Source organism: Spermophilus citellus (assembly GCF_964194105.1).
Source record: "Spermophilus citellus genome assembly, chromosome: 2".
In the NCBI taxonomy this organism is placed as follows: Eukaryota; Metazoa; Chordata; class Mammalia; order Rodentia; family Sciuridae; genus Spermophilus; species Spermophilus citellus.
The window spans coordinates 134,985,741-135,057,829 of NC_138183.1; the positions used below are offsets into that span (position 1 = coordinate 134,985,741).

The following is a 72,089-nucleotide window of genomic DNA, read 5'->3' on the forward strand; positions in this document are numbered from 1 at the left end:
GTATCCAGTACAGGTTTCAGGAAAAATAGGAAAGGCATCCTCAACCATCCAACTTTTATTATATAAATATTTCTTAACTACCTACTGTACATGCTAGATACAATTACAGGTGCTGAAGAAACAGGATTGAAGAACAAAGAAAAAATCCATGAATTATGGAGCTTAGTTTCAAATGTATGTGGGTACATATATTGAAGGAAGACACATATCTCTATCTATCTATCTATCTATCTATCTATCTATCTATCTATCTATCTATAAATATCTCTATCTATCTATCTATAGATATTTGTCTATATCTATCTATATCTGTATCTATTTATTTATCTATCTATAGATAGATATAGATAGATAGATAGATATAGATAGATACAGGTTGGATAAGATCTTTTAACTGCAAAACCTGATCTCTGGGGAAAACACTGGGAAAACAGGTCTTCCAAATTTTTAATCAGGCCCCTAGTATTTCCAAACTCATAAAACCTCTTGGGTCATATTAGTAGATGGCTTTTATGGTAACAGTAGAACCTATTTACTACCTTGTAGGGTAAATAGCACAGTGGGCAAAGCCACCATCAAAATCATGTTCTGTAATTCATAGCTTCTCAGAGCCTGAAAGACTGAGGGTTGTGTGCTGAATTCCTCTGTCCAAAATTCATCCCAAACAAAAGCAATAACATCAAAAGAAGAAAAACTCTTTTCTGGGCTGTGCCCCTCTAGAATTTATCATAGTTATCTATCATTCTCTGAGAATAGAGCAGAAGTGTTATCAAGAGCCTCTCCTGAAGTCCTGATGCAGGAGGGTGAGTGCTGAATTGTACCTATCCTGCTCTTCTTCCAAACCTCATTTGTGGGAGCCAGAGAGTCCTTGAAAAACCTCATCTGCTCCCTGCTGAGACCACCGTTGATCCTGTGGGTGGGAGCTGAACCTTATCCTCTCAGAAATTGCCTTGTGTTTTTAAAAAATATTCATATTTTATATATCTTCTGAAGATTATAAAATGGAGAAAACAGACACAGATAAAGGTGAGCTTGAGTTCATCTCCCCATCTGGGTCTCCATCTCATTATATTGGGTCTGGGTGGAAAGAGCTGGGTTCTCGTTTTAATGTTACTATTTCTTCTTTTCTCACAGACTTGTCTCGGGGGGGAATGGTCTCAGGCAATGGCTCTTCAGTGACCCAGTTTATCCTGCTGGGTTTAACACAATAGCCAGAGCTCCAGCTGCCTCTCTTCCTCCTCTTCTTAGGAACCTATGTGGTCTCTGTGGTGGGGAACCTGGGCTTGATTGTTCTGATTGTTCTGAATCCTCACCTGCACACTCCCATGTACTACTTCCTCTTCAACCTTTTCTTCACAGATCTCTGCTACTCATCTGTCATTACCCCCCCCCCCCAGCCCCCCCAACGCCAATGCTGATGCGCTATATATAAATCAGAACATCATCTCTTATGCAGAGTGCATGGCTTGGCTCTTTTTCTTCTGCTTCTTTATTTCGACGAGTGCTATATTTTGACATCAATGGCCTATGATCTATTTTTGGCCATCTGTAAGCCTCTGCTTTACAAGGTCACCATGTCCCATCAAGTCTGCCTCTTGCTGATGGTGGGTGTGTATGCCATGGAGCTTGTGAGTGCCATGGCCCACATTGAATGCATGGTAAGACTCAGCTTCTATGAAAGCAACATCATTAGTCACTACATGTGTGACATACCTCCTCTCCTGAAGCTCTCCTGCACAAGCACCTCCATCAATGAGCTGGTACTTTTCATTGTGGTGGGTGTCAATGTTATAGGGCCTAGTCTTATCATTTTCATTTCTTACACCTTGATTCTGTCCAACATTTCCGGCATCTGTTCCATAGAGGGCAGGTCTAAAGCATTCAGTACCTGCAGCTCTCATATTATTGCTGTTTCTCTTTTCTTTGGAGCATTAGCATTCATGTACCTTACACCTTCTCCTACTGGGTCTTTGGATCGAGATTAAAGTATTCACAATTTTTTATATTGTTGTAGGACCAATAAGGAACCCTGTCATCTACAGTTTGAGAAACAAAGATGTCCATATTGCATTGAGAAACACTTCAAAGAAAAGAATGCTCTTCTGATGTGATGGGAGGGGAGGGGAAGGGAAGAGGGGATAGGAAGGGCAGCAGAATAAAATAGACATTATTATTGCTGTATGTATATAGGTGACTGTATGACCAATGTGATTTTGCAACCTGTAAAATCAGAAAAATGAGAAATTATGCCCCATTTGATTCAAATATATGAATTGTCAAGATCATTGTACTGTCATGTGTAACTAATAAAAAATAAAGAAAAAAAAGAAAATGCAGGATCTGTATCCATAAAATCATAATTTTTGAAACAAAATAAGGAGGGCAAAGTAATAAAGATAAGTTAATAGACTATAAAAAATGCATTGTGCTGTCATATATACCTAATTAAAATAAATTAATTAATTTTAAAAAAAGAAAAGGATGCTCTTCTAAACAGAAACTTTGTTTCTTATACATATCAAATCTTATGTTGGGCAAATGATGTTTAAAAGCATGGAGGGTGTAGATTAGTGATAGAATGCTTGCCAAATGTCCATGAAGCCCTGGATTTTATCCCCAGCACTAAAACCCAGCAGCAATAGCAGCAACTACTACCCAAAGAATGATGGAGAGAATAGTAAAAAGTCAGAATAAATGCAAATGATTTAAATTACACAAAATTAAATTAATTATAGAAATTATTTCATAAGTGAGGATAATATGTAGATGTGAATTAGTCCATCATCCTTTCAGAGTAGAAAGAATAGTTTTTTTTTTCCCCTGATTGGCTTGTTTTATTGAAGAAGGCGTGGAGTTAACAATGTGAAGACAGCTGGGGCCCCAGGTTGGGAAGAACACCCTCCCCTCCCCATATATGCCCACTGCCCCAAATAAAAAATAACTAACTATGGGGAGCAGCCGAGACAGCGACTGAGGGGGCAGGGGAGGGAGACACGGAACCCAAGGACAGCAGTGAGAGACCATGCCAGTGCTCAGAGGGCCCAAGGAAGCGGCTGTATGAGTCTGTGTCTTCCACGCAGGCAGGTATAAATATAAAGATGGGCTGTCTTCCTCCCTCTCCCCCTGCACCATGCTGCTTGCTGCCATCCCAGCTCGTCTTTCCACGAGGGTAAGAGATGAGCAAGTCATCACCGAATTGCAATCAGACCCACATTGGTGAGCTTCTGGATCTTCTGCGCTATTATGGGATTCTTTAAGTGTTCGCTGAGTGCCTGGGGGTCCTTCTGCACCTGTTCCAGGATGAGCCGCATGGCTGGGTCACTCATTATCTGCTGTACCTCAGGGTCGGCCATGGCCCGTCGCTTCACATCCTCGGGGCTGTCGTGCCAATTGTACTGAGCTACCATACAGCACTGATGACCATCTGCTGCCTCCTTACAGCTGGAGTCCAGTTCCAGTGCCTTCTGGTACCCATCCATGGCTTTTGTGTAGTCCTTCATGGCTTCCAGGGCAGCTGCTTTCCCTGTGTAACCCTTGATGAAAGTTGGCTCCAGCTGGATACATTCCTCACAGTTCTTGAGTGCCAGCTGAAACTCCAGGAGTTTGGTGTAGCAGGCAGCTCGATTACTGTACAGTTTGGCATCTCGTGGATTCCATTTAATGGCTTCTGTATAGTGCTTTATGGCCTGGGGATAGTCCCCTTTCTGAAAACACTCATTGCCCTTGTTCTCCTCCAATGCCAGGTCGAGGCTGATGTAGGCCAGTCGCTCTTGCTCCTTCAGGATTTTCTCTGCCTGCTGGCATTTCTTGATCACATCTGGGGTTCCGTGCTCTGCCAGTGACTTGTTGTAGAAATGGATAGCGTCCTTGTATGCTTCCTCTTTGAAGTAGGAGTTACCAATTCGAGCATAAGCTTTGGCAATCTGTCGATAGTCTTCTCGGTTCTCTCTCCCCACCTCGATGGCCTTCTCATAAAGCTCCCGGCATTTATTGTAGTCGCCCTTTTCAAAGTATACAGCTGCTTGATTGGTAATGTAAGTCATGTTGGTGGGGTCCAGCTCCTTGGCCCTGTCATAGTGCTTCAGGGCTGAGTCAAAGTCTTTCTTCTTGTAGGCATCATTCCCCAGTTCTTTTTCTTTCAGTGCCTGCTTCTTATTCTCTGGGAGATCTTCTTCCTTTGGCTCTGGCTTGGTTTCCTTTTTGGGGGGAGGTGGAGGCGGGGGTGTCGCAGCCTCTTCTTCCTCATCCATGCTGCCCAGATCAACCCCAATGAGGACACTGAGAGTGGTTATGATCCGGGGATCTTGTAGTTTCATGGCCAAGTCTGACGGTTTGTTTCGTAGTTGCTCTGTCAGTTCCCAGTAGGTAGGATCACTAAGCAGTGCCCTTGTCCTGGGATCACTCTCCAACTTCTGATAAAGATTAGGCATGTTGAAAGGGTTCATGAATTTCCTCTCTGCCAACCGGGCCTCCGTATTCTGTAAACCCTCTTTGAGCTGAGGGTTATTGGCTTCGTGTTTTAAACCTTCCTCATAGGTTCGCTTGGCTTCTTCAAATCGGTTTAAGAATTCAAGAGCTGCTGCTTTTCGTGAATAACCCTTGCCCCAGTCAGGCTTCAGGACAACGGTTTTGTAGCCATCCTCATAGGCCCTCTGGTAGTCCCCTTTCTTGGCATAGGCTGCAGATTGATTGCTGCAGAGCACATGGTTCTGGGGATCTAACTTAATTGCTTCAGAGTAGCACTGGAGCGCGTCGTCGATGTTTCCAGCACTCAGGGCCTTGTTGCCCTTCTCCTTTAGCTCATTCACCTGCTCCATAGCCTGGCCCGGAACCCCCTTGAATCCAATCCGACCGCTCCGCGTTCCCGTCCACTCCACGTTCACAACCGAAAGAATGGTTCATTCTGTCATTTTCTAGTTTATTTTCAGAAATTCCATATATGTGTGCGTGTGTGTGTATTTTTATTTTATTTATTTATTTTTGTAGTGCCTGGGAAAAACCCAGCTCTTTGTGCAAGCTGACTTCCAGTGAGACACACAGAAATTGTAGTTTTAAACAGAAAAAATTGGATGATAATAAACTCAGAAATGATAAAATCGTTATTTTTTAAAATATTTTTTTCCTTTGTTGTGCATCAAATCCAGGGCCTTGTATGTGCTAGACACAAGCTCTACTGCTGAACTATACCTCTAGCACAGCTGTGAGATTTTGACAAGGACATATGCAGAATTCCTGAAAATGTATGTCATGGAGATAATGATTTGGCAGTCTTAGTGTCAGTAATTTCTTTATCCATTTAATAAACCACTGTTAAGTGTTGTAGGAAACTGTGTTTTGGCAAATTTCTTTGTTTCTATAAAGGGGAGAGATATGGATCTCTGGTCAGTTCTCTTTAGCCTCAAGGGAATGTGATATAGTGAGGCCCCCCCAAAATTTTTTTTGACTCCAGTTCCTAAGCACAGGAAATGAAGTAGCCACTCAGACCAGCCAGGATAAAGGGAACCTCCTCTAGATTTACCTCTAAGACTTCAGGGCAAAAATGTGAGTAGGAGGACATTCTGTTATCTTTCTTCACAAGCAGTTTGCTGTTGCAAATGTTTACCAACTCCCAGTAGAGGAATTTTTGCCCTTTATTCAAATAGATTTTGTAATCTTAATTCATTAATAACCAGGTCTTTCTCTTTAACATCTTCACTTTCAATTTTTTTCAGAGTTTTATATGATACAGATGATGTAGTTTATTTAGTCAGCAGGCATAGACTGAGAATATATTCTGTTTTAGACATCAAAGCATCCAGGAGGTTTTAAATATAAAAAAGGCAGTGGTGAGGAAGACAGAAAATACCTGTGCTCTCAGAGGGCTAATTTTCTATGGTAAGGTACACAGGAGGTGCAGGTGGGCAGGAGGGTGAGGTAGCTGATAAGCAAAAAATATATACACACACATGTTAATATATCAGAAAATGCTATACAAAATTTCAAATTAAGATGATGGTACAGAAAGTCACTGTGTTTTACTTTGGAATGGGTGATTATGAGGAGATTTTCTGAGGAGGTGGCATATGAGCAGAGACAGCACTGACAGAGGAAGACAGTCACCTGTAGACCATTTCCCTCACAGGGTAGAGCTGGGTCACAGTCCCAGAGGCTGTAAAAAATCTTGATGATTATGAGGGATAGAAAATAGACCAACATGTCTGTGGTGTGGTTGAAGTGTTTTTGGTACATAGTTAATTAGGAAATGGGGATTTGCAAGGAAAAAGAGTGGGTGTTATTAAAGCACAATAAAAATGTATGTGTTATTAATCACACAAAGGATGGCTTTCTTTCTCCTCCTCTGTTTTGAAGTCTTGTCTATGTCATTTTAACTGATCTGGGAAAAATGTTAAGGGTTCCATGAATAATTTATAGTGAAATTCGTGAAATGCTGTACCTTAAATAACAACAAATTTCCATGAACTGCAGGAGGTAAGATGATTTTTTTTTCTAATTTTGCACACCTGAAAATGAGTCAGAGGTTCTAGATGTCAAGTGGTACTTGGAAGAGCCCTGAATCCTATGTTTTTACCATATTGGTACAAGTATCCCAAAGTGGAAGGACCACTGGAATTGGTACCATGTGATCTGGTTTGGCTCTAGATTCTTGCAATTTTTGTGTTTATGTTCTCTCAGTCTTAGTGTCTGCATGGAGAACATTTCAAAGTGTGTGGTGCAGCTGAAATGAAGTGGCACATGTTTAGAAAGTGCTCTCTATGGTTAGTGTAATGATTTTTCAAAGGATAGATCATACTCAAGGGATACTAAGAAACACACTTCTTTTCATGTAACTTTCTTTAAATCAGCATGCACATTATACTCTGTGACATCTTAACTGTTGGCTTGCTGGTAGTTCTGACATAACTGTCATTGCTTGTGCCTGTACAAACTTTATCATATGTTTCAATGTTGCTGTCATTGCAGTGAATCAGGAGAATTGGTGATCACACATGTAAGTAGTTGAGTTCATTGCCATTTAAGAGTATTTTGTACATATATTATTTTCTTTAACATACGAATTTAATTTTATGTTTTCTTTAGGTGCAACTTCAATTAAAGGAATAATATAGTGCTAAAGTATAAAGTTATCACACATACATGAGACTATGGAAAAAAGAAAATGGGATAGAATTTTCTAATAACTAAGAAATATTCTCTTTCCTTCTATTTTATTTTCTTTTTTTATACTGGGGGTAGAACTCAGTGTTTTGCTCATGCTAGGAAAGCCCTCTACTTCTAAGTCTCAATCCCAGCTAGAAATATACCTTATTAGTAGAATAGTCACAGTTTGTTTATTCATCAATCCATTCATTCATTGTGAAATAGTACTTGAAAATACAAAATATCTATAATTTGATGAACCTTGGTCATCATTTCTGAGACATTTAAAAAAATGCCTTACATATAAAAAGCCATATACTGAAGGCAAGATAAATTATTAAATTTTCTGTAACATAGGAATATCTATAAATGTAAAAAGTAGTATCTTTTTAAAGTATACCATAGAAATTCTAAGCAGCATGTGACTTCATGCTGATGAATGGTTGACAACCTCTTACTCTCAGAAATACAAAACATGATATCACATTCATCAAGTTTTGACACTGATATTTCAGTGAAATTCAACTTTACCTTGTTTAGTGAACAGTGGTTGTTATGGGCTTACTTATATCCCTGCAAAATCAGGTGTTGGTGCTCCTCCCCCTAATACTTCATCCTTTGATTGTACTTACATACTAGGTATTTAGTGTGATTAATTTAAGTGAAGCTTTTGGGTGTACCATAATCTGATCTTACTGGCATCCTTATAAGAAGAGAAAATTTGGATGCATAGACATCAAGAGTGCACATACACAGAGAAAAAACCAGCAAGGACACAGGAAAGGAGCAGACATCTTGAAACCAAGCAGTGAAACCTCAGAAGATAACAAATCTGATGACATCTTGACTGGGAACTTCCAGCCTTCAGAACGCTGAGAAAATAAGTTTCTAACTTTTAAGTTACTCTGAGGTATTTTGTTATGGCAGACCTAGAAAACTAATACAAAAATAAAATATAATTTTCTCTTGTTAAGGGAGTATACTGAGAAAAACAAAAGAGTAAAACAAAGAAAAAATAAAACAGACCAAAAATCTTAAATGTTGACAGTACTCGAGTTAATGCAAAGACAGATAATTCTTCTTTTTTTAAATTGAGCTACTAGGGAGTCAAGTATAGTCACTTTTGGGTCCATTCATGGTAACCAAAAGTGTTACCTTAAAAGGCAAGTTGATATAAACCAAGTGTAAGAACAGTTTATTTAAGCCACAAAGTGTCTTGCCACCCAAGGCAAACACTTATTCTAGTTGCCAAAATAAGTTTCTACCAAAATGAAATCCAAAGGGTCTGCATTTTAATATATCAAAAAATAAAATGGACAAGAAGTTTACAGCAAACTGGTTGTTACAATTGCATTGATCTATACGAATAGCGTAGGACACGGATTGGTCATTTGTCATTGATGTTATACATTTCAGGTATGAATTGCCATAGCAGGAAATGCCTTTATTAGGGTTATTTATTATCTTCATGGCATCAGGATGTCTGTAGAAATCTGCTATGCAAGGTTATAGTGACCTTGGTCACTGTGGTCTCATGCCTTGTGTTTCCCCTGAGCTAAAGAATTTTGTGACCCCATTCTTTTGACATTTTAAACCCTTGCTCAATGTATTCAATGGTACTAATCAAATCCAAGTAATTAGTATTTCCATCTCTTTAAACATTTGCCATTTTTTTTGATATTGGGAGCCTTTAAATCCTCTCTTTTAGTAAGAAGAATAATTTGTTTTTAGGAGTAAAGTCTTCCTACCTGAGGGGAATTTATCCCCTTGGAAGATCAAGTCAATTAGTCTTTAAACTCCTTAAAATAAAAGAATCCTGACACTTTTACTGAGGTTTTAAATCTACAAACAGATTTTTTTGAAGATGTGAATTATTTATGATCTTCTTATAACATATATTAAATGTGAGAAAAAGACTAAGAAATGCTGCTCAGTATACTAATATCCCATGTGGAAGTGCATGATAAGCTCCCCAAGTGACCTTGCTGGCCTAGTGTGGCATGGGCAGCAGTGCACCTCAATTCAGCTCCCTGCTTGGCCTCACTGATGTGCCACTGGCATAGAAAGTGGAATACCAATGAGCATTGACCTGGTCAACTTTGTTGCTCGTGGGTGAGGGAGGAAGTTTGGATTTTTCTTGACCCCAGTGAGGGCATTGGATTTCCACATACTACCTCCAGACACAGGGCAAAGCTCAGCCTCCACATGGCCCTGCTGATGTCACCCATAAGGGAATCTGAGAACCCCTTGCTACCACGAAGCAGGAAGTGCTCTCCACTTAGCCTGGTGACATGGGGAAGAGAATTTTCTTTAGTTTTTGGTTGTTGTAAGTAGTTATTATATTAAAAATATTTTATATTTGCTTATGACTGCTGCCAAAGCATGTGTGGTGAGTAGGGGATTGTGTACAAACTCAGGCTACGTTACATTAATGTGTAATTTATCCTGTGGATGTTTCTATCTCCAGGGAGCATGTATGGAGCCTCCTGGTCTCCCAGGAATGTGTGGATGACAGTTTCTTTCCACTCTGTGCTGTGCATTCCTGCAGAGTCTAGAGCATACTTGCTTTAAGCATAACTACAACTGCAAGCTAGTGGAGTCACTGACCATCTCTCCTTGCCTGTCACTAAGAGTAACACACAGCTATAGTACATGAGGTGTGTGTTGCATTTGCTCACTGTTGGGGTCAGACTTCTGTGCAGGGTGATTGCTAATCGTTATCTGCACGCACCTTTGTATGATCTTTGCATCAACCACATTGATGGGGAGGGAGAGAGAGGTGGCTGACTGGGGGAGGCTTATGCAAAAATGTCACAGAGTCTCATTGTTTTTACATATATTTCATACCCAGATTCCTTTTCTTTAATGGTTTGCTTATGATGGATAATTATGTTGTGCACCTTCACAAAAAGTAATGGAGGAATATATTCTGTGTTTACCATGTCTTTGACAGATTATAAATGCAAATCAAGGGACTATAGTCTTTAATCTTGGAGGGGGAAGGAGGAGACCTTCTTAAAATCTGAGCAAAACCAGTTTCCACTGTGATTCTTCCCCTGAAACATTTTACACAAACTAACCAGATTACATTTTTTGCATGAAAACAGGGACCTAGTACTCTCTCTCTCTCTCTCTCTCTCTCTCTCTCTCTCTGTGTGTGTGTGTGTGTGTGTGTGTGTGTGTGTATGTGTGAATGTGCACATGCATATTACTGGGGATTGAACCCAGGAATGTTCTACCACTGAATTACATCACCAACTCTTTTTACTTTTGAGACAGTCTCACTAAGTTGCCCAGGATGGTCTTGAACTTGCAATCCTCCTGTCTCAGCCTCCCAAGTAACTCAGATTATAGGTGTGTGTGCCAGTGTGCCCAGCTAGTTTCAACATAATTTTTTCTTTAAAATTTTTTCAGAGCTTTATAGTACATCATAGTTGGATTCATCCTGACAAACTTACACATACATGGAATTCAATTTTGGTTCATGATCCCCCTTTTCCTTCCTCCTTTTTTTTCCTCCTGTCCTCCTTCTCTTCTGTTACACTCCTTCCTCTATTCTAGGCTCCATTTTGCTCATCTATTTATTTATATTTAATTGTTTCTTTTTACTTATGCAATAAAGTAAAATTCCCTGTGGTATATGTATATATTCATGTATCATGTTTTTTTTTTAAATAAAAAAATTCATTCTGTATTGCCTTTCCTTACCCATTCCTTCACTCTGCTTCTTGATCTCCTTCTTCTACATTCTCTTTGTTATCCTATCCTACCTGCCCCCTCTCTTTTATTTTACTCTAGCTTTAACATATAAGAGAAAACATCTGATCTTCATGTTTCTGAGTTTGGCTTATTTCACTTAGCATGATATTCCCCGTTTCCATCTGTGTACCAGCAAATGCCATAATTTTATTCTTTTTTTTTAATGGTTGAGTAGAACTCCATTGTATATATATCTCATAATTTCTTAATCCATTCATCTATTGACAGGTTCAATATGCTAGTTATTGTAAATTGTGCTCTTATATACAAAGGAGGAGTATGCTACTATTGCTGTAGTATGCTGATTTTAGATCTTTTGGAAAAATATTAGGGAGTAGGAGAGCTGGGTCATATGGTAGTTCCATACTAGTTTTCTGAGCAATCTTCATACTGCTTTCTAGTGTGGTTGTACTAGTCTGCAGTCCCGCCATGTACATTTTTCCCCCACAACCTCACCAGGATTTAGTGTTATTTGTATTCTTGTTCATTGCCATTCTGACTAGAGTGAGATAAAATCTTAGTTTTGATTTGCATTTCCCTGTTTGAGAGATGTTGAACATTTTTTTTCATATATTTGTTATTTCTTCTTTTGAGAATTTTTGTTTAGTTTTTTTTTTTTGCCCCCATTTACTGATTGGGTTATTTGTGTGTTTTTTGGTTTCGTTTTCTGATGTTAAGTTTTTTGAGTTCTTCATATATTCTGGATATTTATCCCCTATAGGAGGAGTAACTGACCAAGATTTTCTCCCATTCTGTAGGCTCTCTCTTCATACTCCTAATAGTCTCCTTCCCTGTGCAGAAGCTTTTCAGTTTGATGGCATTCCAATTATGGATTCTTGATTTCATTTCTTATGCTTTGAGGGTCTTCTTAAGGAAGTGAGTGACACCACCTATATGATGGAGTGACCCTATGTTTTCTTCTAGCAGATGTAAATTTTCTGGTCTAATTCTGAAGTCTTTCATCCATTTCAATTTGAATTGCATGCAGGGTGAGAGAGAAAAGTCTAATTTCATCTTTCTACATGTAGCCATCCAGTTTTCCTAGCACCATTTGTTTAAAAGACTGTCTTTTCTCCTAGATGTATTTTTATTACATTAAAAAATACTAAAAATGAGAGGAAAAAATAAGTATATGTATATATCTCCCTGAACCAATTAGTACAGCCAGAATTCACACACATGTGGGCACATAAACTCCTCCCACCCCACACGAAGGAAATGTTTCCACTGAGGCGATTAAAATATTTGACCATAACAGGTGGTTAGTGTCTCTGCCCAACAGTCTTTCTTCCCATATCCTCTTGAGTTATATACTGACAGAGAGTGCAAGGGGTTGGAGTTGCTAACCCCTTCTTGTTTTTGGGTTGCTCTCTGAGCTGCCAGTTTGAGTGGCCTAAAATTGAAGATGTTTGATATAAGACTCAGTTTCTCCTCTCACTAGTATGAGATGGGATGAATTAGGAAGTATTTTCAGTTGGAGTTTTTTCCACTCAGACCAGTTTGGTGCACTCCCCGGGTACCACTTATGCAGAGTTCTGTGAGGGGAGTTCTAGCAGGTGGTGTTTAGGTTTAATCATACCTAAGGGGCTTTACTGGGTGGTGTCTGCTTTGGAGAGATTAGATTGACCCACCCATTTCCTGGGGAGTAGCTGATCTCTGATGTGGGTCTGGACCTCAGGAGTCTCTCTAGAGTTGCAGTCATGGGGCCAGGGAGTCAACCCTTCCCTCCCTGCTGCTCAGGAGTAGACTTCCTGGACTTAGTCCCTAAATGTATTCACTCCCATCTGCTCAAACTCCTAGCCCACTTCAGCTGGTCATGTGAGCTGCCAGACTTAAAGGAGAAGAAGGTGGACTCCCCTATGCACTTTCAACTTGATTCCCCCTGGATACTGTCATCTTCATACAAATTTCACTCACATTTCCTCCAGGTACACCTTAGGCCATCAGGTAGGTGCCTGCTGGGATATTGTGGCAGTATTTGCTCTGATCTTCTCGCTACCACAACGGCATGAGTGTGATGGCTCCATGATGGCTCCTGCCTCAGCTCTCCGTGGTCAGGTGAGATACTAGAATGCTTTTCAAGCACCAGTGCACAGTGCAGCATCTGGATCAGCCAAGTTCAGTCAGCTTTTCTCGTCTCATGTTTTTCCATGCCAAATTTGTGTTTCTCTGCATTTTTCCTCTCTCTGGTGAATCCGTGCTGCGATTGCCTTCATGTTCAGTGCCAGTGTGGCAGCCAGGTTGGCTTCAATGTATTCTTCTTTGTTCACTGTAACTCAATTTCTGAGTCCCTAAGCCACTTCAAGTATTCAGTATTGAATTTTAGTGAAATCCCTCTTTCCTATACCTCACGAGAGGTTGCCCACCTGCTGCTTTGATCTGAGCCAAGGAATGACTTGGAGTACAGCTTTCCTTTACTCCACTATCTTCTGGTCCTTCTGCTGCCTTTTAAAAAAAATCAATATCGATTGCTGTGTCACATCAGTTACATTTCCATTGATTTACAAATTGCCTTTCTAGTGACTGATGTATTCTGCTGTCTATCCCATTCTCCACTGTCCCCCCTCCCCTCACCCCTCCCCTCCCCTGCCCTCCCCTACTCTCTCTCCATCCCCTCTACTATAAATCGTTTCTTCCACTTATATAATTTTTCTCCTACTCCTCCTTTCCTCTTATATGTAATTGTGTATAACCCTGAGGCTCACCTTCTGTATACGGGGTAAAAATGGGAGTTCATAACCCACTTGAATCAATCTGTGAAATATGGTATAATAAGAACTATGTAATGTTTTGAACAACCAACAATAAAATAATTAAAAAAAAATCAATATCTAAAAATAGTTGTTTCATATATATATTTTTTGGGTTTCTGGTGGTTTAAGGCATCAGGAAATCTGGACCCTGTTACTCCATCATAGTTGGAAGAGGAAATTTCAGCTTCTTCTTCTGCTTGAAATATCATTCTTGTTTTAATATGCATGTATCAGAAAAGTAGGGCATCTTTATTATTATTTATATTTCCTATGAAATATCTCTTTATATATTTTGTTCACTTTTATCTTGGATTGTAGCCATTTTTTGTAAAATTTTAGAAACTCTATATGAAAGATATTTGCACTTTGTTTCCACATAAATTTTCCCCATTTTGTTATTTAACTATTAATTTCTTTTATGACATCTTTTTTGCCAGGCAAAAAATACTTTTTAAAATGAGTCATACTTGTTATCATTCTGGATCTGAAATGTCCTCTAGAGTCTCATGTGTTCATAGGTGGGGCTTTTCAGAATAGTTGGATCATGAGTGTTCTGATTCCATCAGTGGATTAATCCACTGATGGCTTAATGAGATATGGGATATTTTTGGAGGAAGTAGATCTCTGGGGATGTGCCCTAGAAGAGTTTATCTTCTTTCTGAACCTCCTCCTCTGCTTCATGGTGGCCATGACCTGAGTAGCTTTCCTCTACTATGAGCAATGGAGCTGCTGACCATAGACTGAAACTTCTGAAACCATGAGCCAAAATAAATCTTTTATCCTTTTTCATTGACAGGTATTTTGGTCACAATGATGGAAAGTTGACTAACATACTTATTTATGGCCTCTGAAAGAATACTCTGCCAACTGTTCTCTACTTTCAGGTAATGAATAACTTCATCTTATGCTTGATTCCCCCCCCCACCCCCCCGAACTTATAAGATTTCAATTTTTTTTTTTTTTTACATTTGGGTACCTTTAAGTTTATACTGTTTAAGTGTGAGAATGAATCTAAATATTTTTCTTTATAAAGCTATCTGGTTATACCATCAGCATCATTCCCCACCCCCACATTGATTCAAGATGCTACCTTCATCAAATATTAAATTTCCATTTGTTCTTGGATTTGTACCTGAATTTTATATTCTGTTCTAGTGATACACCATTCTATTCATGTGTTAAAACCCCATTTTAATTATAAAAGTGTTATAGTGTTTTCATATAAGTTAGGCATGAACTTTAAAATCAGTTTGTCTTCTGACAGGAAAAAAATCCTCCAAGCTTTGATGCTGTATCTATTGAGATGATGTTTCATTTACAAACCAACTCAGAGAGAATTGATGTATTTTGGTGTTGAGTTGTACAAAAGAACATGATATATTTTCTGATTTGTTAGATCTGTGTTTGTGACTTTTAGTCATGTTTATACTTTTACTCATATAGGTTTTGTAAATTTCTTGTTAGATTTTTGCCTAAGAATTTAAATTTTGTATTGAGATGAGATGTAATGTGAGGTTTTTTTGTTACCAAAACAAAATACCTGAGGTAATCAATCTTAAAGTAGGAAAAGGTTATTTTGGCTCATAAGTTGAAGGTTTCAGTCCATGGACAGTTGGCCATATTGTTTTTGGGCATTTTGTAAGACAGTGCAGCATGGCAGAAGCCTTTGACGGAGGAAGCCTCTTACCTTATGGTGGCTCAGAAACAAAGATGAAGAGGGAGACAGGATCACAGTATTCCCCTTACAGGGCAAGCCTCCAGTGACCTAGCTTCTTCCCACTAAACTCCACCTCCTAATAGTTCCACCACTTTTCAATAATGCCATGGGTTTGGGGCTAAGTTTTCAACACATGGGCTTTAGGGGAGGCTCAAGATCCCATCCATGGCAGACAATATTCTATACAATATCAATATTGTATATAGAGTATACAAAAAGAAAAAAAAGGTTAGAGTATACTCTGGTATATAAAGTATACAAACAATATCAATAGTTGATTTCTGATTTTATTACTGAAATGTAGCTGGTATAATTTTTAGTATTTTTCACTAATTATTTTGAGATTCCAGATATAGAATAATATAATCTGCATATACTGATAGTTTTGTGTCTTCCTTTATGATTTTTGATTTGCCTCTATTTTTTTCCTCCTCTTGCTCTTGCTTTTTTTCTTTACAATTATAAAGTAATAGAAAATTATAATGGACATCTTGTGTAGTGTAAGTTTTAATGGGAGTATATATGATATTTTGTGTTAAGAATTATTTTCACCTTTATTATAAGAATGGGTCTATCACTATTTCATTGAATATTTAAAATAACAAATGGAAATTGAATTTGGTCAAATGCCTTTTTATATATTCTTGGTTCCATCTCCTCCCATCCTTCCTATCCTCTAAAGTATCCATTTTCTTTCTTGTACCTTCAATTTTCCCTTTGATACTAACTCCTTACTTCATACCGCAAACATAATCATGCCTTAATTATCCTGAAAATGTACTTCAATTTTCTTTCTTCTTTTAGTGTAAAATTTTAAAATGTATTGTATACTTAGGCTTTCACTTCCTGTCCATAGTCAAGGGCAGATGTTCACTTATAAATAAATAAGACAGATCATTCATTGACCTTCTCTCTTCATATATAGTGCACATTGCAACTCCCCTGCAGATGTACCTGATCTCTAAGTCTGGGTTTTCTATGCATTTTAGAACTTGCTGTCTTGTTGTCAATTGGCTGGATTAGAAGGAGTTTCCCTGGGCCTGCTCCTTGATTCCTGTCCTTGAATTTGAGGCATTTGCCACCAGGTGGCAGTAGCAGAAGGAGTCATCCTATTTGAATTGACAATGAAGATGCTTAGACCTGTACTGATCCAACACTATCTTCTATTTTTTTTTAAATGAGAGAATGTGTGTGTGTGTGTGTGTGTGTGTGTGTAATATAGATAATATATGTATATATATTATACACAAATATATACAGTGTATATATATTTATTATATATTTGTTTAAAAAGTCTAGCAAGCTCTAAGATATGATTTAATAAATATTGTGTTAGAAACTTAATAATAACTAGAAAAATGAAAATACAAACAACTTGATATTTTTCATTCTTTATTTACAAGTTTACTTAGAATCACAGAGTATGGGCGCATTAAATGTTGAATGAAAATGATTGTTTTGTGTAGAGAGTTTCTGCCTTCTTGAAAACAAGAAAATGTGTGCCCCAGTTTGGGCCTGTAAGAAGAAAAGTGTCACTATGGTTATGGTATGATCATTCCTGTGCTGACTGCAAAGGGTGCAACACTGTTCCTCAGAATCATTAGTAAAGTAAACATTTATTTTTTCCTCCTGTGACCACATGAACAGACTTTAGAATCTATTAAGGCAGTATCTGCAGTTATTTAAGAAAACAGTCACCTCAGTAGATTTTAATAATTCTATTTAATTTAGTTGAGGGGAAGAAGGGCTTTCTCATGTGGACAATGTTAAAATCCTGCCCAATTCCAAGCCCACAGTTTAATACTGGATTATGGCCATCTTTGCAGAAAGCCTGCATAGGGCCAGTCTCGGTGGTGTACGCCTGTTATTCCAGTGGCTCACAAGGCTGAGGCAGGAGGATCACAAGTTTAAAGCTAGTCTCAGCAATTTAGAGACCCTGAGCAACATGTTGGGGCCTGGTGGCTCAGTGGTAAAGTGCTCCTGGGTTCAATACCCAGTTTCTTCCACCCCCACCCCCACCCCCACAGAAAAAGCAAGCAGAGGGATTTTCTTTTAACATCAATCCTGGACCCTAGGATCCAGTAGGGGAAGGAGACAGAGTAGGCACTTTCTTTCATTGCTTTTGGTGTTGAAGTGAAAGTGAGCCACAGAAATAAAATTGCTACATGTGTAAAGTCAAAGGCCATATTTATTACCTTCTGTAGGACCTTTAGGAGGGTATCTATTGAAGCCTTCTCTGGTTTCTACTTAGTCTTTTATATATTTGTCTGTAAAAGTAATTTAGGCTATTAGTTCTCTGGCTGTTCTTGAAGTGGGACACACTTTTTTTTTTTTGTCTCAAAACTGTACTTGCACTTCTAGAAGCAGAGCCAAACTCTGAGCAGTAAAGAGAAATAGCTTAGCTATGGGGGAATTAATCTTTTTAATTAAAATATTTTAAAATATTTTTAAGAACTAATTAAGAAACCTTAGCTGTGTCTTAAGATTTCTTAATTACTTCTTGAGAATTTTAAAATTTGTTCTTTAATTAGTTATATGTGACAGTAGAATACATGTTGACATATAATTTAGTCAGCTTTTTCACTGCTGTAACTAAAGGATCTGACTAGCACAATGGAAGGTGAGAAAAAGTTTATTTGAGGGCTCACGGTTTCAGAGATCTTAATCCAGAGAAGGTCCACTCTATTTCTCAGGGCTTGAGGTGAGACAGAACATCATGGAAAAGTGTGAGGCAGAGAGAAGCAGCTCACATCATGGTGGTCAAGAAACAGAGAGAGAGAGAGACTCCAGCGCCAGATACAAAATATATATCCCATAGCCACACTCCCAAATAACCACCTTCTCCAGCCACACCCCATCTGCCTCTAGTTACCACTCAGTTAACCCCATCAGGGATTAATTCACTGATTGGGTTAAGACTTTCACAGTCCAATAATCTCTCGGAACCTTCTTCTTCTTCTTTTTTTTTTTTAAAGAGAGAGAGAGAGAGAATTTTTGATATTTATTTTTTAGTTTTTGGCAGACACAACATCTTTGTATGTGGTGCTGAGGAGAGAGAGAGAGAGAGAGAGAGAGAGAGAGAGAGAGAGAGAGAGAGAGAGAGGAGGGAGGGAGAATTTTTGATATTTATTTTTTAGGTTTTGGCAGACACAACATCTTTGTTTGTATGTGGTGCTGAGGATCGAACCCGGGCCACACGCATGCCAGGCGAGCGCGCTACTGCTTGAGCCACATCCCCACCCCCCTCTCGGAACCTTCTTGCATTGTCTCACACGTGAGCTTTTGGGGAACACCTCACATCCAAACTACAACATATTATACATATATGGAGTATAACTTCCCATTCTTCTGATTGTACATGATGTGAATTATATTGGTCATGTATTCATATATGTATATAGGAAATTAATGTCTGATTCATTCTATATATCTTTCCTATTTCCATTCCCCAACCCTTCCCTTCATTCCACTTTGTCTAATTCAATAAACTTCTATTCTTTCCTCACCTCCCCTTATTGTATGTTAGCATCTTCATATCAGAGAGAACATTTGGCCTTTGGGGTTTTGGGGATTGGTTTATTTCACTTAATGTGACATTCTCCAATTCCATCCATTTACTGGCAAATGCCATAATTTCATTCTCCTTTATGGCAGAGTATATTCCATTGTGTATATATACCACATTTAAAAAATCTGTTCATCTGTTCAAGGGCACCTAGGTTGGTTCCATAGCTTAGCTATTATGACTTTACCTGCTATAAATATTGATGTGGCTGTGTCACTGTAACATGTTGATATTAAGTCTTTTAAAGTTGATTTTAAGTATAAACTGAGGAGTAGAATAACTGAGTCAAATCATGGTTCTATTCCAGGCTTTCTGAGGAATCTGCATACTGCTTTCCAGAGTGTTTGAACCAATTTTCATCCCACCAGCAATTTATGAGTGTACCTTTCCACCCACATTGTCACGAACATTTTTTGTTACTTGTATTCTTGATAATTGGAGATGAAATCTGAGTGTTGTTTTAATTTTCATTTCTCTAATTGATAGAGATGATGAACATTTTTCTCATATATTTGTTGACTGATCATATTTCTTCTTCTGTGAAGTTCCTTCTGTTCAGTTCCTTTGCCCATGTATTGATTGGGTTATTTTATTTTTTTGGTGTTAAGTTTATTGAGTTATTTACATATCCTGGAGATTAATGCTTGATCTGAGGTGCAGGAGGCAAAGATTTTATCCCATTATATAGGCTCTCTTTTCCCATTGTTGACTGTTTTCTTTGTGAAGAAGCTTTTTAGTTTGATACCATCCCACTTACTGATTCCTGATTTTACTTCTTTCACTTTAGGAGTCTTGTTGAAGAATTCAGTTCCTAAGCTGACATGATGGTGATTTGGGCCTCCTTTTCCTTCTAGTAGGTGCAGGGTCTCTGGTCTAATGCCTAGGTCCTTGATCCACTTTGAATAGAAATGGTGAAAGAGGGCATCCTTGTGTTTCTCCATTTTTAGTGGGAATGCTTTCAATTTTTCTCCATTTAGAATGATGTTGGCCTTGGGTTTAGCAAAAATAGCTTTTATAATGTTGAGGTATGTTCCTACTATCTCTACTTTTTAATAGTGTTTTGAACATGAAGGGGTGCTGTATTTTGTCAAATGCTTTTTTTTTGCATCTATTGAGATGATCATATGATTCTTGTCTTTAGATCTATTGATGTGATGAATTATGTTTATTGGTTTCTGTATGTTGAGCCTACTTTGCATCCCTGGGATGAACCCCACTTGATCATGTTGCACTACCTTTTTCTAGGCAATGTGCCAATATTTTATTAAAATTTTTGCAGATATTCCCACATGATGGAGATTAGGGCCTATTTTTTCTTCTATTAGATGCAGGGTCTCTGATTTTATTCTTAAGTCCTTGATACATTTTGAGTTGATTTTGTGCATGGTGTGAGATAGGGGCCTAATTTTATTTTGTTGCATATGGATTTCCAAGCACCATTTGTTGAAGAAGCTGTCTTTTCTCCATTGCATGTTTTTGTCACCTTTGTCTAATATAAGATAATTGTAATATTGTGGGTTAGTCTCTGTGTCCTCTATTCTGTACCATTGGTCTACCATTCTGTTTTGGTGCCAATACCATGCTGTTTTTGTTACTATTGCTCTGTATTATAGTTTAAGGTCTGGTATAGTGATGTCACCTGCTTCACTCTTCCTGCTAAGGATTGCTTTAGCTATTCTGGGTCTCTTATTTTTCCAGATGAATTTCATAATTGCTTTTTCTATTTCTATGAGAAATATCATTGGGATTTTGATTGGAATTGCATTAAATCTGCTCATCAGGGATATTGATGAAATTTTCTTTCCTTGATGTGTTTTCATCTGATTTTGATAGGAGGGTAATACTAGCTTCATAGAATGAGTTTATAAGGGTTACTTCCTTTTTATATTTTGTGAAATAATTTGAGGAGGATTGTTGTTAGTTTTTCTTTGAAGTTCTGGTAGAACTCAGCTGGGAATCTATCTGTTCCTGGCCTTTTCTTTGTTGATTTGAAGTTGTCTCCAATTTCATTGCTTGAAATTTATCTGTTTAAATAGTCTATGTACTCCTGATTTAATTTGGATAGGTCATATGTCTCTAGAAATTTGTCATTATCTTCAAGATTTTCTATTTTATTGGAGTATAAATTTTCAAAAGAGTTTCTGATTGTTATCTGTATTTCAATAATGTAAGCACTCCTTTCATTGCATCCTACATCTTTTGATAATATATTGTTTAAGTCTCCTTCAGTTAAACTCTAAGCTACATCATTTATAGGTAATTCTGTTGATGCAATGTCTTCAATACAATTGATCTATTTACTTTACCAATGGCAGACACATAGTTTATCTCTGATTTTCTTTCAATAAAAACAGTGTATATCTTTTTACATGACCTCTACTGGTACTGAGAATGCTTTTGGGGTCCATGCCCCAGTCAGAAATTGCTAGGTCCTGTGGAAACATAGACTTATTTCTTGTTAAGTAATGTCTTCTTGCTTTACAGAACAGCCACAGTTCATGAGGGTTCTTAAATCCCAACCTCCTCAGTAATGCATGTTACCACCAAGCTTTTTAATTTTTGCCAGGCTTATAGATGTAAGAAGATATTTCACTGTTTTCATTTGTACTTCTATATTTAGCAATTGGTTTGAGAACCTGTTCATGTGATTGGTGGTACTTCAGGCCTTTTCTTCCATAAATTGAATGTTCTACATGCCTTTTCCATTTTTTTTTCCTGATGATGTTGATGTCTTTTTTGGGGGGCAGGCCCAAAATGGCTAAAATTAGGCTCCCTTGCTGAGGCTTTAGGCAGGCTCTGCTATGTTTTATGTTATGTTTGTAGTATGTAGCCAAGGCCATGAATTGGCTATATTATGCAGTCAAGGTCAGAAACACTGATTCAATGCATGTACTCAAGTGCATAAACACTTGCTTGGGAGTATACCCTCACTAATGTAATGCCTTCTTTATTTGGCCTGCATATAAAAAGGGCCTATGGGAAAGACTTGTGGGCTAATAGGGGACAAAATGGATCTGGCTGGGGACTAAAGCTTGAGGCTGTTGCCACCTCTGAATAAAGCATTTCACTATCCTGTGTCTTACATCTTATTCCACCTGCTGAGCCTTGAACCTTCTTTCCTGGGTCTACCCCTACCCCCCAACATGACACTTGTGATTTGCTGGAGTTTACCATATGTGCTATTTGGATATAAAATGCTCTCCCATTTTGTTGTATTTATTCTCCCATTGCATTATTTGGCTATTAAATCTATCACTTTTATCCTTTGCTGAACAAAACTTATATTTGTGTATAATAAAAATCCATTATTTCTTTGCTTTATGATTTCTTACCTACAGATAAACAGATACATTTTCCACATTCACTTCTATTTAGAGAGGATCTATAGTGGTAGAGATCTCATTTCATGCTGAAAAAGTTCTGGAGAAAATGAGGAGAGAAGCTACTTAGGTATGGTGCTCTTAATAGCCCTTTGATTTAAATTCTTTTCAGGTTAAAAAATAAAAAAAACTGTATTTTTCTAATTTTCTTGCATCTAGCACCCTAGAAGTTAGCTTCCACTAATTAAATGTACTTGTGTGAAATTTGAAAGGTAGGAGTTGGAGGTTCTCCCCCTCCAGTGTAATCAGAATCACCTGAGGGCTTGTCAAAACAAATTGCTGGACTCTACCCAGTAATTCAGTAGGTATGGAGTAGCATCTGAAGATCTGCATTTCTATCATATTTCTGGGTGATGCTTATTCCAGGATTCTGTCATTTATATTCCAGTGTCATGTTGTGAGAAGTATTCTTCATGGTGGCTGCAGTGATAAGAGGAAGCTGGAGCTTCCTGACTTCTAGGTCATATCTACCTAGATATGGAATCACTCTGGGGGCTCCCTCACACCTTCTCTAGTGACTCAAAAGCTATGAGCATGTAATTCTGTGCATTGATTCCCTTTCTGCCTGAGACAACTAGTTATTACAATTTCCCATATTAAACCACTATTTTTTTTTACAATTGTATATCCAAAATTGCTCTAAATGACAAGAGGATGCCCATAAATCCTTTACCCCATCTTGGTTAAAAAAAAGTATCTTTGATACTGTTATAAGCACTTAGGGAATGAACCATGTCTCATGGCAATTGGATTCACTGAGTGAGGTTGGCTGTAGATCAATGGTTTAGGCAGCAAAACAGAGTTTACAGCAATGTGTGTCCTAGGGTGGCCAGCCAATCTGGTTTATGTGGGACTAAGGATTTTCCCAGGATGTGGGGCTTCCACTGTTAAAACTGAGTCATTCTGGTGTAATATTTCGCTAACTTGAAGATGTTGCAAATAAAGACAAAGAGGTTTAGACAAGTTACAAAAGGAGGGGTGTTGAGAAATTATTATCTGGAGGCATATGAAATTGGAAGAACATAGATAGGGCAGTCTTAGTAGACTGTTGAAAGGGACTGTCAGCTTAAACTGAAGGGGACAATGAGTGAGAGCCCAGAGTGCAGGCTCTCTAGTCAATGAGGCTGAAGTCTGATTTATGTTACTTATCATCTCTGGGACCTCAAGCAGATTACTAAACCAAGTTTCTATATCTATATAGTAAGGCCACCACAGTATGTATCTGTGATAAGATGCCATTGAAACAGAACAGAAAGCACTGAGAAGATTTGCATGGCTGAGAGTAAGCACCAAAACATGTTAATGGTGTTATTATTATTGTTGCTGTTACTAAAAAATTACATAAAGGAATCAGATAGAAATTCTTGGGTAGAAATATTATAGAGGAGTAGAAGAGAGGAAAGGGAGGAATCTGGATTAGAAAATGACTGAGTATCACTAGTTGGTCCTTTTAAATTCAATTCTCTTTACATTAAATGTTCCCAGGTGCCCCAAAGGAATTGAATAATATTTTCTCTGTTGAATGTGGTAAGATCATGAGTGACTCCCACACTCAATATTGGAAATTTAATTTTTGTTAACTTAGAATTAATGAAAATAATGTTTAATGAAGGGCTCAAGGTAGAGCAAATGGATCTCACATGAAAGAATATGAACTTGAAAATTGGATAGTATCAAACAAAATGAGAGAAGAGAGGAAGAGAAGAAATGGAAAGAAGGAGAGAAGGCACTCTCTCAACCACATAGAGAAGTGATGGTTTCCCATCTCAATTGGGTAGGCATACAGAGGGCATCCTTCTGATATTTATAACAACTTATTTTTATATTGAGAAGAACAATTACATTGCATCAAAAGAGTTTTCTCCTCAGTGTCTTCTGCAGGGCAGCCTTTACCTCCTTGTTCCTCAGGCTGTAGATCAGAGGGTTGAGCATGGGGATCACTGTGGTGTAGAACACAGAGGCCACGTTCTCCTGGGCCAGGGAAGTGGCAGTGGAGGGCTTTAAGTACATGAATGCAGTGGATCCATAGAACAGCCCCACGGCTGCAAGGTGGGAGCTGCAGGTGCTGAAGGCTTTGGATCTACCCTCTGTGGAGCTGATGCAGAGGATGCTGGACAGGATGAAGGCGTAGGAAACAAGGACTGTTAAGCTTGTGACTGTGATATTGAATCCAGCTAGGAAAAAGACTGCCATCTCTATATCATAGGTGCTGGAGCAGGAGAGCTTCATCAGGGGGAGGATGTCACAGAAGTAGTGACTGATGAGGGGCTCACAATAGCGCAGTTTTAACATGAGGCCAGTTTCTATTGTTGAACCAATGAGTCCCATAGTGTAGACCAGAGCCACCAGCACAGAGCAGAGGGCATGGGACATGATGACATTGTAAAGCAAAGGGTGGCAGATGGCTACATAGCGGTCATAGGCCATCACCGTAAGCATGTAACACTCGGCAATGACAAAAACCAGGAAGAAGTAGAGCTGAGACATGCACCCCACATAGGAGATGACATTCTTCTGGAACACAAAGTTGACCAGCATTTTAGGGGTAATGACAGAGGAGTAGCAGAGATCCACGAGTGACAAGTTGCTGAGGAAGAAGTACATGGGGGTGTGAAGCTGAGGGTTGAGACAAATGAGGGTGATCATGCCCAGGTTCCCCACCATGGTGACCACGTAGATCCCCAGGAAGAGGATGAAGAGGGGGAGCTGGAGCCCTGGCTGTGTTGTTAATCCCCCAAGAAGGAACTCTGTCACTGTGGAGTCATTTTCTGCAGCCATTTCTCTGGGTGGGAGGCCTTTGAGGATGGTAAAGAAGAACCTGTGAGAGGCTGCCTCTGCACAGCCTGGGGAAGCTTGTTTTGTGTATTTGGTGTCTGCTGAGCCATCCTGTCTGTGGCCTATATAACTTCCCCTCACTCCTGCTGTTTGGTGAGTGAAGGGACAGCTCCTGAGTATTTCAGAGATCTTGAAGATGAGAGGAAAGGGACCAAGATCTGTTATCCATTTACCTGTTTCTCAAATATTTAGAACTCTGGTTCTCAAAGTGTCTTCCCTGGGGGTTGGGGTTGTGGCTCAGCAGTAGAGCGCTTGCCTAACATGGTGTGAGGCCCTGGACTCGATCCTCAGCACCATATAAATAAATAAATAAATAAATAAATAAAATTATTATATCCAATTACAACTAAAAATAAATAAATAAACAAAAATTGTCATTCCTGGACCATCAACTTCACCTTTCCTGAAACTTATAGAGATGCAAATTCTCAGCTTTCATTCCAGAGATATTAAATCAGGAACTCTGAAAGCTGCTGGACAATTTATGTTCAACTATCTCTCTAGGGACACTCCTGCACACTGAAGTTTGAGAATCTCCACCCCATATGCAATAAATTGCATATATCAAATTTTCCATGTGCAGATGGAATTTACTTCAGAAGTGGAATTTCACTATCATTTATGCAATTCCTAAACAGTCATGAATAGATAAATGAATGTCCTCTGAACTCAATACAGAGTCAGTCAGGGTGATATGGTAGTTATACCTGTATTATTGAATTACTTAATCAATTTCTCTGAAAGATGAAGAAAGTAGCAAAATCAAATCCAAAGGTGACTTGATTGAAAAGAACATGGGATAATGTGTATTTGGAAATCTTATTTTAAATACTTGGTTCCTATAAGATTGTGAGTTGTTTTAAGTGTGTGGAATTTGTTCATAGACACCAGACTCAAGATCCTAAGGCTATAGTTCTCAAGACATCTAAAATTTAAAAGGTATTAATACTTGCTATCCACAGAAGTTATGATATAATTGAACAGTGCTTCATTTTTGGCACTGGCATATTGTATTGCCATAGTCAGTGCTTTATAGTTTATTACTATTTATATTTATAATATCAAAACGTATTGGTGTTACATCCTAAATAGGAAAGTGGTCAAACTGTAGACATGTCTTTAGGAAGCATGGATCATGATTTATGTATACAGCATCTTTTGTTTTTCTTTTTATCAATTTCATTGGCCTTGAAGTTTTTTTCATTTGTTTTTTTTAGGTATACATGACAATAGATGTGTTTTTTTTTGGTTGAAAAACTTAAATTCTCACTATTTCTTTTTTCTGATATAATCATTACCTTTTGTATAATGTTCTATAGTTTACACATTTCTTTCAAAGGTCAATGTCATTAAGTCCTAAAAGTTTTGGGTAAGGGCAAATGTGTTTAGTAAAGGATATTTACTGCCATTTTTATATTGAGCAGACAATATAAAATTCAGGTCAGATACTGACTTGCTCAAGGCCTACTAGTTATTGATGAATTGAAATCAAATGTACTCATGTTCTTTCTTGCTCATGAGCTTCTTTCCTTTCCTCCCACTGGTAGTTTTCTGAATCTATAACCTGAGCTCTAAGAAAAATGTGATTGTGACATGCTTTACATTCAATATCTTCACATGTACCTACTGCAGAGAAAAAGAAGAATGCTCTAATGCAATTTTTCATTCTTTAGAAAACATAAGCTCCACAAATTAAATAAATTACCCAGGGTAACCCAGCTAGTAAGAGGCAGAAGTAGGTGTAAAATGTAGGACTTTTGACTACCAGTATGTTTTGTCCCCACTAATCTATATTGTTTTGTTGTTGCTTATCTTTGTGTTATCACTTTCTTATTAGTAGTAAAATTAATTAATTAAGTTTTGTAGATAGAGGAGGGATCTTATTATAAATTTCAGATTTTTATATTTTTAAAAATTATGTATGCAGAAATGCAAATAAGCAAAAACAAAACAAAAACCTCAAATACCAGAAAATGAACAAAACAAACACTATTTACCTGCTGCTTGGTATCTTAACACTGTATATATTTGGAATCTTCCTCTATATTTTTATATACAAAGACAAATTTACATATGCATAAATGTATATGTACTTCTACAAAAATATTGTGTAACTTTTAATTTATTACATAGGATTTTAAAATCATTGTCTCATTTGATTTTTTTAACAACACTATTTGGTACTATTTCTTAATGTAAGAGTCTTAAAGTCCCTAGGATGTGATCTGGAGACAAGAAAATCTTCATTGGATTGCAAGTTTTTTATGTTACATTGTGGATGGCAGAAGTATTTAACTTTAATAATAACTAATATTGGAGGTAGCTAGGATTTATTGAATATTATTTTCATTTATTACAGGGAAGGAAATTATTTTCTAGATTAAAAAATAGACTAAGAAGATCCTACTATTCCCTTTGACCCATCCTCTGCTCTAAATGATAATAGAGAAAATACTCTTTCAATAACAATAGATCAAAGTGGTTTACAACAGAACAGAGTGTATACCATTTAATAAGTGAAGCACAAATCAGAATACCATTAAGTAGGAGAATTCTTGAGAACATGTATTTAAATTTTCCCTTCCATGATCTTCTGGTAAAATAAACTAAATGAATGTAAACCACATATCTTCCATGATTTATTACAATTATTACCTGTATTTTACCTTAGCTTAGGATTGCTGATGAGGAGAATCCAGCACACAGAAAAAAAAAGCACTTGGAGATGAAGATAAATGTACAGTTGTAGATGGTCTGCATTACAAACAAAAGTTCACAGATGAAGGGTATTTTAATGCAATTTTTAGAGAATGTAATTAAATACCTATGCTGAGGGAAAATGAAATACTTTCTCCTGGATTTTTTGTGAGGTGTTTTTGGGTTCTATGATCATGAAATACAAGAAGTGTATAGATATATATCCAGTTCTAAATCTACTCACAGGACCCAATGCAGTCACCAAAAAAAAAAAAAAAAAAAGGATCAGGTATATTGGGAGGGTTGAAGTTCTGTTTTCATCTGTATGTGCAGAACATCTCATGGGATGCAGTCACTTTGGAGACTATGGTCCTCAGTAAAGGAATAATTAGAGTCTTGTTTTTCACTTTCTTTGCAAATCATTTTTTTGTCTCCCAGGTATGTTAATTTTCCTTGTATTGATAGAGTAATCTTATATCTAGGGAAACTTAAGAGTCAAAATCCACCATTGGAATATTTTAGCTCCAAAAACTGCATCCTCCTCCTCATCTCCACAACGACCACAGCCATTGCTATCATCAGCATCATTTATTACCATTATGATCGTTATTCATCAGTATGCATCATCAACTATCTTTGAAAACAAATTCAAAGATTTTACTAAAACAAGCTGTAAATGAATGTTAAATTTATTAGGAACCTTAAATTTGTCTTCCTGCTGCTGTACATGTAGAATGGCAGGAGGTTGAAGAGCAGAAGGTAGACTCTTAGGAACCCTTTATTTGTATGTGCATTCATAAGGGAAGTGTGTTCATAAGAATACCTCCTCCTCAATAAAATATTGAGTATTACATTATCAAAGAACATATTGGTAATGAAGAGTTTTAAATTACAGTCTTTATTTGGAGATCATTGTAGATTCACATGTAGTTGTAAGAAAAAGTATAGCCAAATCCTATGCTAACCGCTTTCTACCATTTTCCCGTATAGGTGCCATCTTGCAAAACAATGTCATAATCAGGATATTGACATTGGCACAATCCATTGATTTTATTCAGTTTCCCCAACTTTACTTATACTTGTTTGTGTGTGGCTGTTGTGTATTTTGTTCCATGCTATCAGTCCATATATCCACCACCACAGTTAAGATAAAAACACATCACCTTTATTTTCTAAACACATCACCTTTATTTCAAAACAATGATTTGGTTTTCAGCTATCCTTCAAAGATGGCACATTATTATTCTTTGGTATCATTAAAAACTCATCAATTTAAACATTTATTATATATTTCAATCCATTGCAGTTATTATTCTTTTGTTGATCAAAGATTTGTATTGTGGCTTCTGGAGTTGTCTTCAGTTCATCTCTGAATGTTTGGCTCAAAACTGTAACTTCTTTTTTTTTTTTTTAATTATTTTATTGTTGGTTGTTCAAAACATTACATAGTTCTTATTATACCATATTTCACAGATTGATTCAAGTGGGTTATGAACTCCCATTTTTACCCCGTATACAGATTGCTGTGTCACATCAGTTACATTTCCATTGATTTACAAATTGCCTTTCTAGTGACTGATGTATTCTGCTGTCTATCCCATTCTCCACTGTCCCCTCACCCCTCCCCTCCCCTCCCCTCCCCTACTCTCTCTCCATCCCCTCTACTATAAATCGTTTCTTCCACTTATATAATTTTTCTCCTACTCCTCCTTTCCTCTTATATGTAATTGTGTATAACCCTGAGGCTCACCTTCCAGTTCCATGCAATTTCCCTTAACTCTCACTTTCCCTCCCGCCTATCATCCCTGTTTAATGTTATTCTTCTTCTCCAGCTCTTCGTCTCTACCCTGTCCTTGGTTACTCCCCTTATATCAAAGAAGACATTTGACATTTGTTTTTTAAGGATTGGCTAGCTTCACTTAGCATAATCTGCTCTAATGCCATCCATTTCCCTCCAAATTCTATGATTTTGTCATTTCTTATTGCAGAGTAATACTCCATTGTGTATAAATGCCACATTTTTTTAATCCATTCATCTATTGAAGGGCTTCTAGGTTGGTTCCACAATCTTGCTATCGTGAATTGTGCTGCTATGAACATCGATATAGCAGTGTCCCTGTAGCATGCTCTTGTTAGGTCTTTAGGGAATAGACCGAGGAGGGGAATAGCTGGGTCAAATGGTGGTTCCATTCCCAACTTTCCAAGAAATCTCCATACTGCTTTCCAAATTGGCTGCACCATTTTGCAGTCCCACCAACAATGAACAAGTGTACCCATTTCCCCGCATCCTCGCCAGCACTTGTTGTTGTTGGATTTCTTAATGGCTGCCAATCTTACTGGAGTGAGATGGTATCTTAGGGTGGTTTTGATTTGCATTTCTCTGACTGCTAGAGATGGTGAGCATTTTTTCATGTACTTGTTGATTGATTGTATGTCCTCCTCTGAGAAGTGTCTGTTCAGGTCCTTGGCCCATTTGTTGATTGGGTTATTTGTTATCTTATTATCTAATTTTTTGAGTTCTTTGTATACTCTGGATATTAGGGCTCTATCTGAAGTGTGTGGGGTAAAGATTTGTTCCCAGGATGTAGGCTCCCTGTTTATCTCTCTTATTGTTTCTTTTGTTGAGAGAAAACTTCTTAGTTTGAGTAAGTCCCATTTGTTGATTCTGGTTGTTAACTCTTGCGCTATGGGTGTCCTATTGAGGAATTTGGGGCCTGACCCCACAGTATGTAGATCATAGCCGACTTTTTCTTCTATCAGACGCCGTGTCTCTGATCTAATATCTAGCTCCTTGATCCATTTTGAGTTAACTTTTGTGCATGGCGAGAGAAAGGGATTCAGTTTCATTTTGATGCAAATGGATTTCCAGTTTTCCCAGCACCATTTGTTGAAGATGCTATCCTTCCTCCATTGCATGCTTTTAGCCCCTTTATCAAATATAAGATAGTTGTAGTTTTGCGGATTGGTTACTGTGTCTTCTATTCTGTACCATTGGTCCACTCGCCTGTTTTGGTACCAGTACCATGCTGTTTTTGTTACTATTGCTCTGTAGTATAGTTTGAAGTCTGGTATCGCTATACCGCCTGATTCACACTTCCTGCTTAGCATTGTTTTTGCTATTCTGGGTCTTTTATTATTCCATATGAATTTCCTGATTGTTTTATCTATTTCTACAAGAAATGCTGTTGGGATTTTGATTGGGATAGCATTGAACTTATAGAGAACTTTTGGTAATATCGCCATTTTGATGATGTTAGTTCTGCCTATCCATGAGCAGGGTATATTTTTCCATCTTCTGAGGTCTTCTTCTATGTCTCTTTTTAGGGTTCTGTAGTTTTCATTGTATAGGTCTTTCACCTCTTTTGTTAGATTGATTCCCAGGTATTTTATTTTTTGGGGGGATATTGTGAATGGAGTAGTTGTCCTCATTTCTGTTTCAGAGGATTTGTCGCTGATATACAGGAATGCATTTGATTTATGCGTGTTGATTTTATATCCCGCCACTTTGCTGAATTCATTTATTAACTCTAATAGTTTCTTTGTAGACCCTTTTGGGTCTGTTAGGTATAGAATCATATCGTCTGCAAATAGTGATAATTTAAGTTCTTCTTTTCCTATTTTTATGCCTTTAATTTCTTTCGTCTGTCTAATTGCTCTGGCCAGTTCAAAACTGTAACTTCTAATACCTGCCTTGCTATTTGCCATAATAAGATATTTTGAACTGATCCCCAAAATTTCATTCTTCAGACATGGAGTCAATCATTTCTCCAAGAAACTTTTTTTTTTTTTTTTTAAAGTGAGAAAAGTATTTCAGGAGCACAAACTAGGTGCTAGAGAGGCTGATTGCTTCTGGATTGACCATTGTTTAAAACAGAAGTAGGAAATCAGGACAATGCAATTCTGAGGGCCATTCTTTTCTTTCTTTTTTTTAAACCCAGTAATTTTACTACTGTATGTTTTTTTGAATACATTTATTTTGTTTATTTATTTTTAAGTGCTACTAAGGATCAAACCCAGTGCCTCATATGTGCGAGGCAGATGCTCTACCACTGAGCTACAGCCCCAGCCCACTACTGTATGTTTTAATATAAATTCTGGTGCAATCTTCTTGGGTATGATGTTTCTTCTCAATATGTCCCTTAAATTTTTTAATACCAGGACTTTTTTCCCCCTCCAATTACCGTTTTTATAATTTGTTGTGTTCTCTTGGTTTGGATTTCTCTGTTGAGGTTCTCAATCTATGAAATTAGAGATCTCCTTTTATAGGCATTTGCATTTGTTACTTGCCTATGAATACTCTACTTTTTTCTTCCTTTTCACCTTTTATTTCTCCTGAAATTATGTTTATTTCTTTTCTGTTATTCCTAGTTAAGTCTTAGTTACTGTTTTTTTCCTTTTATTTCTAGTAATTTCCTAAAATTCTATTCTTAACTTATAATTTTTATAATTCTGATTTCTCTTATGCCTTGTATCATTTTCATAATGTGTTTTGGCTCATTTTGAAATAATGGTACAGTATTTATTTACTTGTGAGTATGTTCTTGTGGCTTCCTCTACAGTTTCTGAAAATACATTTTTCACACCATGAAAATGTAAATTTTGATTATATAAAAATTATGGGTTTTGTTCATCAAAGGAGACCAGTGATAGATGTAATAGAAATATAATGTAATGGGAGAAGAAATATAATACAACAGGTGAACATTTTAATCTAAATAGTATATGTAATAAGCTCCATCAAATCCCAAGAAAATACATCAATATCATCAGAAGAAATGGGGAAGACATATAGAACGTCCAGTTTGTTGAAGAGAAAGGCTGAAGTACCACTAAGCATGTGAAGAGGTTCTCAAACCAATTGCTAAACATAGAAATGCAAATTAAAACAGTGATGCATCATCTTACATCCATAAGCCTGGCAAAAATTAAAAACTGGGTGGTGATGTGTGTTATACCGAGGAGGAGGGGAATTAGAAACCCTCATGCACTGTAGCTGTTCTGGAAAGCAGGAAGACATTACTTATGAGAAATAAGTCCATGTTTCCATAGGACTCAGCAATTTTTTTTTTTGGTGGTTTTGGGGATTGAACCCAGGACCTTGTACATGCTAGGCAAATACTCTACTAACTGAGCTATATCCCCAGCCCAAGGACTTGGAAATTCTTGCCTGAAGTATATACCCATATTCTCTCCCAGGCCTATGGAGGACATGTACAAAGTCACACATTATACAATAATTTTTGCTGATGGAAGCATCAGACCAACTTGGTGTCCACCATTGGTAAACAGATCCGTCATACTGAAGACTTTGCTGCAGTTAGGACAAGCTATAGGCAATATAGCTTAGAAGTGTCATGCTCAATGAGAAGAGTAAGAAAGATAATGAGATGTAAAACACAATATTGTTTATGTATATTAAAATTATATGCAAAAATTTGCAAAAAAAGCACATTTAGAAAGAAAAAAGCATATAATACACATTAAGTAGTTTAGAATGGTTGCCCGGAAAAATAGCATGCATAGAATTTGGGAGTTGGTGGGATTCCCCCCTCCCCCACCTCAGGCAACCAAGATAGACCAATCTGGGCCAAAAAACACACCTTAACAAATGTAAAGGAATAGAAATCATCCAATGTCTGCTTTCAGATCACAGTTACTGTAGAAATCAATAACTAGATGATAGCTGGAAAAACCCAATATACATGAAGATTAAGTGACATTCTGATAAGGAACACATGGGTCAAAGAAGACATTTCAAGAGAAATTGAAAAATAATTGAACTAAATGAAGAGACAGATACAACTTATCAAAGTTGTGAGAGGTATTGAAAATAGTGCTTAGAGGGAATTTATAGCGTTGAACTCATATTAGAAAAGAGAAAAGATTTAAAAATAACTGTGTAAGTTTCCAACCTAGGAAACTACAAAAATAGCAAATTAAATCCAAAGCAACAAAAGAAAAGCAATAATAAATTTGATATACCTCTACTTATTTATGATAAAAGTGAAGAATCAACCAGGGAAAAGGATAATGAACCAAATTTTAGACAAGACCATTACATTAAGTGTTGGCAGAACATTTAAAAGGCAAAAGACAAGAAAGAAGTTCACATTGAAAGTTCAGACCATGAGAGAGAAGAAGGTGAGATGCAAATCATAGAATCATCAAAGCAAAGGTGATAAGAAAAAGAGCAATAAAGAATTGCTCCAGACATGTGTCTTTCAAGAGTGAATAAATGAGGTTGAGGTCTGAAGTTTTTCCAAAACATACCCACAGACAGAACAGTGAATATGATCAACAGAAGAATTTGAAATGGCACATGTAGCATCTACCATCAGGCTTTTCAGTCAAACAGATCTTCATTTAAATTCTAGTCCTAATAGTCATTAGCTGTGTCAACTTGGGCAAGATGCTCGACGACACTGTCTGACTCATTGTTCCCATCTGAAAAACAGGGATTATAATACTAAAATACAATATTTTGAGGATTAGATGTGGCCTTAATAAATATTTAACTTAGCAAATAAGTTTTGAATAAAAGAAGTTTCACACACACACACACACACACACACACACCGAAGGAGGAGAATATTTCAAGAAGTTATATTCTTAAGCAGTCAGGAGGAAATTGAAAATGACCTTGAATTATATCATTCTCTTCTGTTCACTCATTCTTATATAACTCTGTATATGTGCTTAGTTCAATAAAACCCTTTTACTTTTAATTCATCATTTCCAAACTATATTCTACAAGTCTCAAGCAGGAAAACCCCTCTCCAGGGAAAATCTATATTCCATAACTTATGTGTGACTAAGACAACCAGTATAATACAATAAATGACTGAACACATAATAGGCAGTCTTTCAAATCTTATTGCATATAACAGACTTACATATAAATGTACTTTAATAGGAATTCGTATTGCAAATCCATAAATTTAGGAATGGTTTCATGTCTTCTGAAGTTATGCATTAAGGGTTCTTGTAGGTATTTGGTGAAGCTCTTTAGTTCTCCCCACTAAACTAGAAATATAGTTACTTTTGCTAAATCAAAGGATTTTAAAATGGTAGTACTCGTGAGTTTTGACAGTGATGCTAGATCATATATCCCTACTGTGTGAAACTTCTAAGATCAAAGAAACTTACCACGAAGATAGTGGGGGAAGAATTTAGTGATGAAACTTAGAATTCATCTTTGTTTTTCATAGGTCCACAAAGCCCTTCAAAATCATATTATCATAAAAAATTAAATTGTGGGGATATATGTTCTATTTCATAAAGTGAAATCTGCCCCTACAATACTTTAAAATCTATAATTTTCCAAAAGCAAAACAAATGAATCAAGAATGTGCAAAGGATTGAAATAAAGAAGGGGTTAATAAACAGAAAAAAACTAAGATGGTCTTTAAGTGGAAAACATATGGTTTGATAGGAGGAAAAGGGATATGATTCTAAGCATAATGGAGACACTCCATGCACAAGAAAAAACAGAAAACACAGAGGTCTTTACAAAACAGAGAATAAGTATTGAAGGGTCTATCTTCAGTTAACGAAGACTGTTAGTGGGAAAAAGAGCCACAGACATTCTCTGAAGGGGTCCCACAACTAGCTCTCTGGAATTTAATTAGTTTCCACTAATTAAGTGTACTTGTGTAAGATTTGAAAGGTGGGAGTGGGAGGTTCTCCCCCTTCATTGTGATCAGAGTCACCTGAGGGCTTGTTAAAACAGATTGCTGGGCCCTACCCTGTAACTCAGTAGGTCTGGAGTGGGGTCTAAAAATCTGCATTTTTATTAGGTTTCCAGGTGATGCTCATTATAGGATTCTGTCATCTATATTCCAGTTTCATGGTATAGGAAACATTCTTCAATGGTGGCAGCAGTGACAGCTGGAGCTTCCTGACTTCTAGGTCTTATCTGTTGGGCCTATGGTGACCAGCCATTCTGGTTTGCCTGAGACTGAGAGGTTTCCCAGGATGTGGGACTTTCAGTACTAAAATTTGGAGAGAGCCAGATGAATTTGGGGGAGACTGCCACTCTGGTGTAATCTTCCCTTAGCCATCATGAAGATGTTGCAGAGAAAGAGGTTTGAGCAGATGACAAAGGAAGGGGTTTGAGAAATTTTAGCCACTTGAAATTGGAAGAGCAAAACTAGGGCAGTTTTAATAGGCTGTTCAAAGTTACTGTCAGCCTATAGTGAAGGGGACAAAGTGTGAGATCGCGGAGTGTGGGCTCTGTAGCCATGAGACTGTTGTTTGATTCCAGTGTTGATTGTTTACCAGCTGTGTGACCACAAGAAGATTACTAAACCAAGTTTCTATGTTTGTTTGGTGGGTACCATGGTACCTACCTTTTTAAAGACCTAAATAATATACAACAGAAAGCACTAAGAAGAGTTGCATGGCTCAGAGTAAACATCAAAACATGCTAGCTGCAGTTATTATTGTTACCAAGAAAATTACATAAAGGAATCAGAAAATCTTGGGCAGGAATTAAGGAGGAATATTAGAGGAAAAAGAGAGGAGAAGGAGAAATCTGGATGAAAAAAGTCTGAGTTTCATTACCTGTGACTTAAATTCACCTTTGTTTACCTTAAATTCTCCCAAGTGCCATAAATAGGAATTGAGTTGAGCACTATTTTTTATATTGAAGGTAATAAGGCCATGAATAACTCCCAAATTCAATACTGAAAATATTTAAATTAAAAATTAATATAGAAAGTGTTTACCATGAAGCTTTAATAGAGGCAATAGATCCCAAAGGAAAGAATATGAAGTTGAAATTGGCTAGTATCAAACAAAATGAGAGAGGGAGGGAAAGAAGAAAAGGAAAGGAGGAGAGAAGGCATTCTTCCAACCACATAGAAATGTGATTGTTTCCCATCTCAATTGGGTAGGCATGCAGAGGGCATCCTCTGATAACAACTTGTTTTTATATTGAGAAGAATAATTACATTTGCATTAAAAGAGTTTTCTCCTCAGTGTCTTCTGCAGGGCAGCCTTTACCTCCTTGTTCCTCAGGCTGTAGATCAGAGGGTTGAGCATGGGGATCACTGTGGTGTAGAACACAGAGGCCACGTTCTCCTGGGCCAGGGAAGTGGCAGTGGAGGGCTTTAAGTACATGAATGCAGTGGATCCATAGAACAGCCCCACGGCTGCAAGGTGGGAGCTGCAGGTGCTGAAGGCTTTGGATCTACCCTCTGTGGAGCTGATGCAGAGGATGCTGGATAGGATGAAGGTGTAGGGAACAAGGACTGTTAAGCTAGTGACTGTGATGTCGAATCCAGCTAGGAAAAAGACTGCCATCTCTATATCATAGGTGCTGGAGCAGGAGAGCTTCATTAGGGGGAGGATGTCACAGAAGTAGTGGCTGATGAGGGACTCACAATAGCGCAGTTTTAACATGAGGCCAGTCCCTATTGTTGAACCAATGAGTCCAGTGGCGTAGACCAGAGCTACCAGCACAGAGCAGAGGGCACCGGACATGATGACATTGTAAAGCAAAGGGTGGCAGATGGCTACATAGCGGTCATAGGCCATCACCGTAAGCATGTAACACTCGGCAATGACAAAAACCAGGAAGAAGTAGAGCTGAGACATGCACCCCACATAGGAGATGACGTTCTTCTGGAACACAAAGTTGACCAGCATTTTAGGGGTAATGACCGAGGAGTAGCAGAGATCCACGAGTGACAAGTTGCTGAGGAAGAAGTACATGGGGGTGTGAAGCTGAAGGTTGAGACAAATGAGGGTGATCATGCCCAGGTTCCCCACCATGGTGACCACGTAGATCCCCAGGAAGAGGATGAAGAGGGGGAGCTGGAGCCCTTGCTGTGTTGTTAATCCCCCAAGAAGGAACTCTGTCACTGTGGAGTCATTTTCTGCAGCCATTTCTCTGGGTGGGAGGCCTTTGAGGATGGTAAAGAAGAACCCGTGAGAGGCTGCCTCTGCATAGCCTGGGGAAGCTTGTTTTGTGCATTTGGTGTCTGCTGAGCCATCCTGTCTGTGGCCTATATAACTTTCCCTCACTCCTGCTGTTTGGTGAGTGAAGGGGCAGCTCCTGAGTATTTTAGAGATCTTGAAGATGAGAGGAAAGGGACCAAGATCTTGAACTCTTACCACTCTCCTAAGAAATCCTAGATCATTGAACCTACATGTTGTTGTTGGACCAATAGCTTTGCCTTTTCTTGGAGCTTGTAGGTCTCATCCCATAGCACTAATCAAGGTCTCTTGAATGGAGCCCAGCAATCTCTGGAAAATTCATAGTTTCAGTAATCTCTCCTGATGTTGATGCATACCAAATTTTGAGAACCTCTCCTACAGGCAATTAATAGTATATTTTCATATTTTGCAGTTGGAGATTGAATTTATTTTTGAAATGGAATTTCATCTATGCAAAATATAAACATTTAGTGAATGTGAAGGCATGGAAACATATCTGAAACTGAGGCAGTGTTAGGGTGATATGGTAGTCACATATCATTGAGTGACAAGTAATTGTTCAATCCTCTATGGTTTACACATGTCTTTCAAAGCCAATTGCAGTAATTTCTAAAAGTTTTGACTGTGGGGGTATAATCTGTTTGGAGCAGAATTTTTATTCCCATGTCATATTGAGAAAACGGTTGCCAGATATTAAGTGACTTACTCAAGGCCTACTAATTATTGGTAACTGGGAATCAAACTTACCTCTGCTCTCTACTGGTTGCAAGCTTCTTCCCATGTCTTCCATGTGTAGCCTTCTGAATCTACACTTCTGCACCTTTAGAAATGTGTGATTGTGACACGCCTTACACTTGACATCTTTATATGTGCTTAGTGCACAGAAAGAGGACTTCTGTGGTTTGTTTTGCTTTTTTATTAATCATATAATAAATTGAAGCTCTGAAAGTTATGTAAATTACTCAAGGTATCCCAGCTAGTTGGAAACAGACCTGGTCCTAAAATTCAAGATCCTCACTATCAGTCTGTTTTGTCTCCACAAAACTGTATTGTTTATTGCAAATCATCTTTTGTATAAATTCCCTATTATTTAGTAAAATGAATTTATTATAATTCTGAGAGAAGAACGATCTTGTTTTTAATTTCTATACATATATTTTATGTTGTAAATGCAATATACATGCAATTATAGTAAATTAGAAATGTAACTAAGCCAAAACAAAACTCATTTTTCTGCTATATGGAGCCTAATGCTGGTTGATGAATATCCTTCCATATATTTTCTATGCATGCATTTGTTTGCATGGAATATGGTTGTAAGTAGCTTCCATTATAAATAAGAGTTCATTCATGGAAGAAAGATTTTTCTTATACTTTTTTTTTGAAAATTGCAAAAAATGTTTTGTTAATTTCAGAAAGAGAGTTCACTATTTATAAATACATTACAGCATAGTTCACTCTGATTAAGTGTAGGTACACTATTTTAACACAATAACATTTTAAAAGGTCATAGGCAAATGAGTTATTTACTGGAACACTTAATTTATTTGAAATGAGAAAATGATTTTTTAGATGTTAAAGCAATTTTTTTTGAAGCCATATTATTAAAATAATATGACAAAGGATATTTCATTGTGAAGTCTTTGGAATTCTAAAATATCCCAGTGATGGCTCTATCTTTCCTATCTTAAAAAAATTTAAAGCCTAATGCTGGCCTCATCACTGTAATATGCCAGATGCTAACACCCTCCACCCCCAAATATGCCATCTCCTCTAGAGGAATACATTTGTTTTAGCTATGTAATGAAATACCTGTGCTGAGGGAAAATGAAAAACCTTCTCCTGGAAATTTTGTGAGATGCCTTTGGCTTCAACAGTTAGCAAATGCTAAAAGTATACAGATATATAGCTAGTTTAAATTAACTTAAAAGGTCTAGTACAGTCATGAAAAATGGGTCATGGAGATAAGAAGACTTCAGGTTCTGTTTAAATTGATAATTGCAGAACATCTCATGGGATGCAATTACTCTGGAGATTGTCGTCCTCACTAAAGGGACAATTAGAGTCTTAGTTTATACCTGCTCTGTTAATCATGTTTTATTTCCCAAGATTGTTAATTTTTCTTATATTGGTAGTGTTGTCTTGTGGCTAGGGAAAGTTAGAATCTGAAGTGACTATTAGAATATTTTAGTACAACAACCTCATTCTCATTTGCATCTCCACAACCATCTCAATCCTTACTATCAGCATCATCATTTATTACCATTATGGTAGTTATTCATTATTGGTATTTATTAGTATACACCATCAACTAGCTTTGAGATGTTTATTTTAAAGGGTTTTGAAAATAAATCCAAAGATTTTAGTAAGACAAACTATGTAGTTTAGTAAAAGAATGCTAATCCTTGATTTGTCTTCCTGCTGCTGTACATGTAGACAGTGTAGAATGGCGGGAGGTTGAGGAGCAGCAGAAGTAGATTCATAGGATCTCCTCATCTGTATGTGCTCATTCATAAGGGAAGTGAGTTCATAAGAAAATTTCCTCTTCAATGACAATATAATTCAGTATTATATTATCAAAAATACATTGTTAATGAGGAGACTTAAACTAAAGTCTTTATTTGGAGATTATTGTAGATTCACATGCAGTTGTAAGAAACAGTATAGCCAGATCCTATGTCGTATCCTTTATGTCATTTTCCCCATACAAATACTATTTTGAAAAACAATATCACACCCAGGATATTGTCATTAACACAATCTATTGATTTTATTTAGAGTCTCCTCATTTTAGTTGTTTGTGTGTGTGTATATATGTATGTATATTTTGTTTTATGTCATTTTGTTAACTGAATATTTTCATGTATACCACCATAATTAAGATAAAAATAAATCACCTTCATTTTCTAATTTTCAAAATGGTTATTTGATGTTCTATTATTTTACAAAGGTGGTAAATTATTTTTCTTTTTCTTAAACAAAATTCACATATATGTAGATTGAAATAAACTATACAAATTGATTTTCTTTGCCAAAAATAATAACAATATTTTCTGTATTATTTCTAGATAAATAACAAAGCATTTATTTTGTAGGTTTTCCAGTTTTGCTTATAAGTCAAGACAAGGCAGTAGGTATGGTCATGGAAAAAGAAGAAAACACACAAGTAAGTTGCCCGTATCAGTGGCTTCTGATTCTGTCTTGACCTTGAAGTAGAAGGGTTCAACATTTACCTCATAAAAACTTATGAAAATACAGACTCAATAAAGGAATGTAAAAAGCAACAACCAGATGTGGAACAGCAATGGCAGGCTCTTCCACTCAAACTTTAACGGTGTAACTTCTTCCTTTAAGTTCAGTTGATAAAGACAAAATCTGTACTGAAATGTGTTTGGTGAGCTCACAACTCTCTGGTTAATTCCCTGAACTGTCTGTTACAGATTTTAACACCCTTAAAATTCCTAATAGTCAAAGGTCAATGGTACACTTTGTAACATTTTATAAGATGCATTCTTTTCTTATATCTCCTCAAAATTTATTTCTTCAAAAACTGAAAAAATACCTGACAACTGGATCCATATTGATAACACACATTCTATCTAAAAGACTTATCTAAAACAATTCCAGAGTGCCACTAGCAGAGGTCATGCAGTGGTGAAGTATATGCAATTCTTCAAGGCACGAGAACCCAAACAGGTGCCATGTTTATAGGCAGATTATCAATGGCTAGTATATTCATATAAATTCACCAACAAAAATGCATTTTATGTTTTCTAATACATTGCAGTAATTCCTTTTCTTGATCAAAATTTTCTATCTTTGGACCCTAGAATTCTCTTCAGTTTGTCTCTGGATTCTTTTCAATCCCTAGCTGTAGCCTTTAATGCCTGCCGTATTATCTGATAATGACAAGATATTCTGAAATCATCTCATACACTTAATTCTTCAGACCTGAAAGTAATCCTTTATCTTAGAAATTTGATCCTTTTAGTGAGAAAAAGATGTTTGTTCAGAAACAAACTAAGTGCTAGAGAGGCTCATCATTTTTGGATTCATGATGTTTCCAGATTTTTTCAAATGGAACTAAGGAAATAAGGAACATGCAATTATCAGAGGATCTCTCATTTGTTTTTTAAGTCTAGTAATTTTATTAGTACTTGTATTAATATTTATTCTGGGGAAGTTTTCTTATGTGTGGTCTTTCTTCTTACTATGTCACTTCAATTCTATTTTTAGCACCAAGAAATATTTCTTTTTTTTAAAAAATACTTTTATTAGGCAGAATGTTCTCTCTGATATGTGGATGCTAACCCACAACAGGGGAGGTGAAGGTCAGAAGTTCATTGGACTAGACAATGGGGAATGAAGGGAAGGAAGGAGGATGGAAATAGGAAAGGTAGTAGAATGAATTAGACATATTTTTCCTATCCTCATATATGAATATATGACCAATGTAACTCCACATCATGTACACCACAATAATGAGATCCTAATTGGAACAAGTTACACTTATTCTATGTATGTATAATATTACAAAATATACCTTACTGTCATGTGCTAAAATTAAAATTATAAACAAAATTAAAAACATAAGTATAAAAATGCTTTTATTTTTGACATAATCATACATGCATGGAATTCAATTTGCTCAATTTCAGTCCCCAGTGTTTTCTCTTTCCATATTCCTCTTCATGTACTCTATTGGTCTGTCTTCTATTTATTTATTTAAACTTGTTCTTTATAGATATACATAAAAGTGGAATTCACTGTGGCTTATTTATACATGTACATAGTGTAATTTTATCATATTCATTCTGCATTTCCTCCCTTTTTCCATCCCTCCTCCCTTCCCCTCAATCTCTTTCCTCTACTTCACTATTTCCTCTATTTTTTACTTCCTTCTATTTTCATAAGATCCAACTCCCACTACCCTCTTACATTGATCTAGCTTCTACATATGAGAAAACATTCAACACTTGACTTTCTGAGTCTGGCTTATTTTACTTAGCATGCCCTTTCAATCCATTTACTGGTAAGTGCCATAACTTCATTCTTTATGGCTGAATAAAACTCCATTGTTTATATATATCACGTTTTCATTATATACTTATCTGTTGATAGTCACCAGGTCTGGTTCTATAACTTGGCTATTGTGAATGGCACTGCTATAAACATCTATGTGACTCTATCACTATAGTATGCTGATTTTAGTTCTTTTGGATAAATACTGAGGAGTGGGATATCTGGGTCATATGGTGGCTTTATTTCTATTCTTTTTAAGCAGAAAAACTTTTTTAATATATCATTTGTTGTGTTCTCTTGGTATGAATTTCTCTACTGGGGCTTCTACTCTATGCCAGTTATATTTTTTTTTCCAAGTTTACTTTCTCATAAACCCTCATAATTTTTCCTTTTCCATTTTCCTTCTACTTCTCCTTAGGTATTATCTGTTATACTTATTTATTTTCTGTTATTTCTAATTTAGTCTTAATTAACGAAATTAATTTTGTTCCTTATTTTTGATAACTTCCCTAGTTCTATTGCTTAATTTATGATTTTTTAAAATTCACATCTTATCCTTTCATAACTTGTATCATTTTTATAATGTGTTTTAGCTCATTGGAAATAATGTTACAGTATATATTCAGACATAGATCATGTCTATGTGATTTATTTTATAATCCTTACAGGAAAGTCATTCTCTTTTCTTATAATAATTTTATCTTAATTATTTTCTATTTTTATTTCTATATTAAATTACTATTCTAAATTCACATCTAGAGAAGTCCCTCTTTTTTCTGTGAGGTGTTTAAGAAAATACAATGCCTTGCTGCCTGAGGTTTAATGGCACTGTTCCATTTCTGCTTTTATCTGAACATTTTCTTTCTTTTCTTTTTTTTATTATTAGTTGTTCAAAACATTACAAAGCTCTTGACATATTATATTTCATACATTTGATTCAAGCAGATTATGAACTCCCATTTTTACCCCGTATACATATTGCAGATTCACATCGGTTCCACATCCACTTTTTTTTCGTACTGCCATACTAGTGTCTGTTGTATTCTGCTGCCCTTCCTATCCTCTACTATCCCCCGTCCCCTCCCCTCCCCTCTCCTCCCATCTTCTCTCTCTACCCCATCTACTGTAATTCATTTCTCTCTCTTGTTTTTTCCCCTTTCCCCTCACTTCCTCTTATATATAATTTTGTATAACAATGAGGGTCTCCTTCCTTTGCCATGCAATTTCCCTTCTCTCTCTCTTTCCCTCCCCCCCTTGATCCTGTTTAATGGTGATCTTCTTCAGAACATTTTCTTTCTTTTGTCTCTATTGTTGCTGTTTGGTTAAGTGTGAATTTTATTCCTACCAGTTGACTCTTGTAGGCAGCTTTGGTTGGCTTACTTGATAGTTCATACAATCAAAACTGATCTTATCATGCTTCACATCTTATCATAGTTAAGAAGATGCAGATCAGACTTGTGGAGGCTGAAGTACATGGAACACAGGGAGAAGCATATTAAAGCAACAGAGATAAAGAGCTCCAGAAATCTGTGTAGAGGACTTCTTGTGTCTTTGTATGGATATGAAGCTATAACTATGATAAAGCTCCATGAAACTTGGTAAAGAACAAATACCTGGGAATTTAAAGCTGAATAATTAATTATCATAGAAAACACAGGGATGTGTTTGTTTCCATTATCAGCAGAGAGATCTCTGAACGTTCGTGTCAGTCAGTAGAGATCTCCAAAAGTTCTTGTCTTAGTCTTAGGGTTAACCTAGTTCCTGACTAAAGGTACAGTTGATATTTTCTAAGAAATAATAAAATTAAACCTCAAAAACATTGAGGTGTACTATAAGTAGCTTAACTGGCTGCCTCAACAAATTTCAAATCTTTTTAAAGAAATAAAAAGTAATTCAGAGAGTCAACAATATGCACTGTAGTATAAAAAATTACCAGGCATTCAGATAAGCAGAAAAATATAAAAAATTACCAGGCATTCAGATAAGCAGAAAAATATGTCCAAAAACCAGGAAAAAAAGAAAAAAGAAACAATGAGATCTGATGGAATTAAGATGCAACAGTTTTAAAACAGCTTTATAAATTCTCCCAAGAACTTAAAAGAAATGTGAGCACAATGAAAAGAAAAATAGAAGGTATAAAAAAGAATGAAATAGGTGACAAAATGGTGGACTAGTGAGAAGCAGCATTTCTCACAGCTTCATGACATGGACTCTAGCAATGGCAATACTGCTTCTCTGTAGTATAGGTAGGTGAAAAAGGAACTTCACTGATACTCATTATTGGACAGAGAGCCTTAGAGACTGGGAAATTTTGGATGCATCAGACAAGGAAATGGAATAAAACTGGAGGTGGCCTCCTGGCAGGAGCAGGTGAAATTAGTATATAGGACTGGAAAAGGCAGAAAAGTGCTATGGACAGTCCTGATGAGCCCCAGGATTGGAAGAACATCCTGCTTTGGCTGATCCAGAGGCTACTTGGCTCATTAAATTAGTCCATGAAAGATACCCAATGTCTCCAAGTTGTGCACAGGAAGATGAAGCTGCAGCCATCTTTGTTTGTCTGTGTTGCAGCAGTACCAATTGAGACCAGGAATGAAGATCTGTGAGTTTGGGGCTGAGTCCTATGCTTAAATTCAGCAGATTCCAGCTGTGGGATCTAGACTGAGTTTAGCAAATCAGGAGAATTTCTGGCACAGAGAAATTTTGCTCAGGAGTAGTATAGATCAGAGAGGCTGGAGAGACCCTGCTTCACTCCCCTCCCTTGAGTCCAGCAGCTTGCAAGAACAGTGACAGTGGCTGGAGAATCTGAACAGGAGGGAGTGACAATGCTTGGGGGCAGACATTGAGAGGCTAGAAAGCACAGTATCTGTGAACGACAGAAAAGTCAAAGGATTGGCTCCCTATCCCAGTGTGGAGTCCTGGGGAGACTCCTGGGGTGCATACCTAGAGTTGCATTGATTTAATAATGCCTGACAACTGTCCACACAATAAAACATCTGGGGGCAATGATACACCTGATCCCTGCCCTTGGGAGCTTCATTTCCAGAAACTCATTTCACAGACTCCAGCAGCATCTATACCCTGGGAGTGGAGGCAACAGCACTTCCCACTGCACCCCACATCATTCTGCTGAAAATGGAAGCTGAGAAATGGAAATACAGTTCCACACAGACAGCACAAGAATATACTCTCATTGACTATTCTGTTTTTTTTTTTCATTTTTTGAATGTGTACTGATTGATACATGGACATTTCTACATATTTGTTTCTGCTTTCTCATTTCTAGCATTTCTTAAAGGTAGTTATTTTCTGTTACTCTTTTTTTTGAGGATTAGATGTTTTGATTAATATATTTTGGGTTGATTTTGTATTGTCTGTTGCACAACTTTGTTTCCCCTTGTTTCCTCTTGCTAACAGCCAAACTATATTGTTCCCTCTTTGACTCTTCTTTTATTCTATTTTCTCTTCCTCCTTCATAAAGAACACATCCTATGTTGCCTCTGCATCTGCCCTATTTACCTCTGAAAACTGAAAACCTTTTTTGTGTGAAGCTGATATCATCCTGTTACCAAAACCAGACAAAGACATATCAAGGAAATAAAATATGAGAACAATATGTTGATGAACATATATGCAAAAATTGTCAATAAAATACTGGCAAATCAGATACAAAACATTAAAAAGATAGTGCACCATGATCAAGTGGGTTTTATCCCAGGGAGGCAAGTCTGGTTCAACATACAGAAATCAGTAAATGAAATTCATCACATAAATAGATTTAAAGACAAGAATCACATGATTTTCTCAAAAGATGCATAAAAAGCATTTGACAAGATGCATCATTCATTTATGATTAAAACGCTAGCAAAAATAGGGATAAAATGATCATTAAAAAAGGTATATATGACAAGCTCAAGGCCAACATAATTCTAAGTGGAGAAAAACTGAAAGTGTTCCCTGTAAAAACAGGAAAAAGACAAGAATGCCTCCTTTCACAACTTCTTTTCAACATAATTTTCAAATCTCTAGCCAGAGCAATTAGGCAAAAGAAAGAAATTAAAGGTATATGAGTGGGAAAAGAAGGGCTAAAACAGTTTGACATCAACATGATTGTATATTTTGAAGACCCCAAAACCCCACCAGAAAACTTCTATAACTCATAAATGAATTCATCAAGGTAGCAGGATACAAAATTAACCCTCCTAAATCAATCACATTCCTATATTACAATGAAGAATCAACTGAAAAACAAATTAGAAAACCATCTCATTCACAATAGCCTCAAAAAATACACTTGGAATCAATCTAACAAAAGAGGTAAAAATTACCTACAGTGAAAACTACAGAACACTAAAGAAAGATATTGAAGAAGACCTTAGAAGATGGAAAGACTTCCCATGTTCTTGGATAAGCAGAATTAATATTGTTAAAATGGCCATACTACCAACAGTGCTATACAGATTCGATGCAATTCCCATCAAAATTCTAATGGCATTCTTCATGGAAATAAAAAAAGCAATCATGGAATTCATCTGAAAAATATGAGAGGGCCAGATTAGCCAAAGCAATCCTTAGAAAGAAAAAACCAAACAAGTTTGGCATCACAATACCAGATCTAAAATCATATAGCTATAGTAACAAAAAATAGCATGGTATTGGCACCAAAACAGGCGAGAACATCCATGGAATAGAATAGGAAACACAGAGACAAACCCACATAAATACTGTTACCTCATATTAAACAAAGGCACTAAAAAATACATCGAAGAAGAGATATCCTCTTCAACATATGTTGTTGGGAGAACTGGAAATCCATATGCAGTAGAATGAAATTTGTATATTCTTCACAGCAAATGAAATAATCAAGGGCGTGATGAGAAAGCCTATGGAATGGGAGAAACTCTTTGTCATCTGCATCTCAGATAAAGCACTAATCTCCAGGATATATAAAAAACTTTAATAACTTAATATCCACCCCCCCCAAAAAAAATCCCAAATAACCCAGTCAATACATGGGCTAAGGCACTGAACAGACAGGTTCACAAAAGAGGAAATATAATTGATCAACAAATATATGAAAAAATGTTCAACATCTCTATTAATTAGAGAAATGCAAATCAAAACTAGTCTAAGATTCCATCTCACTCCGTCAGAATGGAAATTATAAAAAATATAAGCAAAAATAAGTGTTGGTGAGGATGTGGGGAAAAAGGTACACTCATACATTGCTGTTGGGGCTGAAAATTTGTGCAACCACTCTGGAAAGAATAGCGTTTCTTTAGGTAGAGGGGAGTGAAGGAAGGGGACCTCTCCTATAGGGATAGGAAGGTTAGAATGAATTAGACATTATTACCCTATGTACATATATGACTACATGACCAGTGGGATTCTACATCATGTGTAACCAGAAGAATGAGAAATTGTACTCAATTTATGTATGATGTATCAAAATTCATTTAAGTCATGCATAACTAATTAGAACACATAAAAAAAGAAATTAACACCACAAAACAAAACAATCCCAAATAACCCAATCAATAAGTGGGCTAAGGAACAGACATTTCACAGAAGAAGAAATACGAATAGTCAACAAATATTTGAAAAATGTTCAACATCTCTAGCAATTAGAGGAATGCAAATTAAAACTACACTGAGATTTCATCTCACTCTAGTCATAATGGCAATTATTAAGAAGACAAGTAACCATAAATGTTGGCAAGGATATGGGGAAAAGGGTACACTCATATGTTGTATTTAAAATCAGCATACTACAGTGACACAGCCACCTTAATGTTTATAACAGCACCATTAGCAATAGTTAAGCTATGGAGCCAATTTAGGTGCCCTTCAACAGATTAATGGATTAAAAAGCTGGAAATGTGGTATATTTACATAATGGAGTATTAGCCATTAAGAAGAATGACTTTATGACATTTGCCAGTAAATGGATGGATCTGGAAACTATCATGCTAAGTGATATAAATCAATCCCCCAAAACTAAAGGTTGGTAGTTTTTTTCTGATATTTGGAAGCTAACCCACAGTAGAGGAGGAGAGCAAGAATAGAAGTTTAGTAGATTAGCATAATGTTCTTAAGTTCATCCTTTATCCTTCAAATGACATAATTTTATTCTCCTTTACGGTTGAATTTAAAAAAAACTTCATTGTGTACATATTTTAAAAATCTATTCATCCATTGATGGACACATAGGTTTGGTTGCATATTTTGGCTATTGTGAATTGTGCTTTTACAAACATGGGTATGCATGTATCAGTTGACTTTAATTCTTTTGGATAAATACCCACAATTGGTATATCTGGGTCCTATTGTTGTCCCATTTCTAGTCTTTTGAGGAATCTTCGTATTGATTTCCATAGTGGTTGTAATAATTTACAATCCCATCAGCAGTTTCAAAGTGTTCCATTTTCTCCACAGCCTTTCTAGTATTTACTATTATTTATATTCCTGATGGCTGCCATTCTAACCGGGGTGAGATGAAACCTCAGTGTAGTTTTAATTTTCATTTCCCTCACTGCCAAAGATGTTGAGCATTTTTTCATGCATTTGTTGGCCATTTGTATTTCTTCGTTATTCAGGATTTTTTTTTTGTGTTACATTTTTGGTGTTACACTTGAGTTTTTTATATATCTGGGATATAATCCTCTTTCAGAAGAATAGCTAGAAAATATTTTCCTCCATTGCAAATGTTCTCTTTTCACATTCTTGTTTCCTTTGCTGTGCAGAAACTTTTTAAATTTTCTGTCATCCCATTTATTAATTCTTGGTATTATTATTTTTTTTAAAGAGAGAGAGAGAGAGAGAGAAAATTTTAATATCTATTTTTTAGTTATCGGCGGACACAACATCTTTTTTTTTTTTTTTTTGGTATGTGGTGCTGAGGATCAAACCCGGGTCGCACGCATGCCAGGCGAGCTCGCTACCGCTTGAGCCACATCCCCAGCCCCCAATTCTTGGTATTATTTTCTGAGTTTTTGGGGTCCTGTTGAGAAAGTCATTGCCTATGCCTATATGTTGGAGTGAAATTCTTACCTACTATTTTCATGGTAATTTTTTTGATTTTGGAAGTCTCACACAATAGGCATCATTGTCAAAAACACCAAAATGCAAAAAATATTAGTATTTCAAAAGCCTCAAATTTATTTAGTAACACTAGTTATAGTTCTAATTTTGGGGAGCTAAAGATCTTTATAAGATCTCTGTAGGAATCCTTGGTATACTACTTCAGAAAATATAAGGCCATCCCTGAACTGATGGGTTTTCAATATGAATTTCTATTGAAGTATATTCATATGTAAGTCTATTATATTCAATAAGATTTAAAAAGTGCCTATAATGTGTTCAGTCTTTTATTAGACACTTATTGTCTTGGTCACACAAAAGTTATGGGATATAGATTTTTCCTGGGAGGAGAGTTTTATCTGCTTGAGACTTGTAGAACATAGTCTGGAAATAATGTATTAAAAGTAAAAGGGTTGTATTGGACTAAGCACATGCAGAGAGTTATGTAAGAATGAGTGAACAGAATTATAAGAGAATGATTTAATTCAAGGTTATTTTCAGTTCTTGCTCTTGACTGCTCAGAAATGTAACTATGACTGCCCTTGAAACATTTTCCTCTTTTGGTGTGTGTGAAACTTCATTTATTCAACAATTATTTGCTAAATTGAATATTTACTAAGGCCACACTTAATTCTCACAAACACCTTTAATTTCAGTATTATGATCTTTGTTTTTCACATGGGGACACAGAGTCAGGGTCAAGCAACTTGCTCAAGTTCACACAGCTAATGAGTAATGGGACTAGGATTTAACTGAAGATCTGTTTGTCTGCAAAGCCTGATGGTAGATGCTTCATGTGACCTTTCAAACTCTTCTGTTGGTCACCTTCACTGTCTTATCTGTTAGTATTTTTTTTTTTGGAAAACTTCAGTCCTCAATCTCATTTATTGTCTCTTGAAAGACACATATTTGGAGCAATTCCCTATTGTTCTTTTGGTGGTCATCTTTCTTTTGATAATTCTCTGATTTGCGTCTCACCTCTCTCATGGTCTGAACTCCCAATGTGAAGTTCTTTTTGATCTTTTTCCTTTTACATGTTCTGCCTGCACTTTGTGATCTTATCTAATATTCAGTTCATTGCCCTTTTCACCCTTCAGTTCTTCATTTGTGTCATCTTATTCCTGATTCTCTAGGTTTCAAATATGAGACAAATTTGATTTGTATCTTTTCCATCAATCTCTCTTATACTATTGGGACATCAATCTATATTAATTTTCTATCACCATGTCTCCTATACCATTCATCTCTTTCTGTATTGGGAAAGTCTTTTACCTGATCTCCCTGCTATTCTTCTCTCTGTTTTTTATATACCAATGGCTATATAAAAATCAACATTATTAAGAAAGATAACTTTCATGATAACATTATTTAATCTACTTCATTCCATGCCTTATAAGTGCTATAATCAGCACCATTTATTCATTACAATAATCCTTTGAGGTATGATTATTATCTTAATTTTAATAGTAGGAATTGAAGTTCAGAGAGAGGTTAAAAGTTACTAAGGTCATGCATTTGGTAAGAGGTAAAGTCAGGATTTGTACTGAGGTTAGTCAGATTTCAAGGTTCATGTTCTGAATACTTAGGGAGACCATAATTTATCATTCACTAGTGCAGAAAGCAGGTGCCACTAATAACTTTGTTGGAACAAGTATAAACTTTACTGTTTTCTGGACAAATTGACAGTGTCACCTTATTATACTACACAGTAGTTCCTTTGCAATAGTTAGAACCACGAGAGGTTGAAGTGTTATCTGCTTTTGTAGAAAAGAATTGGAGCCCAGCTTTGAAGTTGGTATTGTGACTGACCAAAAGACAACCTATTAGAAATATCTAGTGAAGTGACTGATACAGTTCGTGAACTAAATAGAAATATGAGAACTAAAGTTATAAAATTGAAGGCCATCCTTATAGGCGAAGTTGTTAAATAGATGAGCTCACTAAGCACTTAGAAAAGAAAAGAAAGTGTTTAGGACTGTGGGAAAGATGAGAAAAAAAGTCTAATGATATGAGAGAAGAGGAAGAGGAAGCACAGACAATATAGGAGCTGTCTGTGATACTATAAACTTCTACAGTGCATACACCTTGTATTTTCACCATAAGCCTAGAATTTAAAAATGCTAAATAATGTGAAGGTAAAGATTAATTGAAAATTATGTTTCCATCTGACTACAGTTTAAAAAACTAATTTTAATTTCTTTCTTAGCAGTGGAGGCCATTTCAAATGAAGACTTGTGAGCTAACATCTTTTCTCTCTAACAGGGCTCTGTGCTCATTGGAATTGATGCATGTTTTTCTGCTTCTCTGGGGTATAGTGATGAACAACTTATTTAGGGTCATACTTGTACAATTTGATGGTCTATTGAAACTCTGAGACATATATGTGAAGACATTGAATATACATATAAGTATTAGAATCATACATTTATATTATATGTAATGATATACATTTATATATTGTTACATATTAGATATGTGCTAGAACTAAAGCAAAGAAGCCACTCATTAAGCAGACATTCAGCTTTTGGAAAAGACAAATTTATCAAAATGAATAAAGAACATTTTTCTGTATTGTTTCTTAATTGTATTGGAACTGGTTATCAGTGAATCTGACTTTGCAGTAGCCATGGTTGGAATATATATATATATTTTATTGTTGGTTGTTCAAAACATTACATAGTTCTTGACATATCATATTTCACACTTTGATTCAAGTGGGTTATGAACTCCCATTTTTACCCCGTATGCAGATTGCAGAATCACATCAGTTACACTTCCATTGATTTACATATTGCCATACTACTGTCTGTTGTATTCTGCTGCCTTTCCTATCCTCTACTATCCCCCCTCCCCTCCCCTCCTCTCCCCTCTTCTCAATCTACCCCCTCTACTGTAATTCATTTCTCCCCCTTGTATTATTTTTCCCTTTCCCCTCACTTCCTCTTATATGAAATTTTGTATAACCCTGAGGGTCTCCTTCCATTTCCATGCAATTTCCCTTCTCTCTCGCTTTCCCTCCCACCTCTCATCCCTGTTTAATGTTAATCTTCTTCTCATGCTTGTCGTCCCTACTCTGTTCTTAGTTACTCTCCTTATATCAAAGAAGACATTTGGCATTTGTTTTTTAGGGATTGGCTGGCTTCACTTAGCATAATCTGCTCTAATGCCATCCATTTCCCTCCAAATTCTATGATTTTGTCATTTTTTAATGCAGAGTAATACTCCATTGTGAATAAATGCCACATTTTTTTATCCATTCATCTATTGAAGGGCATCTAGGTTGGTTCCACAGTCTTGCTATTGTGAATTGTGCTGCTATGAACATCGATGTAGCAGTGTCCCTGTAGCATGCTGTTTTTAGGTCTTTAGGGAATAGACCAAGAAGGGGAATAGCTGGGTCAAATGGTGGTTCCATTCCCAGCTTTCCAAGAAATCTCCATACTGCTTTCCAAATTGGCTGCACCAATTTGCAGTCCCACCAACAATGAACAAGTGTACCCTTTTCCCCACATCCTCGCCAGCACTTGTTGTTGTTTGACTTCCTAATGGCTGCCAACCTTACTGGAGTGAGATGGTATCTTAGGGTGGTTTTGATTTGCATTTCTCTGACTGCTAGCGATGTTGAGCATTTTTTCATGTACTTGTTGATTGATTGTATGTCCTCCTCTGAGAAGTGTCTGTTCAGGTCCTTGGCCCATTTGTTGATTGGGTTATTTGTTATCTTGTTGTTTAATTTTTTGAGTTCTTTGTATATTCTGGATATTAGGGCTCTATCTGAAGTGTGAGGAGTAAAGATTTGTTCCCAGGATGTAGGCTCCCTATTTACGTCTCTTATTGTTTCTTTTGCTGAGAAAAAACTTTTTAGTTTGAGTAAGTCCCATTTGTTGATTCTAGTTATTAACTCTTGTGCTATGGGTGTCCTATTGAGGAATTTGGAGCCCGACGCCACAGTATGTAGATCGTAGCCAACTTTTTCTTCTATCAGACACCGTGTCTCTGATTTGATATCAAGCTCCTTGATCCATTTTGAGTTAACTTTTGTGCATGGTGAGAGAAAGGGAGAGAGAAGGGAAAGCATATGGAAATGGTAGGAGACCTTCAATGATACACAAAATTATAAGAGGTTATGAGGGGCAAGGGGGAGGGGGAAAAAGGGGAGAGAATTGAACAACAGCAGAGGAGGTAGAGAGGGAAGATGGGAGGGGAGGGGAGGGGGGATAGTACGGGATAGGAAAGGTAGCAGAATACAACAGTCACTAATATGCCATTATGTAATAATATGAGTATGTAACAGATGTGATTCTGCAATCTGTATTTGGGGTAAAAATGGCAGTTCAAAACCCAATTGAGTCTAATGTATGAAAGATGATATATCATGAGCTCTGTAATGTTTTGAACAATCAATAAAAAAAGAAGAAAAAAAACTAATAAATGCAGTCTTAGAGTTTGATTAACTTCTCTTCCAGTAGGTGGAGCTGTGCCCACCAGGCCAAGCTTCTCCTGTCAATACGCGGGAACCAATCACTGTGCAGTAGCTCCTCCTCCCAGACTGGGTGAGTCTCCAATCCTGAGTGCCTAGGGCCTCCTCTTTTGTCTAGTCACTTCCCCACTTTTCCTCTAGCCAGGCCCCTCTCACCGGTGACGCTCACCACAGTATTGGCTACACGCCAGGTCTGCTGCTCCCGCGAGCCCTGTTTTCATGAACAACTGGGCACACTCTCCCTGTTTGCCTCCCTCAGACCCTAAGTTTGTAGAGCTTGGGGCTGAGAATCCTCAGCGAATTTTACTTGCCCTCCGGTAGCCATGCCCCCGGTAGCTGGTGCAAGAGACCTCAGTTGTCAGCACTGGTGGGAGCAGTAGCCGGGAGTTCCGCGCCACCAGTCCCCCGCCACTTCTGATTCTCTCGGTCTGGCTATCACGCTCACGGGAGAGCTGGGCGGGGCCCTTACGGGAGAGCTGGGAGGGGCCCTTAAGGAGCGGGAGGGCTAGGGGATTACACACCTGTAGCCGCAGGTTTCAATGAAGTTATCTCCTCTGCCGCAGTCTGGTGATGTCAGTTCTCTGCCATGGTGGTATCTCTTGCAAATGGCGACAGTTTGTTTCCCTTTGCTGGGTGACCAATGCAATGGGTGGGTCCTTACTGTCTCTCCCAAGCCCCATTTCAAACCTGTGGCCACTACCTATGAAGGCTCGGTTGGCATTTACCTCCGTAGGATCAGAAGGGCTGACCAGTTGTTTCAGCAGGATGGATTAGTGCTGAGTCACAGCTGTTTGTCTGCAGGAAGCAGGCGAACGGGAGCTTGAATTCAGCTGATCCGGGCTCAGTGTGTGTTCTGAGAGGCCCAGACTGTTCGCCCCAGATCCACGTCAGCTCAGCATTGCCTAGTGATCAAATAGCATTTAGAGCAAATAGCATTTAGACTGTTTACGACTCCCTATGCCCGCACAGCTGAAGAGGTCAGAGACTTGATCTCTCTGCGCCCGCCGCCGTGTTGGATCTCCTCTCAATTGAGTTTTTAAGTTGGTTTATTGCTTCCTGCATTTCTAGGATTTCTGTTTGTTTGTTTTTTATTACCTCTATCTCCCTGTATCGTTGATCTTTTGCTTCTTGGATTTGTTTATGTAATTCATTGTCGAAGTGATCTTTCATTGTCTGATTTTGCTGTCTAATGTCTTCCTTGAGACTCCAGATCATCTGAAGCATGTATATCCTGAATTCTTTATCTGACATTCCATCTGCTACAGCTATTACCTCTTCTAAAGTTGAGTTGACCTGCGTTGCTTGTGGTCCTTTCTTTCCTTGTCGTTTCATACTGCTCGCGTTTCTTTCTGCTTTGTGAAACTGTTGTGTTTTTGACATTTTCCCCCTATATATTTATATTGCTCTTGTATAGTTGAGAAGTCTCCCTTGCAGGGCGGGCAGCGGCTGTGCTCCTCCTCCAATTGGGGTGATTTGTCTACCACGCTGGCGGGCCGCTGGATCTGTTCTGCCGGTCGGTCGCAGGTCTGCTTACCTTGTAGGCGCGGGCGGCGGCTCTGCTCTGCATCTCCTCCAGTTGGTGTGATGTATCTATCATGCCCGCGGACCCCTGGGCCTGTTCTGCTGGTTGGTCACAAGTCTGCCTACCTTGCAGGTGCGGGCAGCGGCTCTGCTCTGCCCTTACTCCAATTGGGGTGATGTGACTACCACACTGGCGGGCCTCTGGGTCTGTCCCGGGCGCGGGCGGCGGCTGCTCTGCTCTGCCCCTACTCCAATTGGGGTGACATGTCTACCATGCCGGCAGGCTGCTGGGCATGTTCCGCTGGTCGGTCACAGGCCTGCCTACCTTGTGGGTGTGGGCGGCGGCTCCGCTCTGCCCCTACTCCAATTGGGGTGACGTGACTACCACACCGTCGGGCCGCTGGGCCTGTTCCGGGCACGGGTGAAGGCTCTGCTGTGCCCCTACTCCAATTGGGGTGACATGTCTACCACGCCGGCAGGCCACTGGGCCTGATCCGCCGGTCGGTTGCAGGTCTGCCTACCTTGCAGGTGTGGGTGGCGGCTCTGCTCTGCCCCTACTCCAATTGGGCTGACGTGTCTACCACGCCGGCAGTCCGCTGGGCCTGTTCTGCCGATCGGTCGCAGGTCTGCCTACCTTGCGTGCTCTGGCGGCGGCTCTGCTCGGCCCCTACTGCAGTTGGGGTGAAGTGATACCACGCTGGCAGGTCGCTGGGGCTGTTCCGGGCGTGTGTGGCGGCTCTGCTCTGCCCCTCTGGCCTCCACAGTATTCAGCAAGATCCGGACTGAGAAGCAGTTTCCGCGGGTTCTTTAGCCCTGGGCCAGAGCAGTTCCGGGAGCCAGAATTCAGCCGCTCCAGGCTCGGTGTATGTTCTGATAGGAGCAGGCTCCAAGAAGCAGTTTCCGTGGGTTCTTTAGCACTGAGCCTGAGTAATTTGTCTGTGAGACGCACGCGAATGGCAGCCTGAAATTACCTGTTCTATAGTTGAATGAGCTGTGGTCAGTCGAAAACAGGGATGATGACGTCAGCTCTCCAAGATGGTGGCCGCTGGCCTCCTCTGTGGTCTGACCGGTGTGGAGAACCGAACTGGACCGCTTCCTTCCCCCGTCTCAAACCTAGAATTCAGCACTGTGTACAGTGATTGCACAGCTGGCAGGAGCCTACAGAATCCGCAGCGCTGTATCTTTGCGTTGCTGTCTCATTGCTTCCCAGAGTGTGCCACAGATTCTAGCTGCGGGGCGATTTGCTGAATCTGGTTGGAATATATTTGAAATGAAGTTTCATGGTAATAGTCTCTGACATGAATAAACTCAGAGGAACTTTTCCTGGTGTTGCATCGTCTATACAAGAAAATTTTAAGATTCTTTGAGAAAAGGCAACTTTTTATGAACCCCTGAGGTATTCTCTGCCTTTGAGTCCCTTAAAGAGCTTATGATTGCTAATTGTTTTTCTCCATTTGTAATTTACTTGTAGTGGGATTAAGGCCAGGCAATAAGATAGTTATAGTTTTTGTAGTAAACAGCAAAATTATGTGTATATTTACAGATAATACACCATTATTGAGGAGCATTGGCTGAAAATGTCTCACCAATGTGGACAGGCAAACAGACATTGAATGATGTGTGCATACACATAGTCATACAGTGATTTATGCTATAATTGTAGTTGGACTTGTCAAGAAGCTGTTTTTAGTCTTGTACTATGATTTCATGCTTTGATTAAGAGAATCCCTGATCAAAAACATAGCCCATTGAGACTTGAGTTTCTTCAAATAGAAATATCTTTTCCCTTTGGAGAAAAGCATTACAGATGGTCCTGTGAAAGGATTTAAAGTATAGGTGGTTACACATCAGCTCAATTTGTCCCTGTAGAGAGGAGCTTCCCAGATCCTTCCTGAGAGCTGATTTGAAAATTAAGGGCATTAAGAGTAGTTGATGCTGGGTATTTAATTCAGAAATGTGTGCAGTCAGTGATCTTTACTGTTTGACTTGTGATTGTAAAAAGCTCAGAAAGGTCTTTCCTTCTCTAACTTATGATGTCAAATATCCCCCTTATTAGAGCCAGTGCTTTGGGTAGAGGTGTTATCTGAAGCAGGAAACATTAATGCATTGTGGTATGTTAAGCAACATCCATCCAGTAGCCCATTAGAGAAACTGATACCAACCAGCACAACTCTAACCATGATCTTTTAAGACTTTGTTCAAATGTCACCTTCACAAATATTTCTATCCTACTTGAACATACAACATGCAATTTCTGCCTTTCTTCTTCTCTTTCCTTTTTTTTAAAAAAATAGTTATTACTATCTTCTAATGTATTACAAGTTACTCACTTATTTATTGTCCATCTTCCCCCTCATAGAGTAGAAGCTCTGTAATGGCAAAGGACTTTTTTTGGTTAACACTTTGTCTGCAGTCCTTAGAACAGTGCCTGACACATTTTTTTCAAGGTTCATTGAATGAATTAGTGAATTCCACTCGTTTTTTCTAAAGATGCTCAGAGGTCACCTGTTGGTTAATAAATTTCCTATAAACTTAGCATTCTAAGTTCTGCTCAGTGTGTTCTGGTGTTCTTTTCAGACTAATTCCTTCTTCCTTTTCAAGAGTCATCCATATTGTTGTATGTATCAGTAGTCTGTTCTCTTTATTGCTGAGTTGTATTCTATTCTCTGAATATTCCATGGCTTATTAATATGTTCTTTTGTTAATGCTTATTTGGAACATTTTCAGATTTTAGTTATTATGAGTAAAGTTGCTATGACTACTTGAGTGTGGGGATTTCATGTAAGTGGACATATGCATTAATATTTAGGAATTGTATGCTTAGGGATGAAATTGCTGGGTCACAGGTTAGGTGTGTGTTTGTTTTACTAGATACTGCAAATTTCACAATTTTACATTTCTACTAGCAATAGTAAGTAATTTGACTTACATTTTGACAGCATTTTGTATTGCCTTTTTTTAGTTTTAGTTACTGTGGTTATATAGTGATAGCTCACTGTGGTTTTAATTTGCATTGCTTTAATAAATCATTCTTTGAGCAAATTTTCACGTGCTTATTTATCATTTGTGTATCTTCTGAAACATATATTTAAATTTAATCCCATTAAAATATTTTAGTCTTTTAATAATTTATATGTAGGAGTTCTTCATATATTGAAGATGAGTCTTCTGACAGACACATATTTGTCAAAAGAAAAAAAATACGTATTTATCAAAGACTAAAGATACATAGTTTTGAATGTTTTCTCCCTGTCTATAGTCTACCTTTATACTTTTTAAAGGTTTATTTAGAAGACCACAAGTTTTAAACTTTTATCAAAATGAATTTATTATATATTTTTCTTTTTTAAAAATTTTCAAATTTATTCATTTAAATTGACAAATAAAATCATATCTGTTGTGTACAACATAATATTTTGAAATATATATATATATGGCTAACCCTAGCTAATTGATATATACATAAATTCATGGTAATCATGTGGTAAGAAAATTTAACATCTAACCTAATTTTTCAAGAATATAATCAATGGTCATCATAATGAACAATGGATCTTTTGAAATTATTCCTCCTATGTAACTTTAATTTTGTACCCTTTGACCAACATGTCCTTAACTCCCCACCCAATCGAAAAAGCTGATTTTTTTAAAAGTATTTTCTATTGAAGTATAACATATTCCTTTTATGGTTACTATATCTTATGTGTAAAAATTTCTTCCTTCTTTCCTGTTTTCTCCTAAATGCTCTATAGGCTTAGCTTTTACATTTAATTCTATGATTCATCATGCATTAATAGTATATGATGTTAGATAGGGGTTAAGGATCATTTTATATCTATCTATATCTATCATCTGTATATATAGGTACTTGAGTCTAGAGGTTCAGGTCAGGGGCTTGGAGTCAGAGCTAGGCATGACTGTGGACTCTGAAACATATTGTCTGTATGAGCAACTTACCTTTAAAATATATATCATTATATGAGAAATAAATAAGAAATATTTGTACAGAACTTTGGATCTTGGCAGCCAGGAGTCAGTATCAGGGCATTGTGTTAGGTACACCATTGGGTATTCAAGAAATGGTAATGATAATAATTTTTTTCCATAACAATTTTCTCTTAATTTACTGCACAAAGTGTTGAAAGAAAGAATTTTCTCTAAAAGCCAAATCAAGTAATTCCAAGGGATAAGCAGACATTTCTTCTTCTTTAGGGAGGGTAGTCTCTGAGGAAATAGTCTTGAGGGAGTCTCTATTTTAATAATAAGCTTGCTGAGATCTGCAATCCAGAATCAAACTCTTTATTGTCTTGTCATCCACAGGTGAGGAACAGATACTATCTCCTCTCTGGAAGCTGGAGGGGACTTTGGATAAATTAATAATTGTAAGTTGCATTCTTCAATGTAGAGAGGTTAAATTAGAGGTTCTGATCCTTTGACTGGGCTGAAGGAGAGAGCTCTGAGCTCCAAGCTGTCATCTTTTTTTTAACCTTCTTAAAAAATTGCATTGGCAGTGGACTGAGAGGAGCTATAGCAACTCTGATTGGTCCAAGGAATTGAAAAGATATTGGAAGGATAGAACAGGAGGAAGAAGAATGAGAATTTACTGAGGGAGAGAGCCCCAAAGTGGGCCACAAGGGGGAACTGGAGGTCGGGACATGGGGGTCTGGGTGTGGGGAGGGACCCCCGTTGGTAGCCATAGGGTGGGGATCGTGGGGGACCAGTGTATCCATGAGGTGGCATTAGAGGAGAAGGCCGACACATACCATGTGGAGGCATAGGACCTGGGTGACCCATCGGAGAGCCAAATGGAGGTCCTGGGGTGGGCATGCCCACTGGCGGAGGTCCAGGATGAGGCATTCCAGATGGTGGTTGGGGTGGGGGTTGCTCCCCAGAGCTTGGAGGTTTAGCATATGGGTGTCCTACCATCCCACCTGGTGGGAACGGGTGAGGATGAGAATGTCCATGACCAGGATGTGCAGCCCCTGCTGATGGAAGGCCATGTCCTCCAGTCCCAGGCGGCATAGGTGGTGGGGGCATGGCCGGAGGTGTCCCCGGTGGGAGGGCTCCAGGAGGTGGCACCAGAGGTGGGAGGGAGCCAGGAGGAGGCATGCCTGGTGGAGGAAGCCCAGATCCCAGTGATGACACCACAGGATTGGGGGCAGAAGGTGTCATCTTTTATTCACCAAGTCTTTATCTTCCCCAGGACAATTTGGACAAGAGTTAGTAGAGTATAGCTTTATGGATTTAACTAGAGAAAGGGGAGAGCCTGTCTTGACTGTGGTTAGCCACATAACATGGTAGTTACAAGGGTAAACTGTGAGAGTCACACTGTTGAAGTCCTCCTGATTGAGGCTCAGTAGTTTTTTTTTTTTTTTTTTTTGACTTGGGCTAATCATTTAAACTTAGTTGTCTTATGTAAAATGAGGATCATAATATTGTCACATAGCTCTTAGAGCAAAGCCCTTCACTATAACCCCTAAATAAGTATTAGCTTTAAAAAGTTATTATCAAATCTGTAGCCACGTGAGCTAATAGTTCTTGGAAAAACCCAAGTTCTGGCTGCATAAGTTAAAACATAAAATTAATTTAAAAATAAATAAAAATGCTTAATAAGGAAAAACAACAACAACAAAACCAACACAACTTCACCTCTTAATTTTACAGTGCTGATCCACAGTTAGAGTGGCTTCTGCCTGTCAGGACTCGCTTCAGGGAACAGGCTCAGGTGACAGCAACTGAAGCAGAGATGGGAGAAGGAAGAGCATAGGAAAGGGACTGACTTCAAGATTTAAAAGACACCCCACTGGCTTTTGGTGCCCCTCTCTTCAGCAGCATCAGCTCTCAGTCTCTAGGCAGAGTGTAGCCTTGCATGCTGCTCTAGAGGTTAACTCACTTGCTGGTTCATTACTGCCCTCAGTGAATGGTTAAAACCTCCCATCACTGTTTGAATCTCTCCTTGTGTTATTTTCCAAGAATAGGGGTAGATCTGGGAGGCTAGTGGTGATATTTCTTTCTCTACCAGTGGTACTTTGCTATTTTCCCCATAGGCCTCTTTCCTAAGAGACGAATGGCAACCAAGAACTCCTCTGTGACAGAGTTCATCCTCGCAGGCTTAACAGACCAGCCAGGCCTCCGGATCCCCCTCTTCTTTCTGTTTCTAGGTTTCTACATAGTCACTGTGATGGGAAACCTGGGCTTGATAATGCTGATTGGGCTGAACTCACACCTGCATACCCCCATGTACTTCTTCCTCTTCAATCTCTCCTTAATAGATTTCTGTTACTCCACCACCATTACCCCCAAAATGCTGATGAGTTTTATCTCAAAGAAGAACATCATCTTGCACTCTGGCTGCATGACACAGCTCTTTTTCTTCTGCTTCTTCGTTGTCTCTGAGTCCTTTATTCTGTCAGCTATGGCATATGACCGCTACGTTGCCATTTGTAACCCCCTGGTGTACATGGTTACCATGTCTCCACAGGTGTGTTTTCTTCTCTTGTTGGGTGTCTATGGGATGGGATTTGCTGGGGCCATGGCCCATACCGGAAGCATAATGAGTTTGACCTTCTGTGCTGGCAACCTTGTCAATCATTTCATGTGTGACATTCTTCCGCTCCTTGAGCTCTCCTGCAATAGCACCTATGTGAATGAGTTGGTGGTCTTTATTGTTGTGGCCATTGACATTGGAATGCCCATTGTCACCATATTCATTTCTTATGCCCTCATCCTCTCTAGCATCCTTCACATTCGTTCCACAGATGGCAGATCCAAAGCCTTCAGTACCTGCAGCTCCCACATGATTGTGGTTTGTCTTTTCTTTGGTTCTGGGGCTTTTATGTATCTCAAACCACCTTCCATTTTGCCCCTTGATCAAGGGAAAGTGTCCTCTCTGTTTTACACCATTGTGGTGCCCATGTTAAACCCATTAATCTACAGCTTGAGAAATAAGGATGTCAAAATTGCCCTGAGGAAAACCTGGGACAAAAAAATATTTTCTTAAGAAACGAACAGTATTTAAACAAGAAGATACAATGCTGTGTTAATTGGAGGCCATGTTTTTAATGAGGGATTTTAATTTTAGTGTTTTTTCCCCCTCTCTTTCACTGAAAGAGAATTTTAAATCTTTGAGTGAGTGTTTAGTGCACATCTAGTCTGTCTTATGCTTGCTCCATTTCAACTATTCCAAGATTTCTTTATGTAAATTTCTGCCATCATATGTAACTTAATATTGAATGAGACTTATAAATAATTTATTATAGTATCCTTGCTTAACAGATATTGGAGACTCAGAAATACATTATTACTCATGGACACAAAATTACCTGGTCTCACAACTGGAACAATTCCTTGCTTTGTTCCTGCCCATGCAGATTTCCCTTTAAAAGTATAATATATTACAGTCTGATTTTATTCACAATATTCACAACATAACTTCTCAATAAGTAATTTTTAAATGTTATATATATTTTGAGGGCAAAAGATGAAAAATTTTGTTTATCTTGGCCAAACAATGAAAGGAATGTATTAAGATGTGGTTGGCAATAAGATTGAGGTTGCACTTGGGCTGGGTGGCCCATCCATAGGATCCTAGCAATTTGCATGCTGAGGAGGATCATGAGTTCAAAGCCAGCCTTAGTAATTTAGCAAGCCTTTAAGAAACTTAGCAAGACTCTTTCTCAAAATAAAAAATAAAAGGGCTGGGGATGTGACTCAGTGGGTAAGTGCACTTGGGTTCAGTCCCTGCTACAAAAAAAAAAAAATCTCAGCAATAAATAAAAATTTCAAACTGAAAACAGACACTTAGACAAAGTCTGGGTTGCTTGATCCAATTATCTTTCCTATGATGGTTTTACCTAGTAAAAACAAATATTAATTTTAGAAAATATTGCATATCAGTGCCAGTTGCCCTTTCCCTTTGCTTAGTGAGGTAATTTATATTTGCTGTAATGTGCAAAGCTAGAGAGATTTACTGTTTTTATTCTAGGCTAATTCTGATTGCAGTGGTCAAGGGGTTGATTTCACAAGCAGACTTCTTTGAACAGATGTGTAGAAACAGATGCTGGGATAGATTTTGAGGCAGCCCTGAGCTTGATCAGAGGAGCAGGAAGAGCCTAAGAATAACCATCTAGGAGTCGTTGGAGGCAACTTCTTTATCTGCTTATCTGTTTTTCTGATTTTTTTTCAACTATCCTCCTCCCATGCCCATTTTCTGGATTGGAACTTGGTGGACCACACAGTAAAGAGTTTGATTGAGAAAGCACTGCTTTTTGCCCTAGGTCATCCAAATATTCTGACTCAGGCTTCTGATCTGTTTCTGCTTCCCTTTCCTTTGGGCATCAGAAAGTGTGCACTTAGACAATGAAGGCTTCTTCCTAGGACAGCTAATATCTATAGAAGTTTTTCTGAAACAGAAGTGATGTAGGTCTTGAAAGAGAGCCTCTGACTGTCCATTGACATCTTCCTGGAAGGGTTGGAAGGGGAAGCAGCACTCATATCCATCTTGTGGTTGCAATAGCAGCCATGGGGAGATTGAAGAACCATACCAGAGAAGTGTCATAAGCTAGCAGCATAGCCAGGGGAGGAACCCCAATGCTCACATGGTCCCCATTCTCTTTGATAGAGATTGTGGATTTGCTGGGTTTATTTGCTTGTTTATGATTATATGGCAAGGGAAGTTAAGAAAGAAGGAAAAGGAAGTGATGATGATGGAGTGCAGATATTGTCAGGTACTTCACATAGATCGTGATGCAGGCAGTATCCTGGAGGTGGGGAGGAAAGTGGTCTCAGAGAAGATAAATGACTTGCCTACAGCAGGGCCTGATTGAGACCTTTACAGGGCACCCATATGCAATTCAGAATACTTTAAATTTCCCATGTAGCACAAAACTTATATGTTGAAATAAAAGTAGCTTCTCTTTAGAATTTGTTTTAATTATAAAATTTTAGAGATGCTGTTCAAAATTGCCTGTTATTTGGTGTCCTAAACATATGTAATCTGTCTTTTGGGTAAACCAAACCAGCCCCCAATTAAGAAATCTACTTAATGAAGGATTCACACTTGGAGCTGTCTAACTTAAAAATCTAGGGGAAGAATTGTATAAGGTGGTGAGAGTCTCTGTTGCACTACCAATTCAGCAGAGGAGAATTCCTGGCCAACTATCAAGGCCATAAGTAATAGGGGGAGGTTTCAGCTATACATCTGACTTGGTGATGGTGGTGGTGGTGGGGGCTATAGCTATGAGCTTTGCCCTTTGGTTGGAATAAGGGAGGGATGGAAAATCCAGGTTCAGCCTCTGAGGTTGAGTTCCTGTAACGGCATATAAGAACATTTTCTTTGTGACCAAAAAGAAGCCAGAATGAAGACCATATGATTCATTTCATGAAATTATAAAAGAGGAAAAACTACTTTCAGTAAAACAATCTGTCTTGTATTGTCTTGAAGGTTAAGATTATTGGGATGGAAAAGAAGAAAGTTTCTGGAGTGGTAGACATATTAGAGATATATCTATTTTTCAGTACTGTGCAGCTAAGAATTGTAAGTTTTGATGTACATGAATTTCATCTCAAAAAAAAACTTTAATCACCATCATTGAGAATAGAGAATTAGTGAGAAATAAATTAGATAAGATCGACAGAATGTTGGCAATTGTTGAAACTGGGTGGGGTGGTGGGGTATTATGTGAATTTGTTTTACTCTTGTTTTCATAGTTTGAAATGTTCCATAATCCAATGTTAAAACAAAATTAATTTAAAATGGATCATTGAATGAAACATTAAAGCAAACCTAATACAGTTCTAGAATACGTAGAAGAAAACTATATTATAACTCTGGGCTAGGCAAAGAATTTTAGCACAAAATGCCACTGACCAAAGTATAAATTGGACCTTATAAAAATGTAGAACTCTATTCCTTGAAATGTACTACTAATAAATTGAAAAGCAGGCCAATTATTGGATGAAAATATTTTTGTTATGTATTTAACAAAAGACTTATATCCAGGTGCAATAATGAGAAAATATAATAGCTAAATAAGCAATGTATAGTCAACTAAGAAGATATATGAATGTTCAGTAAGAATATGAAATAGTATCAAAATCATTAATAATCATGGAATTATAAATAATGTATCATATACTATTATTTATACAAAAGAATGGCTAAATTAAAAATGTTCACAATATGAAGTGTTGATGAGCACTTAGAATTCTCATTTATTGCTGTTGAATATATAAAATGGCAATACCACTTTGGAAAACCCTTTGGAAGATTTTTACAAAATTAAAATCACATGTATTGTATGATGTAGAAAATCCACTCTTAGATATTTACCAAAGTGAAATGAAACTATGTATCTACAAAAGACTCATGTATGGATACTCATAAAAGCTTTATTTATTTCAGTTCTAAATTGGAAACAATCCCAATTTCCCTCAACTGGTAAGTGAGTAAACAAATTTTGGTGCATAATTGAATACCACTCAGCAATAAAAAGGAATTAACTACTGATATACATATGAATGAATTTCAACATTAGTAAATCTCAAAACTTTATGCTCAGTGAAAGGAGAATGACTCAAAAGTATATAAACTGAATAACATTTTTTTATAAAATTTGAAAATAGACAAAATAAGCATAGTGAGAGAAAGCAGGCAGTAATTTTCCAAGATCAAGGGTGGGAATCATTCATTATGTTAGGAATTTTTGGGGTTATGAAAATATCTTATATATTGGTTGAGTGGTTGTTGCATGGATATGTGTGTTGTCCAAAATTATTTGACTAAACACATAGATTAGGTTCTTTTTGTTGTATTTCAGTTATACCTCATAAGATAGATTTAAATATTCATAGACAACATATAAATGTCCAAGGCCAACAAACATAAAATAAATTGCTGAATCACATCACATACAAAAACATGTTAAAAAGATAGTTCACCATGATCAAGTGGGGTTCATCCCTGGGATGCAAGGCTGGTTCAAAAAGGAACTCAATAAATGCAATTGACCACATCAATAAGGCAAGAATCACATCTCAATAGATGCAGAAAAAGCATTTGACAAAATTCAGCATCCATTCATGTTCAAAACAGTAGAAAAAACAGGAACATACCTCAATACTGTAAAAGCTGATAAACCCAAGGCCAACCTCATTCTAAATGAAGGAAAACCTCAAAGCATTACCTCTAAAAACTGAAACAAGACAGGGATGCCCTCTTTCACCACTTCCATTCAACGTAGTCCTCAAAACCCTAGCCAGAGTAATCAGACAAATGAAAGAATTTAAAGGTATACAAATAAGAAAAGAATAGCTCAAACTATCTTTATTTTCCAATGACATGATTCTATATTTAGAAGATCCAAAAAACTACTAGAAAGTTCCTAGAACTCATAAACGAATTCAGCAAAGTATCAGGGCTTAAAATAAATACCAATAAATCAGTTGCATTTCTATACACCAAGGATATATTACCAGAAAGAGAAATCAGGAAAACTATTCCTTTTATAGTAGCCTCAAAAAATATCTGGGCATCAACCTAACAAAAGAGATAAAAGACATTTATAATGAAAACTACAGAATGTTAAATAAAGAAATTAAAGAAGACTTTAGAAAATGAAAAGATCTCCCATGTTCCTGGATAGGCAGAATCAATATTATCAAAATGGCCATACTACCAAAAGTGCTATACACATTTAATGCAATTCCTATTAAGATCCCAAAGAAATTCTTCACAGAAATAGAAAAAGCCAACATGAAATTCATTTGTAAAAATAAGAGACTCAGAATAGCTAAAGCAATCCTAGAGTAAAAAGTGATGCGGGAGGCATTATAATACCAGAACTTAAATTATACTACAGAGCTATAGTAACAAAAGCAGCATGGTATTGGCACCAAAACTGACATGAAGGCCAGTGGAACAGAAAAGAAAACACAGAGACATATCCACATAAATACAGTTATCCTAGACAAAGTTGCCATAAATGTACACTGAAGAAAAGGTAGCATCTTCAACAAATGGTGCTGGGAAAACTGGAAATCAGAAAGTAATAGAATGAAATTGAACCCATATATCTCACCCTGCATGAAGCTCAACTCTAAGTGGACTAAAGACCTAGGCATTAGACTGGAGACCTCACACTTACTAGAAGAAAAAGTAGGCCCAACTCTCCAACATGTCAGCTTGAGAACCAAATTCTTCAATAAGACACCTAAACCCCAATAAGTAAAATCAAGAATCAATAAATGGGATGGTATCAAACCAAAAAGATTCTTTACAACAAAGGAAACAATTAAGAACATGTACAAAGATCCTACAGACTGGGAGATAATCTTCATTACCAGTACCTCAAATAAGGCATTAATTTCCAGGATACACAAAGAACTCAAAAAACTCAACACCAGAAAAATAAATAACCCGGTCAATAAATGGGCAAAGGGATTGAAGAAACACTTAACAGAAGAAAAATATAAATTGTCAAAAAGTATATGAAACAATGTTCACATCTCTACCAATTAGAGAAATGCAAAATAAAACTACACTGAGATTTCATCACACTCATCAGATTGACAGTTATAAAGAATACAAGTAACAATTAATGTTGGTGAGGATGTGGGGAGAAAGGTACTCTCATACATTGTTGGTGGGACTGCAAATTGGTGCAACCACTCTGTAAAGCAGTATGGAAAGAAGCATAGACACCTGTTATCCCATTCCTTGGTCTATACCCAAAGAACTTAAAACCAGCATATATCAATAATGCAGCCACATCAATGTTTATAGCAGCTCAACTCATATAATATCCAAGCTATGAAAACAACCTAGGTGTCCTTCAATGGATGAATGGATAAAGAACGTGGTATATATACATAATAGAACATTACTCAGCCATAAAAAGAATGAAATTATGGCATATGCCAGTAAATACATGGAACTGGAATATATGCTAAGTGAAATAAATCAATTTCAAAAAAAACCAAAGGATGAATGGTTTCTCTGATTTGTGGATGCTAACCCAGAAAAAGGGAGGTTGGGGATGGGACTAATAGATTGGACTAATAGATTGGACTAGACAAAGGGAAAAGAAGAAAAGAGAGGAGGGAGGGGAATAGAAAAGACAGAATTAATTGGACATAACTTTCCTAGCCCTGTATTTGTATACATAACCAGGGTATCTCTACATCATGTATGACCACAAGAGTAGGAACCTAAATAGAATAAGCTATAATTTATGCATGTATATTTTACCAAAATACATCCTACTGTCACATATAACTAAAAATAAAAATAAAAATGTTAAAAAGTAAATTGCTGAAGCTCAACATAGTTTGTAATCACATAAACATGAATTAAATAATGTGGTGATATTATTAGCATCAAATTGGCTCTATTTGTTGGGAAATTAAAAAAAACATGGGAAAAAGACATTTTCATATTTTGCTGATAGGAGTGTAGTTAGTTGAAAAATGCCTTTTGTAAGAAGCTTTTGGAAATATTCACAAAAAAGTACATCATTAGACATAGCAAATTTTTTTTAGATCAAGCTAGGAATTTATTCTCAAAATAAGTAAAATAAGTCAGGAAGAGAGGAACAAATACTACATGATCTAATTCATATGTGGAATCTGAAAATGTTGACCTTATAGAAGGAGGGAGTAGAATATTGGTTACCATAGCCTGGGGGAGGGTATGGGAAAAGGGGATGGAGAGGGTTGGTCAACAGGCACCAAGTTACAGGAAGGAACAAGTTCTGGGGTTCTATTATATAAAAAAATGACTGTAGTTTAATAACACTGCAAATTTCAAAATGGCTAGAACAGAGGATTTTGTATGTTCTCATCACAAAGAAATGGTAAATGTTGGAGGTGACAAATATGCTAATTACCTTGAATTGATCATTACACAATGTGTACACATATTGAAAAATCACATACCCTATAAATATATAAAAATTTAATGAAATAAAAAGTAAAATTCTTTCAAAAATGCATGTTTATTCCAGCAGTGTTTATCATAGTAAAAATATGACAAAGAATTGACATACTAAATCCTTCACATTGAAGGGATATCATGAAGACACGAAGAAAAATGCTAATGACATTTATTTATTGATATGAAAGATGACAATGGTACAGCATTTAAAACACAGTCCAGGGTAATATATACAATATGACCTGACATCAAACCTATGTGCCCAAATGTGAACAGTGGTTACTTGTGGGTGGTGGAAATATGAATGGCTTCTATTTTCTGCTCAATATACATGTAGTACTTATAAAATAAATTGTTAAAAGAAAGGATGAAGTTTGGTAAATTGCTTATTCAGTGTTGGTAATTGGTTATTTAGTTATTGGTAAATTGTTCTGTTGGTAAATTAGTTTTCAGTGAACTGATTTTCAGGAAACTAGACTCACTGCTTTAAAAGTGAGAATAAATTTGAATTTATTATTGATGTGGATGATTCAGTTGCTGGGAAAATGTTGTCATTTATTAAAATAAATACAGGAGGAGTGAGCCTCTGAGGAAAGATGGGGATATCAATTTTTTATGTGTTGAATTTTAGTTGTCTGTTTGGTGTTCAGGTATAGATAGAAACAGATTTGGAAGTCATCAGCAAAGGATATTCAAGGCATTGGAGTGCACAATATATTTCAGAGAGCATAAATAGACTGCCAGGAGAAGGCTGAATATCAGAAGGCTAACATCTCAGTCTCTTGAAGGAGACTGAGAAGTGGCCACAAGTTCCACAAAAGTGATGTGCCTTGAAATGAAATGAGATCTCATATTACAAAATGGAGGTAACTGCCAGCTGTGTCAAGTAAAATAGAGCTGAGGAGTATTCATGAGTTGACACTACCTAAATTTTGATTAATTCAAGAATATTATAGCACATATAAGGCTGATTTTATTTTTCTTTTTATGGAATAGGATTTCCAGGTGCAGATAAATCAGTGGCTCCTCCAAACAGAATCACCAGAGCCACTCAGCCTGAGGTCCACTAGGAACACATACTGTCTCTTGAATTAAGATTGTAATTAGAGTAAAGTTCCTGAGATATAGATTCATAAAATATTGTAACGCATGATTAAGAGAGTGTGTGGTTTTCCTTTCCAGAAGTCCTTAGAAATTTAGATAGTTTCTTCGATCTGTGATTAGGATTAAAGAGAAATTTTTATTCAACGAGAACTTTGCCACATTGCTGTCTTTACATTCCTTAATTTATTTGCACATATAAAACATTTAATTTTATAATTAGCCAATTAAGATGTCTCAAACAATATGTGTTTCTACTCATCAAATCATCTCACTCTCTACTAGTAATTACACTTGAAATTTTTTTTAGGTTTTTCCTGATTAACACTATGGGCTTTACACTTTCTAGTGCAGTCTTTATATCTTTCTTACCCTTTACAGTTCTTGTAAATAATATATTTTACAGCACTTTGGTACTAATTGGCACAACTCTGCTTTACTAATTAACACTTTTCCTGAATTTAAGTCCTTTAAGAAAAAGGTCTTCAGTTTTGAAGAGTTTTAAGTTGCTTGGCAACACTCTAGCTAAAGACTTTACAATTTCTGCAACTTTTTTACTCCTTTGCCAGCTCCTACAAGAAAGAGGAGGTCTCTTCTACAAACACCTTGACCTTGATGGGCAGAAATCCTCTGGCATCATTTGTCTTTAGTATAAATATTGTCTTCAGTATCACATAAAAAGGCTCTCAGTTCCAGTAAACCTAATCATATTTAGCTTATATTACTTGTTTTTTGATGAGAAGAAAATGTTTGCTTATGAAAACCTCTGAAGAATTATTTCAGACAGTAAAAAATAATCTCTGAAAATTATGGGTTTGCACTATTGACTTTTATTTCTTTATTTCAGCATACATTACATTCAGAAAGTTCCTCCCCACCCCCACTTTTTTAGTTAGCTTTTTCATTGCTGTGATTGAAAGACACTATCAGAACAACTGTAGAGGAGGAAAGGTTTATTTATAAGCTCATGGTTTCAGAGGTCTCAATCCATTGCACCTAGGTTCAAGATGGAAGACTAAGGCAGAGGGAAACAGCTTATATGATGATCAAGAAGGAGAGAGAGAGAGAGAGAGAGAGAGAGAGAGAAACTCCACTCTCCAAATACAAAATATGTATCCTATAGCTTTTCCCCCAATGAACCACCTCCCCCAACCACATCCCACCTACCTCCAG

The 72,089-nt window shown here is 37.3% G+C and overlaps 4 protein-coding genes and 1 pseudogene across 5 annotated transcripts; 2 read left to right on the forward strand and 3 right to left on the reverse strand.

The window, feature by feature from the left end:
- The first annotated feature begins 1,151 nt into the window (after positions 1-1,151).
- Positions 1,152-1,985, forward strand: LOC308633044 (olfactory receptor 8B3-like; annotated as a pseudogene). The gene has a single exon. The product of its transcript is annotated as an olfactory receptor 8B3-like (transcript).
- A 1,188-nt stretch (positions 1,986-3,173) lies between these two features.
- On the reverse strand, positions 3,174-4,882 carry LOC308632815 (stress-induced-phosphoprotein 1-like). The gene has a single exon (XM_081265162.1). It carries the CDS (start codon positions 4,815-4,817, stop codon positions 3,189-3,191), a length of 1,629 nt encoding a protein of 542 aa, XP_081121288.1. The 5' UTR covers positions 4,818-4,882; the 3' UTR covers positions 3,174-3,188.
- A 19,277-nt stretch (positions 4,883-24,159) lies between these two features.
- LOC308632992 (olfactory receptor 8A1) lies at positions 24,160-25,089 on the reverse strand (the record flags this gene model as incomplete). The annotated part of the gene is made up of 1 exon (XM_081265409.1): positions 24,160-25,089. One exon carries the CDS (start codon positions 25,087-25,089, stop codon positions 24,160-24,162), a length of 930 nt encoding a protein of 309 aa, XP_081121535.1.
- Positions 25,090-36,801: 11,712 nt separating this feature from the next.
- LOC308632998 (olfactory receptor 8A1-like) lies at positions 36,802-37,731 on the reverse strand (the record flags this gene model as incomplete). Its single annotated transcript, XM_081265418.1, has 1 exon — positions 36,802-37,731. One exon carries the CDS (start codon positions 37,729-37,731, stop codon positions 36,802-36,804), a length of 930 nt encoding a protein of 309 aa, XP_081121544.1.
- Positions 37,732-61,952: 24,221 nt separating this feature from the next.
- LOC308632926 (olfactory receptor 8B12) lies at positions 61,953-62,885 on the forward strand (the record flags this gene model as incomplete). The annotated part of the gene is made up of 1 exon (XM_081265343.1): positions 61,953-62,885. The coding sequence occupies one exon, from the start codon at positions 61,953-61,955 to the stop codon at positions 62,883-62,885; it is 933 nt and encodes a 310-aa protein (XP_081121469.1).
- Between the last annotated feature and the right edge of the window lie 9,204 nt (positions 62,886-72,089).

What these genes read in the sequence shown, in the direction of transcription:
- LOC308632815 (XM_081265162.1), bottom strand. Translation starts at nt 4,817, where the DNA reads ATGGAGCAGGTGAATGAGCTAAAGGAGAAGGGCAACAAGGCCCTGAGT.